The sequence below is a fragment of the Nicotiana sylvestris genome, chromosome 6 (genome assembly GCF_000393655.2).
Source record: "Nicotiana sylvestris chromosome 6, ASM39365v2, whole genome shotgun sequence".
In the NCBI taxonomy this organism is placed as follows: domain Eukaryota; kingdom Viridiplantae; phylum Streptophyta; class Magnoliopsida; order Solanales; family Solanaceae; genus Nicotiana; species Nicotiana sylvestris.
Genome location: NC_091062.1, coordinates 172,337,285 through 172,409,373, shown reverse-complemented (window position 1 = coordinate 172,409,373; position 72,089 = coordinate 172,337,285). Strand labels below are relative to the sequence as shown.

The 72,089-nt window shown below is 39.2% G+C and overlaps 3 protein-coding genes across 15 annotated transcripts; 1 reads left to right on the top strand and 2 right to left on the bottom strand.

Moving 5' to 3' along the window:
- Positions 1 to 19,949: 19,949 nt before the first annotated feature.
- On the bottom strand, positions 19,950 to 42,207 carry LOC104239264 (probable protein phosphatase 2C 42). Of its 9 annotated transcripts, XR_011400304.1 has the most exons (7): positions 41,695 to 42,204; positions 40,203 to 40,573; positions 39,353 to 39,589; positions 38,210 to 38,302; positions 37,128 to 37,242; positions 27,945 to 28,008; positions 27,381 to 27,399 (listed from the first exon to the last, which is right to left on the bottom strand). XR_011400304.1 is itself a non-coding variant. In XM_009793851.2 (5 exons), exons 1-5 carry the CDS (start codon positions 41,990 to 41,992, stop codon positions 37,421 to 37,423), a joined length of 1,149 nt encoding a protein of 382 aa, XP_009792153.1. In that variant the 5' UTR covers positions 41,993 to 42,207. The 9 variants fall into 9 exon arrangements, 5 of the variants coding, with proteins under 5 accessions (XP_009792153.1, XP_009792152.1, XP_070003739.1 ...); XR_011400305.1 differs by lacking the exons at positions 27,381 to 27,399; positions 27,945 to 28,008 and adding an exon at positions 19,950 to 20,141; XR_011400306.1 differs by lacking the exon at positions 27,381 to 27,399 and having other exon boundaries at positions 27,796 to 28,008; positions 37,128 to 37,246.
- On the top strand, positions 32,402 to 39,403 carry LOC104239266 (protein PHOX1-like). Of its 5 annotated transcripts, XM_009793857.2 has the most exons (4): positions 32,402 to 32,612; positions 32,874 to 34,887; positions 34,977 to 35,205; positions 36,401 to 36,781. In XM_009793857.2, exons 2-3 carry the CDS (start codon positions 32,943 to 32,945, stop codon positions 35,117 to 35,119), a joined length of 2,088 nt encoding a protein of 695 aa, XP_009792159.1. In that variant the 5' UTR covers positions 32,402 to 32,612; positions 32,874 to 32,942; the 3' UTR covers positions 35,120 to 35,205; positions 36,401 to 36,781. The 5 variants fall into 5 exon arrangements, with proteins under 5 accessions (XP_009792159.1, XP_070003738.1, XP_009792161.1 ...); XM_070147637.1 differs by lacking the exon at positions 36,401 to 36,781 and adding an exon at positions 39,320 to 39,403 and having other exon boundaries at positions 32,402 to 34,887; XM_009793859.2 differs by lacking the exon at positions 36,401 to 36,781 and adding an exon at positions 37,406 to 37,495 and having other exon boundaries at positions 32,402 to 34,887.
- A 7,803-nt stretch (positions 42,208 to 50,010) lies between the features above and the next one.
- On the bottom strand, positions 50,011 to 51,823 carry LOC138871692 (uncharacterized). Its single transcript, XM_070149588.1, has 2 exons — positions 51,409 to 51,823; positions 50,011 to 50,390 (listed from the first exon to the last, which is right to left on the bottom strand). The coding sequence occupies exons 1-2, from the start codon at positions 51,821 to 51,823 to the stop codon at positions 50,011 to 50,013; spliced, it is 795 nt and encodes a 264-aa protein (XP_070005689.1).
- Positions 51,824 to 72,089: the final 20,266 nt, after the last annotated feature.

Below are 72,089 nucleotides of genomic sequence, written 5' to 3'. Positions count from 1 at the left end.
GATGCTAGAGTGCACGAACTAACCTTTGGGGAGGGGAATAATAAAACAAAAACAAAAATAAAAACAAAAAGATAACCAAGTAAGTGAGGATTATAAAAAATATTGCAATATTTAAACACGTAGTGCGGGAATGTAAAGCGTGTCCTAATTTTGGAACCTCTTTATGCCCGAGGTAGGCCTAGCGATAAATTAATTTGGAGAACTTAGAATGCTAAATGCCTCATTTTATTGATAAAAATAAACAAATCCCAAAACGACACTAAATAAGCAAGAAATAAAAGTCATTAATGGTCATTGGCCTTATTACATTCATAAAGCAAAAAAAAAGTAAACTCTTATCTACTTGGTCCCAGAAGGACCTTCCTCAGGTTGAATGCTCTCGTTGATCAGATCCTCAATTCGCATAGGTTCACCAGTAAAAATGTCTTTGCTAGGTGTTCTCCTTCGTTTCCCTCAGCATTCTGGCATTCGGTGACTCTCTTCCTCACTTTTCTTTCTAATTCCAGCAGACTGTATTCCAGATATTCCAACTTTTCGCTAGCTTTGGCGGCCCTCTCTTTCCACTCATTGATTTGGTCATTTGATGGAAGATTCCTCCATCAGTCTAGCAAGAGTGTGGGCGTGCTAATCATACTGAAACTGGGGACCTCGTGCCTCATTTTCTTCAAAACAAAAGGGTTAGACCCTACCCCCACCAGACTCGACTATTTATCAACAATTAGCATGAAGCATTTAGTTCTCCAAATAAATGCACAGAACATGATGATGTCCGTTTGGGTTTAGGGAAACCCAATGGACTTTTGGACAAGGCTATCTTAAAGGGCCATTATGTGGACAACATAACTGACCCGGCTAGGTTTGACCGTGATGCATGAACAATTTAAACAAAGTAAGGTTTCTACAGGGTTTTAGACTGGTACCCTTGAGCGAACAACTTAAGGGGGAAGGCACGGAACTATCGACTGCACCGCTGATCGACTAGTTTTACCGCAAATATGTCTTTCCAAATTTAGGGGATAATGATATAGTAAGAGCGCAACCACTCATCAAGCGTTGCTATAGTATTTGTTTGGCACGAGTGGAGTGTGATGTTGAGCATGATTAAAGACATGTTGGAATGTATTTGCACGTTAAGAAAGCGATAAATACAGCAGTTTTATAATTTAAAGCAGTAATAAAGGAAGGAAACAAAGAAGATATGTTAGTTTTGCTTTTGAAAAAGAAATTGAATGCTTAAAGAAATTAAACAAGTAATTTCACATAGGGAGGTATACAAATCCACAAGAACAATCTAAAATGGTAAAATCCTAAAAATCCCCAGCGGAGTCGCCATACTGTCGCACCCCCTTTTTCTCGCGAAATCGGGTTCATGACACTTTGGGTATGGGACAACTTTTTTCCTTTTGGGAAAGGGGTTTGCAATTTTGAAGAGTCGCCACCAAATGATTTAAGGCGCATTAGGACACCTATAGGGTTCATTTCTAACTATGCTTGATAACCAGAGATAGGGTAAGGGCTTGAAATTATCCTAAGGGGAAGGTGTTAGGCACCCCTCAGGATCCACTAATGTGGTTCCGACCAAACAGTTTTTGTGTATTTGTACAATTAGCAAATAGGCAAGTATTGGCTCAAATAGTAGGGGAATTAAGTTTGAATACACATATGTAAGAAAATAACTAAAAAAGGGCAAGATTTTGAAAAAGAGTTATAATTTAAACATACTTGAGAATGTAAAAGGGAGGGGGTCTTAGGTTTGTTTATAATATGGATCACTTCAATGCGACACCCGGTATGACACTCCTCAAAAGAGGGGCTACACGTGGTGTTAATGCACCGGTCATCATATTCATATCTACCCTTTCCCACTACGTAAAGGTAATTGAAGTGTAGATTGGTCTCGATTCTTATTGCATGCTGCTACTCATCCCTTCCTATCAGTCCCGGAGAAATTTTAGGACTCCTATTCCTATAAGAAGGAGGTTCTAGGCAGACCTCAGGTTTAAAGGTAAAAAATGCTAAAGCCACATACAAAACATATAAGACTACAATTAGGGGGAAACATGTAAGCAGATAGAAGGCTCAGTTATACCTCCTCAAATAGTGCACATAGACAGCACGACTTATACACAGTTAAGGTCTGAATTTAAAATACTAAAGCAGGGTGTTTAATTTGTTGAAGCAGAACCAAAGTTATTACATGACTCAGATAAGAAGTCTGAATCAGGCCTGCCTGTTGTTGTAGCAGTCAATAATTAAGCAAAGGCAGTTCTATTTTTAGTCAGGTTATTACCTAAGGCTTTCCTAGGAGTAAAGACAATACGCAGTAGTTATTCAGCATTATTAAGAGAGTTACAGATTATTATTACCTAAAACATGATGTTCTAATCGCAGAAATTGTTGCCAATTTTATTCAGAAAAAATGCAGTGCAAAAACTATTACTTTACTACTTTTTTGATGAATTAGTAGTTAACTAGGCATTTGGACAAAATGCAAACAGGATCCTAGACAGGATATCTAATATGCATATGCAAATTACAGGGTTGTTAAAGAAACAGAGTCCCTAAAGGCATGATTTCTAAATGTATGCATGAGTTGCAGGATTGTCAGAATGTAACTTTGTGAATAGAGCTTTTAGACCAATGTTATTATCACCCTAGGAGCAGGATTTCTAAGCGATAGACATAAAGCATGGATTAATGAATGAGATGCTGAAGCAAGAAACATGAATCCTAAGAACATGATTTCTAATGTATTGTATGAATCCTAGACATGTTTTCTATTGCACAAATTTGAAATATAAACCTAATAACATATTTTCTACCCTTTAACAACTATAGCATGCATATTTCCCATCCTTTTTCACTAGCCAACCCCATACTTGTTTACAAATTATTACAGACCATGTGATTGAATTAAATAAGAAAAAATGTAAAAAAATAAGAAGTTACAACAATAGGAAGCCTGATTCTGACTTCCTCTCTGAGTTATGTAATAAACCATCTCAAATTCCAATATTGTTCCAAAGCCTTTTTCATATCTGGGTGTGTTAGAGTTCCCTAAAGACCTCAAGGGATCTCGGGCAGTGCTCACACCCAGATTGCATGACCAAGAGAGAGTGAGTGCAGTGTGGAAGGGCCAGCTCTTATGTGTCCAAGTTTAGAGGGAGCTCAAGAGTCCCAAAGTAAGGCTCACACAAAAGGGGCGAAACCTAATGACCTAAGAGTATATGTGAGAGTGCTTGACATAGTTTGAAAAAGAATTTGTGTAAAAACTGGACTGAAAAATCCATTTTTTGAAAGCAATCAGTAACAGAGCTGATTAAAAACAATTGTAGTAGTAGACAAAACTCAAACTCCCAAGATGGGATCACACACAGAATCAGTAGTCACACAAGGGAGTCAAGGGATTTGGGACAGACATTTTCCTATAAACACATAACCCCATCAAGGGTCTTAGGACTAGTTGGACCTGCACAGCAATAGCTGATGCTGGCATAATCATAGACTAGTCAGAAAGAACATAAGCACATTGAAGGGATAGGGATTTGGGATTCACAGGATGGAAAGTACATAATATGTGACTGATAAAGTATGCCTTGAAGCATATATAGGGGAGTGCATTAATGTAAAGGGTCTAGGTACAGAATATACTTAATTTGGGGAAAGGATTCAGCGGGGTAAAATATCACAGCAAATAAAGGAAAGGAATCAATCAATTTAAACAAATGAGTAAAATTAGGGTTTATAAGAAAACTTTTTGCAATCAGTCGTAACTTAAGGAAATCAAGATCAATCAAGAAATGGTCATGATTCTGCACTTCAACATATAAACAAAAAGGAATGAACAGTCGTATTAGACATGCAAGGTCAAACATATTGACAAAAGAAGTAACTATATGAACACAAACATATAGTAGTAGCAGGAGTAGGCTAGGACTCAGTAGTAAAAGAACCTACTCTAAGCATAGTAGTCCACAAAGTCAAGTAACCACATAGAACCAAAAATAAAGGAAACAATCTAACACATAACAACAGGTAACGGAGATCTTTTAAAAACTCTATGTAACAAATGAGGAAAATTTCAAGAAACTAGGGTTTTAACAAAGCTGAGTTAAAAAGGTAGGAACTCAGAGTCAGTCAAGTTAAACAAAGAAAAGGATCTAAACTCAAAGAACTTAATCGAAACAGGGATACATACAAAACAAAGACAATTTCAAAATTCGGATAAAACCAAAAACACCTAATGTTTTAACACGATGAACCAGGTAGCAAAAAACCCAAACAAAACATTTAAACATAGTAAAATCATAAAACAACACCGAAAATCGGAGAAAAGATCTTTTAAAAAGAGTCTAAGAAACCCTAATTTTTGAAGACGGAGAGATGCTTTGAAAAAATCAGAAAAGCTTTGAGGAAAACACTTAAGAGGCTCATAACATACACACATCAAAAATAGATCTAAAAGAAAATTGAAAGATCTTAAAGGTTAGGGTTTCAGAGAACCCAGAAAAGTGAGAAAAACTTCGAAAAGTTATCGATCTAGCCGGAAAAGCCATGGATCTTACTCGATCGGCCATGGATAGCCGGAAAAAGACCATAGACAGAAGTCGAGCAGGATTTGGATTAGATCTCTTTGATATCTTTGCATGTATTCACAAAATCAGGCCACAAGGAGACATAGGAGACAAGTACATGTCTCAAACATCGATGGGAGCCCATGGATTGAGTGAGGTTTGAAGGGGTTTAGGGTGGATTTGGGTGGCGGTGGCTAGGGTTAGCCTTAGGTTTTCAGAGAGAGTTTGAGAGGAGAGGGGATTCAAGGGCGGTGGATTGGTGAGAAATGATTTAGGTTAGGAGGTCGTTTGGGGTTAAAAATGGTAAGGTGGAATGGTGGTCGTTGATCTAAATGATCAACGGCCTAGATTAAACGGGATAGGTGGGGATCCGGATTTGGGTTGGTTTTAAAAGGGTTAGGGGCGGGTTTTAATTGGAATTGGGTTGGGAAATTTGAGGTCTACTTTTGGCTATAATTGAAATACAAATGGGATGTTATTTAAATAGCCATTTTTTCCTTTTTAAATTTATAAAAACAGTAAATAGTTTCTGAAAATAAATTGAAAGTACTAAAAAATTTATAACACATAAATAACAATTTAAAAATATAGGGCCCAATTTTATGTGTACAAAATATAATTAAACCTTAAAGGGGCCAATATTGTAATTATGTGAAATTTACCTTTAAAAATTATGGAAAAATAATAAAACATTTGGACATGATTATATATGCATATATATGCTATTTTGAAGTTATTTTGCATATTGAAAATATATAGGGAAAAATTGGGTATCAACAGAAGTTATATGCTAAGTTCTCGAAATGTGAGTTTTGGTTGGATTCTGTAGCATTCTTAGGCTATGTGGTATCGAGTAAGGGTATTCACGTGGATTCGCAGAAAGTAGAGGCCATGCAGAGCTGGCCCAGCCATCCTCAGCTACAGAGATCCGCAGTTTCCTTGGCTTGGCGGGTTACCACCGTCGTTTTGTTGAGGAGTTTTCATCGATTGCAGCCCCTATGACCAGACTGACCCAGAACGTTGCTCCGTTCCAATGGACGGAAGAGTGTGAGGGGAGCTTTCAGAAGCTCAAGACAGCTTTGACTACAGCCCTAATTTTGATATTTCCTGCAGATTCGAGCTCTTACACTGTCTATTGTGATGCCTCGAAGATTGGCCTTGGGGCGTTTTTGATGTAGGACGGTAGGGTGATTGCCTACGCATCCAGACAGTTGAAGGTACATGAGAAGAATTACCCTATCCATGATGTAGAGTTAGCTGCCATTGTTCACGCCCTGAAGATCTGGCGTCATTATTTGTACGGTGTCCCCTGTGAGATTTATACTGATCATCGGAGCTTGCAGCACATGTTCAAGCAAAAGGATCTAAATTTGTGCCATAGGAGATGGTTAGAGTTACTGAAGGGCTATGATATCACCATTTTGTATCACCCGGGCAAGGCCAATGTGGTGGCCGATGCCTTGAGTCGCCGGGCACGGAGTTTAGCTTATTTACCAGCATCGGAGAGGCCTATGGCGATGGATGTTTAGGCCTTAGCCAGCTAGTTTGTGAGATTGGATCTTTCGGAGCCCATCCGGGTTCTAGCTTGCGTGGTTTCTCGGTCTTCCTTATTTGATCGTATCAGGGAGTGTCAGTATGATGACCCTCATTTGCTTGTCCTCAAGGACAAGGTTCAGCATGGTGATGCCAGAGATATGACTATTGGTGATGACCGGGTATTGAGGATGCATGGTCGAATTTGTGTGCCCAATGTCGATGGAATTCGGGAGTTGATTCTAGAGGAGGCCCATAGTTCGCGGTATTCCATTCATCTGGGTGCTGCGAAGATGTATCAGGATTTGATACATCACTATTGGTGGAGGCAGATGAAGAAAGATAGAGTTAGATTTGTAACTCGATGCCTCAACTATCAGCAGGTGAAGTATGAGCACTAGAGATCAGGCGGGTTGCTTCAGCAAATAGAGATTCCGGAGTGGAAGTGGGAGCGGATCACCATGGACTTTGTAGTTAGGCTCCCATGGACTTTGAGAAAGTTCGATGCTATTTGGGTGATTATGGATCAGCTGACCAAGTCCGCACACTTCATTCCTGTGTGTACTACCTATTCTTTGGAGCATCTAGCAGAGACTTATATCCGGGAGATTGTTCATCTGCAAGGTATTCCAATTTCTATCGTTTCAAATAGAGGTACTCAGTTCATATCACGATTCTGGAGGGCCGTTCAGCATGAGTTGGGCACTCGGGTGGAGTTGATTATAGTATTTCATCCTCAGAAGGACAGACAGTCCGAGCGCACTATTCAGATTCTTGAGGATATGCTCCGTGCATGTGTGATTGAGTTTGTAGGGTCTTGGCATCAGTTCTTTCCATAGATGGAGTTTGCCTACAACAACAGCTATCGGTCTAGCATTCAGATGTCACTGTATAAAGCTTTATATGGTAAGCGGTGTAGATCCCCGGTGGGTTGGTTCAAGCCGAGCGAGGCTAGATTATTGGGCACAGACTTGGTTCAGGATGCTTTGGAGAAGGTCAAGGTGATTCAGGATAAACTCCGTACAGCCCAGTCCCGACAGAAGAGTTACATGGATCGAAATGTTTGTGACGTTTCCTAAATGGTTGGAGAGCGGGTTCTGCTTAGGGTTTCGTCTATGAAGGGCATTATGAGATTTGGGAAGAAGGGGAAGTCGAGTCCGACGTTTATTAGCCCTTTTGAGGTATTGAGGCGTGTTGGGGAGGTTGCTTATGAGCTTGCCTTACCTCCCAGCTTGGTAGAAGATCAGCAGGTATTTCATGTTTCGATGCTCCGAAGGTATCACGGTGGTCCATCGCACATGTTGGATTTCAGTTCAGTCCAGTTGGACAAAGATCTATCCTATGTTGAGGAGCCAATGGCAATATTGGTCGGGTAGGTTAAAAAGCTGAGGTCAAAGAACAGTGCATCAGTGTAGGTTCAGTGGCGGGGTCAGCCGGTCGAGGAGGTGACCTAGGAGATCGAGCAGGATATGTGCAGCCGTTACCCTCATCTTTTCACTACTTAAGGTATGTCTCTATGCTCGTTCGAGGACGAACGAATGTTTAAGTGTAGGAGGACGTGACGACCCGGTCGGTCGTCTTAAAAATTATCACCTCGATCCCTTATTAACTGCTTTTCCCGTGTTTATTTCTGCTATTTTTATTTGTCGGGATGTTCGGTTTTGAGTTTTGGAGTGTTTTAGGACACTTAGTCCCTAAATGAGAGCTTGAGTGTTGGAATTTTGACCGTAGTCAGAACAGTGTGAAGACAGCCTCGGAATGGAATTCTGATGGTTATGTTAGCTTCGTTGGGTGATTTCGGGCTTAGGGGCATGTTCAGATTGTGTTTTGGAGGTCCGTAGCTAATTTAGGCTTAAAATGCCGAAAGGTCGAATTTTGAAGCTTCCGGTTCTATAGTGAGATTTTGATCTGAGGGTCGGAATGGAATTCCGGAAGGAGTAGCTCCATAGTGTTAAATGTGACGTGTGTGCAAAATTTCAGGTCATTCGGACGAGGATTGATAGACTTTTTGATCGAAAGCGTATTTTTAGCGTTTGGGAGTTCTTAGGCTTGAATCCGCGGTTGATTCATCGTTTCGATGTTGTTTTAGGTGTTTTAAGGATTGGTATAAGTTTGGACAGTGGTATTAGACTTGTTTGTGCTTTTGGTTGAGGTCCCAGGGGCCTAGGGATGCTTTCGGGTGGTTAACGGGAAGTTGGAGAGTTGGAATTTGCAGCTGAAGTCTTTGGGCTGCTGTCATAACCGCATGTGCGGTTGGTAGGCCGCAGATGCGACTAGGCGCAGAAGCGGCTAAGAGTAATTTGATTAGGGACTGCAGAAGCAATAGGATTATCGCACCTACGGGACCGCAGATGCGGCATCTGGGTCGCAGGTGCGGAGATGGAACTTTTAAGTGAGAAACGCAGAAGCGGTTCCCCAATCGCAAAAGCGGTATCGCAGATGCGATGGGTGGACCGCAGATACGGTATTTTTGGGCAGAAAATAGGAATTTCGAGGGTTTAGTTTCAAAAGTTGGAAATTCGATTTGGAGCTCGGGAGAGGGCGATTTTAGGAGGAATTTGAAGAAGAAATCAATTGGTAACACTTCCTTAACCCTTTCTAGTTTTATTCCACTAATCTATTGTTAGTTTTATCATTTAATTTCGGATTGAGGATGAAATTTGGGGAAAAGTTGGAAGAAAGTTCTTAGACCTAGAATTCGAATTTTCATTGAGAATTTGACCTTGGATTTGGATAATCTTGGCATGAATGAACTCGTGAGAGTATGAAGATTCTGAAAATATAAATTTTACCCGATTTCGAGACGTGGGCCCGAGGGGCGTTGTGGTCATTTTACCTAATTTCACGTATTAGCTTAGAATTTCTTTGTAGAATCAGTTACTTAAAGTGATATTTACATTATGAAATTGAATTGAATAGATTTGGGCCATTTGGAGTCAAGTACTCGTGGCAAGAGCGTGGTTTCTGGTTGATTATTGAGCCGATTCGAGGTAAGTGTCTTGCCTAACCTTGTGTGAGGGACCTTCCCCTTAGGATTTGGTATATTTGATAACTAAAATAACTTGTACGTGAGGTGATGAGTACGTACTTGAGCTAATTGTTGAAAATCCGGTTTCCTTTAAGTAATTTTAATTGTGTTCCTTTTTCCTGTCTTATACTACTTGGAATTTAAGCCTGTTGTTAGCCTAGAAAAGCATGTTTAGCTGACTTAATTGCTTAATTGCTTAAACTGTCTTAATTGTATTATGTGAAGAATGTTAGGTTAGAATTACTTGTTAACTTGGTACGAAATTGAGCTTAAATGAGTATTCCTTGTGTTGTTGTTGCGTGTTTTACTTTGGGACTACGGGACGGCATCCTAGGAGATCCCTTGCATGTTTTATGATTTGAGCTGAGGTGCGGGATACCAAGAGATCCCTAGCATATATTGAGGATACGAGAGATTCTCGGGATACCAAGAGATCCCTAGCATATATTGAGGATACCGAGAGATCCTTGGGATACCAAGAGATCCCTGGTATATATTGAGGGTACTAAGAGATCTTCGAGATACTGAGAGATCCTCAATTATTATCCTTGTGAAGAGTGGTATTTCTTTGTGATTGGTTTTGCCTCTGTTTCAGTCATTGAATTCCTTATTTTCCTGTATTAAATTCTTATTGTTAACTTTCAACTGTACTGCTTATCTTATTTCGTCATACCTTACATTTTTATTCTATCTCAGTAGGGCTCTGACCTTCCTCGTCACTACCCGACCGAGGTTAGGCTTGGCACTTACTGAGTACCGTTGTGGTATACTCATGCCCTTTCTGCGCATGTTTTTCATGTGCAGATCCAAGTACTTCGACCCAGTCCTATTACCCTTGAGGCGAGGCGACTGCTCTAGAGACTTCAAGATATATCTGTCGCGTCCGCAGACGGAGGAGTCCCTTTCCACTATATCTTAAAGTGATAGCCCTTCTATCTTTTCTGTTGATGTAGACATTTCGGAGTTAGAGCATTTTTATTATATTTGTAGCTTGTGATTCATGGGTTTCCGAGTTTTGGGAAAATGTATTAGTTTTTGAGAATTAATATTGTGTATGCCGACCGGCACTTTTAAATGTTGTTTTATTACTCCATTTCTGTTTTAAACTGTTTTTCTTCCATAAATTTGGTTTATCTTCTGCAATTTAGGCTTACCTAGTCGTAGAGACTAGGTGCTGTCACGATGGTTCACGGAGGGCAAACCGGGGTCGTGACAGAAAACTTTAGTCAAAAACCCCCAATTTCTCTTTTGAAAACATCAACCAAAAGCCAAAAAAGAGGATATATTTATGAAATTTAACCAAATCCGAGTAGAGAACACTTACCCCAATTCACATGGTGAAAATATCTTCGAAAATCACTCCAATCCAAGCTCCATAGCCCCAAATATGCAAAAATGGCCGAAACCTCCGAAATAGAGTGCTTTATAATCACTGGGCAAATTAATGAGTCGCGATCGCGGAAATATCCATGTGATCACGAAGAAGAAAGTGCACTTCCCCTAAAAATGTGCTACGCGATGGCAAACGGATCTTAGTGATCACGATGAACAACAACACTGCCTCCACATATACCCTACGCGATCGCGTAACTAATATTGCAAACGCGAGGAAGGGCCCAACCTCTACGCAGTTCAGCTCAAATCACTACGTGAACGCGTGCACACTTGCGCTAACGTGATGCTCAATATGCAGCCACCTATGCGAACGCGTTTGAGGACTTGTGAATACGATGAACAACTTCTCCCCAGCCATTAAACAATCATACGCGATCGCGATCGCAATCCGCACTCTGTAATCGCGATTATAGAAAACCAGATGCCCAGAACTCAGTAGAAACATCAATGCAAAAAAGAAGGAAAATGGTTTGCAATCAATCGGAAACACGCTCGAGCCCCTCGGGACCCCGTCCGAACATACCAACAAGTCCCGAAATACAACACGGACCTACTCGAGGCCTCAAATCACACGTTACAACATCGAAACGATGAATCGCACCTCAAATCGAACTTAATGAACTTTGAACTTTTCAAATTCCAATACTTGTACTGAAACATATCAAATCAACTCGGAGTAAACTCAAATTTTGCACACAAGTCCCAAATGACATAACGAAGCTATTCCAATTCCCAGAACCACAATCTTAATCTGATATCATCAAAGTAAACTCCTAGTCAAACTTATGAGCATTCCAAACATTCAAATTTCTAACTTTTGTCACTTTGCACCGAAATAGCTAACTTTGGGCCTAACAAAACCATCAAAACTCCAATCTGAGATCAAATACTAAAAAGTCAAACTAGATCAACTCTTCCAACTTTGAAGCTCAAATCATGAAATTCATTCTTCCAAATCGATTTCGAATAACCTGAAAACCAAAACCGACGATTCACACCACTCATAATACATCACACGATGCTGCTCAAGGCTTCAAATAGCTGAACGGGATGCAAATGCTCAAAATGACTGGTTGGTTCGTTACATTCTCCCCTACTTAGGCATATGTTCGTCCTCGAATGTGCCAAAAGTCGTTCCAAATCCATCAAATTGTTGTGTAACATTACCATGCACATACCCGGGGGTGATCCCACGTTATTCTAATCCCTATAATCTTTATGACACAGCCTAATTAAAGATTCTTAATTCAACCTTAGCCCATAAATCCAATTTCCAACATCCGAAATTTCCTATAAGACCCGAATCTCGCATCTACACACTATATGTCGGAACAAGCTGCATCAATCCATGACCATAACCCAATACAAAATCACATGATATACCACATAACTCAAATACTCATAGCAATAACTTTTGACCACAATAGCTGCCCGATAACCAACTCGACACTAGTAACAAACCTCATATCAACTAAAATCTTGTTCTGAACCTCTATAGAGTGCCAATGATGAAAGAAACACGCAAAAACGCTTAACCACTCATCAGATCAACAAGCCATGGATCTTTCTCTCGTCCGGCAGGAACCAAAGCCAGGTCCTAATCTGACTTCCGATATTATTCTTCCAAACATACCGTAATCGAACCTGATAGCACCCATTTTAGGTCTGACGACCTCATCTTATATTATACAAGCTACTCTACTAACATGCCATACCAATACTACCCAGAGCCACAAATCGTGCAATCTGTGCACCAATACGCAACTCAAGCAAAATAAAAAATGACTCAAATGAGAGAACCGTCTAGCAAACTCAACAAGCACCACCATAGCCGCAATTCTATGAACCCATCATACATGGTAGAACCAATACACACGAATCTAACACAAAGGATCATATCCCAACATAACTATGTTGCAATGCGCGACCCCATCAAAACACCGGTCCATATGGAATACCTCACGCCACCATGCTCATTATCAACAATCAGGCGCAATTCGACATCAAGCACATGAAGTGCATGACCATAACTATGGAGAATCAAATAACACAATATACCACAACCTAGAAAGACCATAACTAAGGCGTAATTAACCACTCCACACTCAAATCACCATCTCGCTGGGTCCAAATAGAACCGCACTATGTGTGCATATAACCAACGAATAACAACCCCTCGTAGAATGGAAGAGTAACACATAGAACATATCAGAACACGAACAAGCTCACTCTAACCGAATGACACACCTTTCTGCAATAACGGTGTTGAGTCAACAAATCTGACCTGGTGTAGAATACACATCCTCACTAGACCTACCAATGGGCCCCCAAATCAACTCTGGTAGTCCACAAAGAGGTAGATAACCCTCTGAAAGTCTACAATTACCTAACCATAACACATACTATCATCTGGCTAGCTTTTCCATATTTCCACAGTCCACAACCATGAAACAATCTGCTTCTGAGAACTCGTAGTCTCCAGATCCATAGAATATACGAATCACCATATTAGAACCCAACTCTACCACCCGAATGTCTAACACATCTCTCATAATGATCATCCTACGAGGAATACTTCCATAATTCTTTCATACCACATAGCAAAATCTGAATATCAGCAGTCGATCAATCTGGAGAGTACCGCAATACCAATGAAGCGTCTGTAAGCCAAAACACAGTGTGCCTTTCTCAGACATTACCAAGTAGTCATAGCATTCATCGAAACATCGGAAACCGTCCATGCTGCCTAAGAATTCATGACCTTCCCTTCAAAATTGAACCGTGACCTTTCACATGCAAATCTCAATCCCACAAAACACATTGCATTTATTATGCCATCATATGGAAAGTACAAGAATCTCATAATCAACTCTGAGTCACAAGCAAACTACATACTCAATTAGCCAAGAACCTTTCACATGATCCCATCTAGTAGAAAATCATAATACTCAATATGCTCTTCACGTCGGTAGAAAATATCTGTCTCAAAACGTGGTAGAACCATTGAAAACTCTTCGAAACCCATTAACACGTAACCGAGCCATCAGAATTGAATTCCTCTAACAAAACCAAGCCATCCAGGTTACTAAAACCCAAGAGAATTGCAACAAAACACCTATAAAAACACACCACATCATAAGTACCCAAAGAACCGATCGTATTCATCGTCGTGCTGATCCAACCTACTGTCAAGCTATCCCATTTCTTCGAGTTCCTTCCGAATTACCCTAAAGTTGACACTTCTCCTTGCCAGAATACCACGATCCTTACCCAAAGCTCACCACAAGAGATAGCATAAACCACATCGCCCTAAGGCCCATAAGCCATTGTATTCCCTCTTAAGTACCCCAAAAGTACCACAACCGAGACACCCACTCTAAAGAAACCTTTTGTGAATCTAAAGTTGTTTCCTTCACCTTCTTCATACTGAAATGTAGAATCCATAATGATATAAAAATACTGCAAGTCTCGACACCATCCAATGTAAATCTCAGGTTCTAGCCATATACAAATTCAAAAAACTCTCAATTGCTACATATAAATCTTGAACCCATTAAAACCTTCTCAAGAGTCATCTACTCTGCTCATATCTCAATTGCACCGCCAAAACGGGTCGGAAGACCTGTGCCCCATTAGCACAACAACACCCAAAGAAGTAATCCACACCTCTAAGAAACTGAGTGAATCATTTTCTTGGTACATTACATCCATACGAACAACAACCCTAGACCATTTCCAAGACTCCTATATATCCCTAAGGTGTAATATATCATGCATCCAGAAATTTCTTACTCAAGTCATCCTCAAAACCAACCTCTTCAAGTCATAATCGATCCACAAGTATGTCTCAAACCGAAACCAATACAACATATAACCATGTAATCAAATCACCGATAGCAAACCCCCCCCCCCACTTGGCTCAAAGCCATAGAATAAAACACTCGATAAATCACAATACTCATACTTTATTACTGCCATAATCCCGCATCGAAATTCAACTCAATCCTTCATAAACTCATGTAACACAAATCATTTGATACTTCAAATCATCTGCAAATCTTGCATTCATCCTCGTGACAGTCAGGTCAACTTTCTCAATCAATCCAAGCTCAAATCGCAACACATATAACTCGCTAGTAGAAAGAAAGTCTCCACACAACATCATAAGGATCATACATCCGTAGATTACCACGCAGGTTATAACCCACCTACTTAGCCTCAAATTGACATTTCTCTATACGCTTTCACAGCCACAACTACTACACCATCACTTAATCTTCCTAAGTCTGAACTCATCAATAAGACATGAGAACCTAATTCGTTCCACAGTTAAACAACATGATTTTCGGGGGGAATGATATTAATGGTATACCCGATGTACAAAGCAACATTTCTTCTTCTTCTTCTTCTTCTTCTTCTTCTTCTTCTTCTTCTTCTTCTTCGGGTAACAGTATTTTATATGGTGTTTGTGAACATATTTTAAGGTAGTTTATGATGTTTTACAGTGGTGAGTTGTTGTGGCACTTTATTTTATACTATTGCTTAGGGCTTCTTCTTTTTTTCTCTTAATTGCAAAATGGGTTCGTTAGATTTATTATTGTTTTGACAAATTGATGATTGGGGTTTGTTCTTGATGATATTTGGAGGTTATGTTTCAAATTTAAGTTCATTTGGAGTAGATTTAGGTATTAAATCATATATTGGATTGTTAAAATTCGAACAACATATTTCTATTTTTGGGCAATTTGCACTTCTGGCTTATTTGGCCTTAAGTGCATGAAAACGTTGGTTGCACTTCACACCTTTTGACCTTATGTGTATCTAAAGTGCAATTTTTACTTAAGTATAGGAAAACGTTTGTTGCACTATAGACCTTTTGGTCTTAAGTGCATTTGAAGTGCAATTTTTTCACTTCAGACTAATCTTTTTTTAACTTCAAACTCGATAAGTCTGAAGTTGATCATAAAGTGAGTAGGCTTGCAAAAAAAATTTCAAAATAGGTAGAGGTTCAATTAAGGGTGTTTATCGGGCGGGCTGGGACGGGCTGAACAGGAAAAACCCCAGCCCGTTCGGTTAGCGGGGCGGCTGTTAGCGGGCTGGGGATAAAGGGCTCTTATAGGGCTGGGATTTTTCGGGTTTTCGTGGGCCCATACGGGTTAGGGCTCACACAGGCTCGGGCGGGCCGGGCTCAAATTGTTTTCTTTTTTTTTTTAATTTTAATTTTATTTTTCTTATTCAATGTTATTGATAGTTAAGTATTTGCAAACTTTTAAGGGTTAGAATTAAACTTTGATGTTTAAAGTTTAAAGTTTTAAATTAAAATTTGTATTTTATAATTATAAAATTGAAATTGGAAAGTAAGTGGCTACAAAAAATTATTTAATAAGAGTATAAGACCAATAGGCAAATGTAAGGAACAAACTCCGAAGGCTTTCATTTATATTTTTAATATTTCAAATTAATTTGCAAGTTCTTTTTTTATTTTTTTTTATTTTTGAACTAGCAAATTAAAACTTAAAAGTTTACAATAATTATAAAAAATAAGAAATAGTACATCACATGTTTTGCATCATTTTTGTAAGTTCTTCCATGTCAACATGAGGTTCTTGGTTTCCGGGATTGGTTGAATTGGAACCATAAACTATTATATCTCCAATTTCTTGGTCCTCCTCTTCGTCTACCTCGTCACGCTCTTGATTTCGCCGTTCTGATCTTATCCAATCTCTGAAGCACACTAGAATTTCCAAAGCATTGCTGCCCAATGAATGACGGGTATCTCCTAGCTGCTGCCTTGCTTGGCTAATGCACTCTCTGATGCCACTATTGAAATTGGCACATTTAGCACGTCTCGAGCCATGACCGAAAGAACAAGAAATTGATTTGAGTTGCTCCTCCACCAACTTAGCGGTAGAAAATCCTTTGTGAGGGGCTCTGGTGACTTTTGCAAGTAGAATTGTAGTTCATCAATATTCCTTCTACTGGTTTGTTGATGCTCTCCTAGTGTAGACCAAATCTGATAATCTTGAACACAATCATCATCATCCATAGTTGTTCTAGATGTTGAAGGATTAGTTGAAGGAATATTTGCATCTACAACCGAAGAAGCATCAACAATGTTAGCATAATAATTATATAAAATTTGTAAATGTGTGTGTAGCTCAGAAATATAAGTGTCAATATCAGGAGTTTCAGTTGGGCCAATATCCATATAAGTATATAAAGCTCTAATTAATTGGCGAAACTTTATCATTTTGACAGTAGGGATTAAAATGGCACCAATTAGGTAAATATAGGGAATTGGGTAGAAATACTTTTTAAACTTATCTAGCATAGATTCACAACAGTAGCATATCCTTCTTTCTGCTTCAAATTATGTGGTAAAAGAGAAATTTCAGCAATATGAACTAAACCATTTGAAATGGTAGGATAATAAGCTCCAGAAAACTCAAGTGTAGCCACATAAAAATTTTGTAAAAATTGTATAACATCATCAATGACTTCTCAAGTTTTAGATGTTAACAAACGGTTAGGATCGGTACAATGAGAATTAGCAACTTCAGTTATAGGCATTCTATATTTATAACAACATCTTAAGAACAAATAAATATCCACCTAGTAACTATTTCTTCAGGCATGAGTCTTGGTTTTAGTCCATAGTGTACACATTTTTCCTTAAATGCATTTAATCTAGCACTTTTATTATTTCCTTGAATTACACCAATAGCTCTCCTAATTAAAGTAATTTCATCTCTAAATAATTCAAGGACACTCTTCACAATCAAGTTATAAATATGACATGCACATCTAACATGAAATATTTCAGGAATTGGTGGGTGTAGATGCAATTTTAATATTGTAATAGCAGCAGTGTTGTTAGAAGCATTATCAAATGACATACACAAAACTTTTTCTGCAAGATTATAAAATATAGCAACTTCATGTATAGTATTACTTATAAATGCACCAGTATGACTTTGATCTTCATCATATTTAAAAGCAATAATACGTTTTTGCATACAAAAATTATCATCTATCCAATGGCATGTAACAGTCAAATAATCATTTTCATTCACAGCACGACCAATATCAGAAGTAAGAGAAACTTTACAAGGAAGACTTGCGAACAAATAACGTATATATGTCTGATATTGTCCAAAAAGCCTAAAGATATCAGCTCTACAAGTACTTCTAGGAATACCTTTAAACATAGGGTTATAAATTCTTTGAATATAAGTAACAAGATACGGTGAAGAAGCAAAACTAAAAGGTAAACAACCTAAAACAATCATTTTAGCTAATTCTTCCCGATCTTTCTTAATATCGTATTTCCCAAATAACCCACCAGTACTCGGGTTAAGTCTTTGTTGCCTAGATAACTCATCTACTCCCCAATCAAGAGGGTGTTTCTCTTCCATATGCCTACGAAGTTGACTCGATCCCCCTCCTTTACCGGGCTTATGTTTATAATGCTCACCACAAATTTTACATTTTACATAATTTTTTTGATCTTCTAGTCTTTCAAAAAACATCCAACACTTACTAATCGTCGATTCTTCTTAATAGGGAGAGGAGGCCTACTTGTTGCACCCCTAACATTTTAAGTTTGACTAGCATTACCAGGTGTAGGTGGTGGAGTGTCAAGATTATCGGGTGATTGAATATCATCTAACAAAGCATCTAAATCATCATCTACGCCATAATTTTCTTGCATTCGCTCATAATCTACATTTAAATTTTCAGATGAACTTTCAGAAATATGTGTAAAGTTACTAGAAGAACCAACACCACCTCTTGTTCTTTTTGAAGTTTTCTTACTACCACCTCTAGTGCACGCTTTTTTGGCCGCTCTAAGTAAATCCATTATATAAATTAAAGTAAGAAATTAAAGTAAGAAATTAAATTAAGAAATTCAAGTAAGAAATTAAATTAAGAAACTAAATTAAGAAACTAACTAATAAAATAAGTGTACACCAAATAAGAGAAAGAGATGGAACAAGTGTACCGGGATTCCTTATGCCGCACTCATTTTGAATTTTTGATATCAAAATTCAAACTTCAATTGATAGACCGAAACTTGATAGTTGATAATACTTGAATACTTGATAATTGATACCACACTTCACTTGAATAATTGATATTTGATAAAAATAATTTTGTAATGGCTAAACTAAATAATTGATGAAACTTGAAATAATAAATAATTGAGAATTTGAGATTTGAGAATTTAAAAACTATAATATCAAGAGAGAATTGAGAGTTTGATACTTGAGAGAGAATTAGAGTAGTAAGAGGGTGAATTTGTGAGAAAAAATGAAGAAGAAGGGGGGCTATTTATAGATTTTGGAGTGGAAGGGCTATATTATTAATGGGGGCCGAAATTGGCCATTTTTGCAATTTATGGCCGTTCCCCAACGGTCATTTCTGAATTTGACCATTGGGAACGGTCCAATTTAATTAAAAAAAATTCAAACTGAAACCAGGTAGCTAACGGGCTGCAGCCCGTGTTTAGCCCGTTAAGGAAATTCAGATTTAACGGGTTCGGGGCACCGTTAGTCTAAACATGAACGTACACAACCCGCCCCCCGTCCCAACCAGTCCCAACATGAACAGTAGCGGGCTGAACCGGGCTGAACCGGATTGAAGCGGGCTGAAAACGGGTCAGCCCAGCCCGATTAACACCCATAGATACAATTGTGACTCCAAAACCGGGTATAGATACAAAAGCTCCAAATTAAAGCTGATCACTACACAAAGTAAATGTTAAAATTATGCCAACCACACAAAATCAATACATAATTAATGCGTAACTAAAAGATAGAGCTAAAGCACAAAATGTATATCTTCCTATTAGTTTCAATTTTCATTAATAGTTTTTAGTTTGTAAGGTAAGTGTTCCTATAACATAAATTTCCTCCCATAAAAATGAAGGAAACCATCTAATGAACTAGGACACAAAATAAATGTTGCCTAACAACCTTTGACTATTTTTCCAAATTTGCTCCATTATTACATTATATAAAATCTATGTAAGGATTACATTACTTATTACGGTCAAACAAACATCACGTGTAACTGTATAAATTGTGCCTTCTCCATTCTTTCTCATACTATCAACTTAGTTCCTATTCAAAATACATTCTCATCCTTCTCCTGCAAGATCATCTTCTATATCTTTTTGAGTTTCTCATACACTTCTTCCTCCAGTTCTGTCACGATCCCGGTTCGCTCTCCGTGAACCATCGTGACGGCACATAATCTCTACAACTAGGTAAGCCTAAAATACGAAAGATAAACCAAATTTGCGAAAGATAAACAATTTAAAACAGAAATAGTGTAATAAAACAGCGTTTAAAGTGCTGCTCGGCATACACAACATTAACTCTCAAAAACTAATACATTCTTCCAAAACCTGGAATCTCATGAAACCACAAGCCTTGAAATATCTACCAGTGTGTAACTCCATAATATCTAACCAAGAAAAGAAATATAGAAGGGCTAATACAATAGGGAGAGTAGAAAGGGACTCCTCAGTCTGCGGACGCGGCAGATATACCTCGAAGTCTCTAGAATAGTCGTCTCGCCTCAAGGGTGATAGGACTGGGTCGAAGCACCTGGATCAGCACATGAAAAACATGTGCAGAAAGGGCATGAGTACACCACAGCGGTACTTAGTAAGTGCCAAGCCTAACCTCGATCGGGTAGTGACGAAGAAGGCCAGGGCCCTACTAAGGTTAAATAAAATATAAAGTTCGACAGTATAGGACAGAACAGTATAAATAAGTACAGCAGTAAAAGTAACACAAGATATAAAGGGCAGCAATAACTATTACATAGGCAAGGTAAACACAGAAAGAAATACAGCTCAGCACCAAAAATAACAATCGGGGATCTCCCAGGATACCGTCCTGTAGTCCCAAATATACATATCCAATGGACCTCTCGGGATACCGTCCCGTAGTCCAACACATAGGGCGCGGGGATATACCGGAATTCCATGTTGTAGTCCCAAATATAAATACCCAGTACTGGGGAAATCTACCGGGTGCAGTCCCATAGTTCCATATAACTGTACATGGGGATCTACCGGAATCACACATCCGTAGTCCCAAATATAAACAGACAAGGGAGAGCAACCGGAATCCCACATTCGTAGTCCCAATGTAAATACACAGTAGCAACAGGAAAAATATTCAGAAATGTCAATTTTCATATTAAGGCAAACACGTAATTCTAGCCTAGCATGCTGCACAGAATTCAGGTAAAGCAGTTTGAGCAAATAAGGCAATTAAATCACTTAGATATGCTTTCCTAAGCAAACAACGGGCTTAATAGTGCAAGTAATAAAAACAGGAAAGGAAACATACTAGTAATTACTTAATGAAAATCGGATTTCCAACAATTAGCACAAGTACGCACAAGTCACCTCACGTACATGGCATTTCAATTATCAATAATACCAAATCCTAAGGGGAAGGTCCCCCACTCAAGGTTAGGCAGGCCACTTGCTTCGAACCGGCTCAAAATCAACCCGAGACCACGTTCTTGCCACGAGTACTCGACTCCAAATAACCCAAATCTATTCAATTCAATTGCATAATGTAAATAACACTTCAAGTAACTGATTCTACAAAGAAAGTCTAAGCTAATACGTAAAATTAGGTAAAATAACCAAAACGCCCCTCGGGCCCATGTCTCAGAATCGGGTGAAATTTACATTTCCAGAATCCTCACACTCTCACGAGTTCAGTCATATGAAAAGTACCAAAATTGGACCTCAAATGGTCCCTCAAATCATCACTCAAAGGTCTCTAATTAGTCAAGCCCTATCCCCCAATTTACCATTGATTTTTCCTTAATTTTTCATGCTTAAAATGATAAAAATCATTCCAATAACGAGTTTAGGGACCAAAGACCTTACCCCAATGAACTCCTCTGAAAATCCCTCTTGAAAATGCTCCCCAAAGCTCCTTCCCGTTTGAAAAGAGATGAAAAAATAGCTAAATTTCGCGAAGGCAAGTATTTATATGTTTCTACCCAGCTAATCCGTTTCTATGGCTCTATGCGGTCCTGCTTCTGCGAGGACATCGTTGCAACTGCGACAATTCACTTAAGGCCACATTTCCGCTTCTGCGACCTCGCAGGTGTGGCCTAACTTCCGCATCTGCGGATCCATCCCATCTTCCTCTTGGCCACATCTGTGGCTCCCCTTATCGGTTCTGCGAGCTCGCACCTGCGATCCTCAAGCCGCAGGTGCGGTTATGACAGCAGATTTGAAACTTCAGCTGCAAACTCTCAACTTCAAACTTCCCGTTAACTACCCGAAATCATCCCGAGGCCCCGGAACCTCAACCAAAATCACGAACAAGTCATATACCACAATCCAAACTTATACCAATCCTTAGAAAACCTAAAACAACATCGAAACAACGAATCAACCACGGATTCAAGCCTAAGAACTCTAAAACTCTAAATTTACGCTTTCGATCAAAAAGTCTATCAAACCTCGTCCGAATGACCTGAAATTTTGTACACACGTCACGTTCAACACTACGGAGCTACTCCAACTCCCGGAATTCCATTCCGACCCTCGGATCAAAATCTCACTATCGAACCGGAAACTTCAAAATTCAACTTTCGGCATTTCAAGCATAAATTAGCTACGGACCTCCAAAACACAATCCGAATATGCCCCTAAGCCCAAAATCACCCAACGGAGCTAACCGAACCATTGGAATTCCGTTCCGAGGCCGTCTCTGCTCTATTCCGACTACGGTCAAATTTTCAAAACTTAAGCTCTCATTAAGGTACTAAGTGTCCCAAAACTCTCCGAAACTCAAAACTGAACATCTCGGCAAATCAAAATAGCAGAAATAAATACGGGGAAATCAGTTAATAGGGGATCGGGGCGTAAATTCTTAAGACGACCGGCCGGGTCGTCACATCCTCCTACACTTAAACATTCATTCGTCCTCGAACGTGCATAGAGATATGCCTGAAGTAGTGAAAAGATAAGGGTAATGGCTGCGCATATCCTGCTCGGTCTCCCAGGTCGCCTCATCAACTGGCTGACCCCGCCACTGAGCCTTTACTGATGCATTATTCTTTGACCTCAGCTTTCGAACATGCCTGTCTAATATCGCCACTGGCTCCTCAACATAAGATAGATCATTGTCCAACTGGACTGAACTGAAATCCAACACGTGCGACGGATCACCGTGATACCTCCGGAGCATCGAAACATGAAATACTGAATGAACTCCTACCAAGCAGGGAGGTAAGGCAAGCTCATAAGCAACCTCCCCAACATGCCTCAATATCTCAAAAGGGCCAATAAACCTCGGACTCAACTTCCCCTTCTTCCCAAATCTCATAACACCCTTCATAGGCGAAACCCGAAGCAGAACCCGCTCTCCGACCATATAGGAAACACCACGAACCTTCCAGTCCGCATAACTCTTCTGTCTGGACTAGGTTGTACGGAGTCTATCCTGAATCACCTTAACCTTCTCCAAAGAATCATGAACCAAGTCTGTGCCCAAAAATCTAGCCTTACCCAGCTCAAACCAACCAACCGGGGATCTACACCGCCTACCATGTAAAGCCTCATACGGTGCCATCTGAATGTTGGACTGATAGCTATTGTTGTAAGCAAACTCCGCCAATGGCAAGAACTAATCCCAAGACCCTCTAAACTCAATCACACACGCACGGAGCATATCCTCAAGAATCTGAATAGTGCGCTCGGGCTGTCCATCCTTCTAAAGATGAAATGTTGTACTCAACTCCGCCCGAGTACCCAACTCATGTTGAATGGCCCTCCAGAACCGTGATATGAACTGGGTACCTCTATCTGAAATGATGGAAACAAAAATACCATGCAGACGAACAATCTCCCGGATATAAATCTCCTCTAGACGCTCTAAAGAATAGGTAGTACATACAGGAATGAAGTGCGCGGACTTGGTTAGCCGATCCACAATCACCAAAATAGCATCAAACTTTCTCAAAGTCCGTGGGAGCCAAACTACAAAGTCCATGGTGATCTGCTCCCACTTCCACTCCAGAATCTCTATCTGCTGAAGCAACCCACCCGGTCTCTGGTGCTCATACTTTACCTGCTGACAGTTGAGGCACCGAGCTACAAATCCAACTATATCTTTCTTCATTTGCCTCTATCAGTAGTGTTGTCTCAAATCCTGATACATCTTCGCGGCATCCGAATGAATGGAATACCGCGAGCTATGAGCCTCCTCCAGAATCAACTCTCGAAGTCCATCAATATTGGGTACACAAATCCGACCCTACATCCTCAATACCCCGTCATCACCAATTGTCACATCTCTGGCATCACCATGCTGAACCTTGTCCTTGAGGACAAGCAAATGAGGGTCATCATACTGACGCTCCCTGATACGATCAAATAAGGAAAACCAAGAAACCACGCAAGCTAGAACCCGACTGGGCTCCGAAAGATCCAATCTCACAAACTGGCTGGCTAAGGCCTGAACATCCATCGTCATAGGCCTGTCCAATGCTGGTAAATAAGCCAAACTCCCAAAACTCTCTGCCCGGCGACTCAAGGCATTGGCCACCACATTGGCCTTACCCGGGTGATACAAAATAGTGATATCATAGTCCTTCAACAACTCTAACCATCTCCTCTGGCGCAAATTTAGATCCTTTTGCTTGAACAGGTGCTGCAAACTCCGATTATCAGTATAAATCTCACAAGGAACTCCGTACAAATAATGACACCAGATCGTCAGGGCGTGAACAATGGCAGCTAGCTCAAGATCATGAATAGGGTAGTTCTTCTCATGTACCTTCAACTGTCTGGATGCGTAGGCAATCACCCTACCGTCCTTATCAAAACCGCTCTAAGGCCAATCCTCGAGGCATCACAATAGACAGTGTAAGACCCCAAACATGTAGCAATATCAAAATTGGGATTGTAGACAAAGCTGTCTTGAGCTTCTGAAAGCTCGCCTCACACTCCCCCGTTCACTGGAACAGAGCTCCCTTCTGGGTCAGTCTGGTCATAGGGGCTGCAATCGATGAAAACCCCTCAACAAAATGATGGTAGTAACCCGCCAAGCCAAGTAAACTGCGGATCTCGGTAGCTGAGGATAGATTGTGCCAAATCTGCACGGCCTCTACTTTCTTCGGATCCACCTAAATACCCTCACTCGATACCACGTGGCTTAAGAATGCCACAGAATCCAACCAAAACTTACATTTCGAGAACTTAGCGTATAACTTCTTCTCTCACAGAGTCTGAAGCACGGTCCTCAGGTGCTGCTCATGATCTTCCCAACTCTGGGAATACACCAGAATATCATCAATAAAGACAATGACGAGTGAGTCAAGATACGGCCGGAACACACTGTGCATCAAGTGCATAAAGGTGGCTAGTGCATTGGTCAGCCCAAATAACATAATAAGGAACTCGGAATAACCATACTGAGTCCTGAAAGCAGTCTTCGGGATATCTGGCTCCCGAATCTTCAACTGATGGTAAGCTAAGCGCAAGTCAATCTTAGAAAACACATGTGTGCCCTGAAGCTGGTCAAACACATCATCAATACGAGGAAAAGGATAACGGTTCTTCACTGTAACCTTGTTCAACTGGCGATAATCGATACACATATGCATAAAACCATCTTTTTTCTTCACAAACAAGACAGGAGCACCGCAAGGTGATACACTGGACCGAATAAAACCCTTATCAAACAATTCCTGTAACTGATCCTTCAACTCGGGAGGAGCCATACGATACGAAGGAATAGAAATGGGCTGAGTGCCCGGCAATACATCTATGTCAAAATCAATATCTCTATCAGGCGGCATGCCCGAAAGATCAGCTGGAAACACATTGGGAAAATCCTGTACTACTGGGACTGAATCAACTGAATGGGTATCAATACTGGCATCTCTCACATAAGCTAAATACGCGTCACACCCCTTCTCAACCATACGCTGATCTTTAAGAAAAGAAATAACTCTACTAGGAGTGTGATCTAAAGTACCCCTCCACTCAACACGTAGTACACCTAGCATAGCCAGCGTCATGGTTTTGGCGTGACAATAAAGAATAGCATAGTGGGGCAACAACCAGTCCATGCCCAAGATAATATCAAAATCTACTATGCTGAGCAACAATAAATCGGCTCTGGTCTCAAAACCACTAAGAGCAACCAAACACGACCGATAAATGCGATCCACAACAAGAGAATCTCCCACATGAGTAGAAACATAAATAGGGGAACTCAAAGAATTCCGAGATACACCCAAATATGGAGCAAAATAAGAAGATACATAAGAATAAGTGGAGCCTAGATCGAATAGAACCGATGCATCTCTGTGACAAACCAGTATAATACCTGTGATGACAGAATTGGAGGCAACAGCCTCGGTACGGGCAGGAAGGGCATAGTATCGGGCCTGGCCTCCCCCTCTAGGGCGACCTCTACCTCCCCGACCTCCACCTCTAGTTGGCTGAGCAGGTGGGGTAGCAACTGGAGCTGTAACCATAGCCCGAGAGCTCTGCGAGGCACGCTGTGGCTGAGAAGTCTGCGGAGGTGCACCCCTCCCAAGTCTGGGGCAATCTCTCACCATATGGCGTATGTTACCACACCCAAAACAAGCTCTGGGAAGATGTGGCGGCTGTGACTGGATCGGGCAAGGTCTGCTGGACTGACCTCTAAAATCACCTCATGCAGGAGACGCGCTAGACACCGGAGGTGCATAATAAGGCTCCTGAGGCCTAGGAGGAGCTGGAATACCACTGGCTACTGGAAGAGCTGAACGACCAGGGCGACTCATATAACCCCTACCATGACGACCTGCAGTTGGGGCACGGGCACTAGAATAATGGCCCGACTCTCGAGACCTCTTGGCCTCCCTCTCCTCTCTCTCCCTTGCATGCATACCCTCAATCCTCCTAGCAATGCTCACCACCTACTGATAAAAAATATCCATCTCCAACTCACAAGCCTTGCCAGACCTGATGTTGGGAATAAGGCCCTCAATAAACTGGCGAACCCTCTCGCGAACAGTAGAAACCAAGGCTAGTGCATGTCTAGCCAAACTAGTGTAACAGACAGCATACTCTGAGACAGTCATAGCACCCTGGCGCAAATACTCAAACTCTGCGCGTCATTCGTCTCTGAGGCTCTAAGGAACATACTCTCTCAAGAACAGATCTGAAAACTGAGTCCAAGTCAGTGAAGCAGCCTCATCCGAACTGTCTAACTCATAGGTGCGTCACCACTCATAGGCGGCTCCTCGAAGCTAGAAAGTAGTGAAGGAAACCCTGCTCGACCCTGATATACCCATGGTACGGAGAATGCGGTAACACTCATATAGAAATCCCAGAGCATCATCCGATGCTAAACCACTTAATACAGGAAACTTGTACTTCTTGAACCTTTAAAGCCTCAGCTACTCATCCTCGGAAACCACTGCCCTATCCTCGGGTTGATGTCGGACTGCAGGCTATAAAGGAATAATCTCAGGGACCTGCTCAACATGCACTCGTTGCTCAGTAGTGCGGGTTGCGGGAGTCTGTGCTCCTCCCCCGACCTGAGATGTATCTGCAGCAAGGGGAAGCAACCCTGCCTGAGCCAAAGTGGTGTACATGCTCATGAACTGTGCCAGAGTCTCCTGAAGTGTTGGAGTAGTAGTAGCAGTAAGCGTATCAGGTGCCTGGAATCCGGCTGGAACTGCTGATGGTACCTCGATGGCAGCTCGCATAGGTGTTTTGGCTGCACCACATGCGCGTCCTCGGCCTCTCCCCCGGCCCCGGCCTCTGACGGCTGCAATAGGGGGCGCGGGTGCCTGATCATCTCGGGTAGCACGTGTCCTCACCATCTGTGAGAGAATAGAAGACAGAAGTTTAGAATTGTGACATCAAATCTCGCACGACAAGGAAATCAAATGAAGTGGAATTTTCCTAACAGTTACATAGCCTCTTGCAGATAAGTACAGACGACTCAGTACCGATCCGCGAGACTCTAATAAACCGGCTTGTGATTTAAGACTCTTATGAACCTAGAGCTCTGATACCAACTTGTCACGACCCCGGTTCGCCCTCCGTGAACCATCGTGACAGCACCTAGTCTCTACAACTAGGTAAGCCTAAAATACGAAAGATAAACCAAATTTGCGGAAGATAAACAATTTAAAACAAAAATAGTGTAATAAAACAGTGTTTAAAGTGTCGCTCGACTACATAACATTAACTCTCAAAAACTAATACATTTTTCCAAAACCCAGAATCTCATGAAACCACAAGCCTTAGAATATCTACCAGTGTCTAGCTCCAGAATATCTAACCAAGAAAAGAAATACAGAAGGTCTAATACAATAGGGAGAGTAGAAAGGGACTTATCGATCTGCGGACGCGGCAGATATACCTCAAAGTCTCTGGAACAGTCGCCTAGCCTCAAGGGTGATAGGACTGGGTCGAAGTACCTGGATCTGCACATGAAAAACATGCGCAGAAAGGGCATGAGTACACCACAGCGATACTCAGTAAATGCCAAGCCTAACCTCAGTCGGGTAGTGACGAGGAAGGTCAGGGCCCTACTGAGGTTAAATAAATATAAAGTTCGACAGTGTAGGACAGAACAGTATAAATAAGTATAGTAGTAAAAGTAACACAAGATATAAAGGGCAGCAACAGCTATTACAGAGGCAAGGTAAACACAGAAAGAAATACGGCTCAGCACCAAAAATAACAATCGGGGATCTCCCAGGATACTGTCTCGTAGTCCAACTCATAGTGCGCGGGGATCTACCGGAATCCCGTTCCGTAGTCCCAAATGTAAATACCCAGTACTGGGGGAATCTACCGGGTGCAGTCCCGTAGTTCCATATAACTGTGCAGGGGGATCTACCGGAATCCCACATCCGTAGTCCCAAATATAAATAGAGAAGGGATAGCTACCGGAATCCCACATCCGTAGTCCCAATGTAAATACACAGCAACAACAGGAAAAATATTCAGAAATGTCAATTTTCATATTAAGGTAAACACGTAATTCTAGCCTAGCATGCTGCACAAAATTCTGGTAAAGCAGTTTGAGCAAATAAGGCAATTAAATCACTTAGACATGCTTTCCTAAGCTAACAACAGGCTTAATAGTACAAGTAATAAAAACATGAAGGGAAACATACTAGTAATTACTTAATGAAAATTGGATTTTCAACCATTAGCACAAGTACGCACTCGTCACCTCACGTACAAGGCATTTCAATTATCAATAATACCAAATCCTATGGGGAAGGTCCCCCACTCAAGGTTAGGCAAGCCACTTACCTCGAACCGACTCAAAATCAACCCGAGACCATGTTCTTGCCATGAGTACTCGACTCCAAATGGCCCAAATCTATTCAATTCAATTGCATAATGTAAATAACACTTCAAGTAACTGATTCTACAAACCAACTCTAAGTTAATACGTGAAATTAGGTAAAATAACCAAAACTCCCCTCGAGCCCATGTCTCGGAATCGGGTAAAATTTACATTTCCAGAATCCTCACACTCTCACGAGTTCAGTCATACCAAAAGTACCAAAATCGAAACTCAAATGGTCCATCAAATCATCACTCAAAGGTCTCTAATTAGTCAAGCCCTAACCCTCAATTTACCACTGATTTTTCCTTAATTTTTCATGCTTAAAATGATAAAAATCATTCCAATAACGAGTTTAGGGACCAAAGACCTTACCCCAATGAACTCCTCTGAAAATCCCTCTTGAAAATGCTCTCCAAAGCTCCTTCCCCGTTTGAAAAGAGGTGAAAAATAGCTAAATTTCGCGAAGGCAAGTATTTATATGTTTCTGCCCAGCTAATCCGCTTGTGCAGCTCTGGGACCGCATCTACGGTCCCGCTTTTGCGAGGACATGGTCACATCTGTGACAATTCACTTAAGGCCACATTTCCGCTGCGACATGCATCCCGCTTCTACGACCTCGCAGGTGCGGCCTAACTCCCGCATCTGCGGATCCAGCCCATCTTCCTCTTGGCCGCATCTGCGGCTCCCCTTATCGCTTCTGCGGGCTCGCACCTACGGTCCCCAAGCCGCAGGTGCGGTTATGACAGCAGATTTGAAACTTTAGCTGCAAACTCTCAACTCCAAACTTCCCATTAACCACCCGAAATCATCCCGAGGCCCCCGACAATTCAACCAAAAGCACGAACAAGTCATATACCACTATCCAAACTTATACCAATCCTTAGAACACCTAAAACAACATCGAAACGATGAATCAACCACGGATTCAAGCCTAAGAACTCCAAAACTCTAAATTTACGCTTTCTATCAAAATCTATCAAACCTCGTCCAAATGACCTGAAATTTTGCACTCACGTCACGTTCAACACTACGGAGCTACTCCAACTTCCGGAATTCTATTCCGACTCTCGGATCAAAATCTCACTATCGAACCGGAAACTTCAAAATTCGACTTTCGGCATTTCAAGCCTAAATTAGCTATGAACCTCCAAAACACAATCCAAACACGCCCCTAAGCCCAAAATCACCAAACGGAGCTAACGGAACCATCAGAATTCCGTTCCGAGGCCGTCTTCACTCTGTTCCGACTATGGTCAAATTTCCAAAACTTAAGCTCTCATTAAGGGACTAAGTGTCCCAAAACTCTCCGAAACTCAAATCGAACATCCCGGTAAATCAAAATAGCAGAAATAAATACGGGGAAAGCAGTTAATAGGGGATCGGAGCGTAAATTCTTAAGACGACTGGCCAGGTCGTCACAAGTTCTTTTCCTATTTATCCATTGGTATAATGCTCCTGGTCCTCTTGCAGTTGGAAACTACGATTCAACACTAAGTTTCACTTACCATATCCGTAAAAACCTTTATTAGTTGTTAGCTTTTGGAAAGAAATGGTGCCAAAAACAAATACATATCTCTTTCCTTGAGGCGAAGTAACTATCACCTTAGAGGACATGATGATTTTGGGAGGTAATTTTCTCTGCCAGGGGAATATGTATTAACTTTCTTAATTCAGAAGATCAAATAAGAATAAATAATTAATTATTGGAGGCTTGAAGTAAATGAATGAAAACTCCATCTCATATGTTCACTGATGGTTGGTAGTTAGATGAATGTATGAGGAAGGTAGTGAAATAGAACATGATGCCTTTCTTTCCGTAAAAATAGCACAGTATAGCCAGTTTTCGGATTGGTCATTCAAAAATAGCCAACGTTTACGAAATCAATGAAAAATAGCCACTATTTTGCTGCAACAAAGACCGGTCCAGCATAATATACTGGAGTTCGGTGCACCTGTGTATAACTCCAGCATATTATGCTGGACCAGTATACTTTGTTGACTCCAGTATAATATACTGGAGACTGGAGCACCAGTGCTCCAAACTCCAGTATATTATACTGGACAATTATACTTGCTGGAACTCCAGTATATTATGCTGGAGTTCTAGTGTACTTATGCTGGAACTCCATCATATTATGCTAGAGTTCCAGCATACTTATCCGGGAACTCCAGTATAATATGCTGGAGTTCAAGCATACTTATGCTGGAACTCCAGTATAATATACTGGCATATTTTCCAGGTTTTGAACTGTGTTTTCGCTGAGATTTATCTTTACATGAAAAGTGACTAAATTTCGATTACTTTTGAACTGGGCTATTTTTGAACGACCAGTTGTAAATCTGGCTATTTTTAAATTTCTCCCATTGTTAAATGTAATACACCAAGTAAATTCATATAAAAGTTAAAACGTACTTAGTTTTTCTTACGTTCTTTTTTCTATAAATACAATCTGCCTAAGTTACATAAATTGTAAAGAAGTTTCCCCATTGCAATTTGTCTTGCTAAGGTAACAACATTTCGCTTGCTCTTGCTTTTCTTGAAAGCATCTATTGAGATCTATATTTACCAGAGAATGTTATACTCCTATAAATAGTAGGTGCGAGATTTTGTCGCCTCTAGCAAGATAAATTGCTAAGGGAAAAACTTCTTTTACAATGCTACTGTAGGTGGATCTTAGGAATACAAATAGCGAAAACCATATAGCAAGAAAGGCTTCACGTTCAATGTCACTGTCCTTCCCCATAAATTCGTCTAACCACCAACCATAAGTGGCTTTATGAGATGGAATTTTCACACATTTACCTCGAATCTCCAATAATTGATTATTTATTCTTATATTATTTTCTGAGTCAATTGAAATTAATACATATTCTTTAGTAAAGAGAAAGACCTCCCAAAACTAACATATCCTCGAGGAAAGACAAAATGTATTAGTTTTCGGGCACCATTTCTCCTCAAAACAAAACAATTGATCTAGGTTTTTATCGAATATGGTAAGTGAAATTTAGTACAAAATCATAGATGCTTTTTTATTAGGTTTGACAGGATAAGTTTCGCTGATCGGAAAAGACCACGCTACCCATTAACAAGACTTAGTAAGCGTTTGGACATAAAAATTGTAATCTTTAAAAAATAGTTTGAAAATCAATTTTGATTTCAGATTAACAAATTTTATCTCGGTCCCTTTTTTTTATTTTTTTATTTAGGTCTCTATAATTCTTTTTTATCTGAATTTACTACTATTATTTTTAACTGTTTGTACCTTATGACTGGATAACCCCTCTACCTTCGCCCTACTGTCGCATCTATCGTTTCGTCTGATTATATAGTAAATCAATTGGCTTTCTGGTAATTCTAGAATATAGTAACATAAATATACGTTTAATAAATTTTTGTTTATTATTTTTCCATGTACAAGCATACACAATAATTTCTAAAATCAATTTCTTCTAAAATAAAATCGAAAAAGGCGATTACTTTTGTAAATTGGTTTAATTTAAAACCAAATATAAAATCAAATTCAGAGGGTCCACAGCCTTTGTTCAAAATCATGCAGGCACGTCTTGTTAAAAGCGAATATGACGTGAACGCAAAAAGGCAGCAAATATGGAAGGGAAAAGAAAAGAAATCCTTCATTTTCTATCAACATTTCCCTTTCTCTTCTATAGATGCCACCTTTTGTGTTAGAATCAGACAAGGAACAGGCCACAGACAACTAAAAAGTGAAGTATTTTTTCTTCTGAATGTTTTTAAGGATTCTGTTTAGTGTTTAGGACTTTCTTCTCATTGTTCCAAACATCATATATATTCTCATCCCTTCTCTCCCTTTTTTGGGTCTATCAATCAATTTAATTACATTTTTAATCTTGTATCGATTGTAGATCAATTATATGAATTTTCTATATAATTGCTTTAATTTTCTTATTTATTCATTTTCTCTGGTTGAATAATTAGCATTTTCCACCTTTCTATCTGGTTTTTAGGACTAAATCAAAGTTGTGAAGCATTGATTTTAGGCTGCTGTATAGATTAGCTTATAGGGGTACACAACCATGGGAAAGCCCTCAGGGAAAAAGAAAAGTCATGTAAAATCAAAATCAAATGCTGGAAATGTGAAACATAGTAAAGCTGCTTCAGAGCATAAATCCAAAGCATTTGATGAGGACACAGCTGTGTTTATCAAGATGTCTCAAGAACTGAAGGAAGAAGGAAACAAGCTCTTTCAGAAACGCGATCACGAGGGCGCTATGTTGAAGTATGAAAAAGCCATCAAATTACTTCCTAGGAATCATATTGATGTTGCCTATTTGCATAGCAACATGGCTACTTGCTACATGCAAATGGGTATTAGGGAACTACCAAAAGCTATAAATGAATGTAACTTGGCACTTGAAGTTGCTCCAAAATATAGTAAAGCTTTGTTGAAGAGAGCAAAGTGTTATGAATCATTGAATAGGCTTGACTTAGCTTTAAGGGATGTGAACCATGTTTTGAGTATTGAACCTAATAATTTGACTGCATTGGAGATTGCAGATAAGGTTAAAAGGGGAATAGAAGAAAAGTTTCTTAATGTTGAATATAAAAAATTAGTATTGCCACCTCCACTATCTACCGATGTTGTGAAGGATAACATGAAAAAGAAAAAGAACAATAAATTTGATAGAAAGAAAGCTGTTGAGATTAAGGAAGCTAAGGTTGATGGGGTCGAAGAAGAGAAGACAGAGGACAAGGTGGTTGTGGAGGAGAAGAGAAGCGTTGAGGAAGAAAAACCAGCGACAAGAACAGTGAAGTTGGTTCTCGGGGAGGATATAAGATGTGCACAGTTACCAGTTAGTTGCAGTTTTCAACTTGTGAGAGACGTAGTTCAAGATCGATTTCCAAACTTGAAGGGTGCACTTATCAAGTATAGGGATCAAGAAGGTGACTTGGTTACTATCACAACTACTGATGAGCTCAGGTTGGCTGAATCATCCGTTGATACTCGGGGTTCTTTAAGACTCTACATTACAGAAGTTAGTCCTGATGAAGAACCTATGTATGAGGCAATGAGGGTTGAAAAAGATGTGAATCTCAGTATTTGCACATCAACTATAGTCACGAAGGAAAAGAGGAAACTGGATAAAGGGCCAACATGCCCCGGGAACTGGATTGTCCAATTTGCTACGCTATTCAAGAATCATGTTGGAGTGGATTGTGACTCATATCTGGATCTTCACGATACAGGAATGAAGTTATATTCAGAAGCTATGGAGGACACTGTTACAAATGCAGAAGCAGAAGAGCTTTTTGAAATTGCTTCAGCTCAGTTCCAAGAGATGGCAGCTTTGTCTTTGTTTAATTGGGGAAATGTGCATATGTCTAGAGCAAGAAAAGAAGTGTTTTTCACAGAAGAAGGTTCTGGGGAGTCGGTATCTGAACAGGTTAAATCTGCATATGAATGGGCAGAAAAAGAATATGAAATGGCAGAAATGAGATATGAAGAAGCTCTTAGAGTCAAGCCAGATTTCTACGAAAGCCTTCTTTCACTCGGTCAGCAGCAGTTTGAACAAGCAAAACTCTCTTGGTACTATTTGATTGGTAGTAAAGTAGAGTTAGAGACAGGGACATGTGCAGAGATCTTGGAGCTCTATAACAAGGCTGAGGATAGTATAGAAAGAGGGATCGAAATGTGGGAAGAGATGGAAGAACAGTGTCTAAATGGACTCTCGAAACACGATGAATATAAAGCTCAGTTGCAGAAAAGGGGTTTGGAAGGTATACTTAAAGATAAACCAGCTGGAGAAGCTAAAGAGCAAGCTGAAAACATGAGGTCTCAGATTTACCTGTTATGGGGAACCATTCTCTATGAACGTTCTGTCGTGGAATTTAAGATAGGATTACCAACCTGGGAAGAATGTCTAGAGGTTGCAGTTGAAAAGTTTGAACTAGCTGGAGCATCTCAAACTGATATTGCAGTCATGATAAAGAACCACTGTTCCAATGAAACTGCTATGGAAGGTAAAATATGAATAAGATTTTTGTTAATTGGTTCTTTTATGTTTTCCTTGTGTAATTTTCTTTAAAATCTTGCACCTTTTCTATTCCAGGGTTCAAGGTTGATGAGATTGTACAGGCATGGAGTGAAATATATGATACAAACAGGTGGCAAACTGGGGTGCCAGCTTTCAGGCTAGAACCGCTGTTCCGTCGTCGGGTTTCAAGTCTTCATTCTATACTGGAAAATCTTTGAATTGCAAAGCTTATGATACATTAAAGCAGAGACTATTGGTATTGCCTCTACAAGTTTATGTGGTGATAAACTTCCCAAGTCAATATGTAAGTAACTGCTTCCAAGAGTAGTGTGTTATTACAACTTTTTCATCACTTACATGCTATTTTGACTTAATGGTAGTGAGAATAACTCAGAGAACGTTAGCCTTGAGGTTTCTGATGATGATTTTACTGTCTGTTCTTTCCACTCTTAAACAATGACAAGAAAAAAAACACAAGAAAGTAACTCAAACAGTAGAAAAGGAAAAGGAAGAACATAATATTCGGAGATGCATGTTACTCTGGGTAAAATTGAATTTTCTTGATTAACGATGTTATCATCTTAAAACAGGGAGATTTTATATACGTCCATTGTGTTTGTTGTGGTCTGTCTTGGGCATTTACCATATGGTCATTTCAGTTATAACTTACAAGTCACAATGTCATGTTAGCTTTTGTCATAACAGGACAGGAAAAAAAGCTCAACTGGAAAGTTATTGGTATTTCTTATAGAAGAAGCAGAAGCTCAATAGGACTAAATTTGAAGATTAGAGCCCTCAAGAGAAGAAAACCAGACAGTGACAAAGCTCCTTAAGAAAATGCTGCTTAACATTAACTAAGATACTCAGTTAGAACTTAGAAGATATTGAATTGATCAACTGCAGCATTACCGAACCAAGAATGTTCAGTTATAGGCTTATAGCTAACATGAGAGGTTCCTTTTATTGTCAGTAACAAATACCCTTGAGGAAAGGGCCTTTTCCTTTTACCAACATCTTCACAAGAACCCATTTTTGTTTAGAATCCTGGCTCATTGAAATTACATCATTGTTATTGTTATGTTAGTTCCCCATCTTTACAACATAACCTGTGAATCTACCAAGCAATTGGATGTAACTTTGCATTACATTCCATATTGCATGGTAATAAAATTCTTCTTCAGATTGTTAGGCTTGGTAAATTAACCTCTTGAAAGTTTTTGTCTAGTGAGATCCAAACTTAAGTTGTTAAAACTAAGTCTTACATAGCCTGTTAGTTTTGGCTGATGAAGATGTCAGAAGTTCAGAAATGTCCTGCGCTCATAATTTTTTTAATTGCAGCTGCATAAGTAGCTGCCTCTATCGCTTTTGTTTTATTGGAAGAGAGATCATATGTATTCGCTTTCAATAATAACTTATCATAGACATATTAGATTACCTACTGTTGGCTAATTGTAGAAGATGGATCTCCTTCACTGAGCAAAGAATTCATGTTCTTGCAGATCCTTTTTTGTGAAACTACTGTCTTCATGATCTGTTTTTTTACTTTTGGAGCAAGTAGCTGTTACATCACCGAGTTTTGGCTTTGAAGAGATTGTTTTGTTCTAGGATGTCAAGGTTGCTGTATCATCATTGGCTTTTACGGTTTTGGTTAATCTTGGTTAGAGGACCCATGCAAAGTATCTCTTAGTGATTTGCATTATTTGCATTCAATTTTTCACACAGCTAGTAAAGTAAAGCACTGGATTAGTAAGTCTGTTGCACATAGAAAATAGCATATTCAGTTTTCATCTTCACTCAATCCCACAGATTTTGTATAATGTATTTGTTAGAAATTGTCCTTTTTCAAATCATATTCTAGTGCGTCTCTGTTGAAGATTCCATTGTTTCTTTTTTACTTTCTTTTTCCCCTTCCTTTCGAAATGCTCGGCTATAGGTAGCCAAGAGAACTTTATGCCATTGTTTTCAATACTTACCGTTGTTATTGTTAGCCATCCACATTGGAAAAGGGAAAAAAAAGGAAAATTAAGAGAACAATAAAGACTGCATGCGGAAAAGCAAGGATGTATGCCAACAGGGCGAATATATTATATATGTAGTGGATTTGGATTGCTTTTGGCTCCAACCTTATATGTGTGTGTGTGTGTGTGTGTGTGTGTGTGTGTGAGAGAGAGAGAGAGAGAGAGAGAATCCATTAGATTTGGTATATATTAAGAGAATTCAACTTACTGTTTCAAGAGCGATGCTCCTCAAGCTAGTAAGAACTCCAGATCCAGGGACTCTTTAACTCCTAGATCCGCCCCTACTTGTCAATCTCCAGATTGTGCTTTCGGCAGGAAACCACCTAGCTAAACAAATGGAAAGTAAGAAATATGGCTGTACACAAAATTAGATGAGGCTGTTCACTATAATAAGATACTGGAGCTAGAAGCAACAAAAGAGGAGCACACATAGTCAAAGACGACTTTGTTGTTTTTTCATTCTTTTTGCCTTCTTTTTTTTTTTAGGAAGGCTGATGAAGCTCAAAATGAATTGAATAAAAATGTGATATTCAATATCAATCTGCAGCTCGGCTTGCAAGATGGGAAAGCGACCCCAATATTTCTCCAAGTTCTTGGAACCAAGGCACCATATTCCTTGTGTTCTGTGAAGAATATGATTCCTGCAATAAAGAACTACACACACAAAATCTAAGAGGAGATAATACTGAGGTAAAAGTCTAGCAGATTATTCGACTGGTCAAATAAATGTTCTCTTCAAAGGGAAATAAGCTGTTTTTCTTCTTGTAATCAGGGGACCAGCCAATTAAATAATAAGAACACAGCAAAATCGTCTTTCGAGTACAAAAGTGCCATTATTCTCTTGTGGCGAACTTTTTCTTGCAACGATGTTACAAAAAAATTAACAAAAAACTTCAGAATACAGAAGCAAAAACTGGTATACAAAATAAATTAATAATGAAAGAAGGCTATTACATAGAGGTTGACTGCATCCAAAACTTTTAAATTAGCATTATTCTTGAACTCCATCTACACAAGGTTTGAGCAATTCAAATTATAAGCCTTTTCAAAGGAAAAAAGCACTCCTATACACCATAGTTGCTTCACTGATGCTAGCTGCTCCTGAAGCCGCATGTCAAGGAAAATTTTGGTGTTGTGCAAGAACCTCAAAAAATTTGATTCCTTCAACAATCAGTGTTCTAGTGCACTACGTATAGAAAGTGGAGGATCTTGCACAACGCCTCTATATATGAGGTCATAGTTTAAGAATAAAATAATGACAGTTATATCGTCATGAAAATGACGCCGGACCTTTTTGCCGATGTTTCGAAGATCCGAATATCGCATCTCTCTCTTTTTGGCAGCTTCATGGAGAGCAGCTTTAACAAGCCTCTTTGCACTTCCCTGTATTTGCAAGAAAATCATGAGCATGAAACAGTGAAAAGATGTGTTTTTCATATTCAAGAATGCATACCAGAATATGTCAATAGGGCCAAGGAGTTTAAACTATCTCTTTGGAAGAGTCAAAATGTGCAATATGTGTCTACACACACACAGAGGGAAATCTCGAGCCATAAGACTTACAGAACTTTAAATCCATTAAGAAGCAGAAAACCTCGCCTAATACAGAAGAATAATAAAAAAATCTAATTACATAAAAATAAAGTGAACCGTAAAAGAGAAAAAGGATAAGACTTCTGTCATTTGGTATGGCAGAGAAAGATGATACGAATACAACTTAACTGAGTTTACAGGATTACTCAGAAATTACTTAGCAACTCAATGGAGCTTCAACTATGTTCTCGAAGCTTGAGTAGCTTCATTGCTGGTGTGCTCCCAAGATCAAAGTTATATTTGATTATCATCCAAATGGTATAATGCTCTTCTAAAATATGCATGATATCTTGATACACTTCTGTTACTTTTTCTTTCACCATATGGATAAAATACACCCAGCAGATGCATATCAATCTAGATTTGGAAGGTCTGGGCATTTCATTTAACAAAGATCACGAAGAGGCATTGTCCATACTTACAAGAATTGAAAGAGATCAAAAGGAGAATAGAACTCGGAAGGGGAACAAGACTGTATCTCTCACCCTCTGAATATAAAGGAAAGAATCTTTTGTGTTAAAGAGATAGACTTTTCAAAAAATTATGACAGGAGAAATAAGGAAAATATTCAGGGTAGAAATAATGGAAAGAGATTAGGCAAGTCATCTACAAGTTGCTGAAATTCTAATTGGAAATGCCAGAGGGCTTGACAACCTAGAAGACGAGTAACGCCTGAAGATATAATTTTTGAATTATCAAAAAAGAAAAAACCAATTATGTATATCATCAAATGTAAACATGTATTTGAAGTCATAGCCTGCCCATGAGAGAAGTGTATTAAACCTAAAATGTGAACTCAATATGCAGGAAAGGTGTGATATTATGGTGCATAGAACTTACTTTACGAGGATGACTCTGAACAATTTGAACGGCCTTCTCATTGCTCAAGTGCTCCCATAGACCATCAGAAGCAAATATGAGGAAGGAGTCATTTGGGTGTATAGGATGTGTTAAAATTGATGGAGTAGCCAACAGGACAGGCATGTTAATGGGTTCAGAAACTCTGAATTTTCCGTTTATTGGTTCCCTGCAATACTTGGTGTGTTTAAGGTAAACATCACCAATGGATCTTGACACCTGCAGTCAGTTAAGGAGACCGATTTTGACGTAAGTTACAAGAATGACTTCTAGTATCCATGAAAAGCAATAATTGTAGAAGAACTTCAACTTGAAAGCATGACATGCAGGTACAAACAGACCAACCATAGACTAATAATGTTCTCAGCTAACAAAAACCTCTTTATCCTATTGATGAAAATATAAAATCCATGAAACAGTAGATATTTTGAGAGGCATATCAATTTTTCTATAAAGTATGAAGTCATATTGAAAGTTAAAATTTACTTTTCTACACAAAATTCCGATTACTTTAGTTCATTATTACACCATATGGGCATCCGTAGTATGGTAGTTCTCCAGCAAAAAGTTGAGGTAAGCTCAATTTAAATTTATATACTGTAAGTGGCCATAGGCCCTAGCAAATAACATCATTCTTACCAAAGTCTTTTGTTTCAGATATAACTTGGGGGAAACTCTGCCGTATGAAAATAACTAAAGCTGCAGATACACGTCAAAGTTTCTATGCATATCCTATGCACGGACCAAATATAGGAATATGGGGGGTACGGGGAGAACTTGGAAGGTTTTTTTCATAATTTTATAAAAGAGCTCTTCTTATAGTTGATTTTACCTGAATTATTCCTTTTACCCTCCAAACGCCATGTCTAAGAACAACGATTTGTGGATCATTTGGATGCAAGTCTTTTAGCTCCCACCTAATAGACTCAATGTTGGCATTATGCTCCGTTGAGAGCTGTATAGCAGCAATTTCCCCAGTGTTTCCAACCTTCTTTCCAAGGACTACACGAGAGTCACCAAGATTTGCTACAAAAAGTGTCTGCTGATATATAGCTCCAACCAGGCAGCATGACCCCACTGTCGCCATCTGTGGTCGAGAATTCCAATTTTCTGAAACAAGAGAAGTAAACCCTCTCTCTGTCTCAAGAAAAGCCCTTTGAATTGTCTCCGCTGTTACAACACCATTTCCTTCAGCTGATGCTGCTGCGTTAAGACTAAAATCCATGAAACCAACATAGAGCTTTCTTTTTCTAAAGGCCAAATCTAAAATATTTAGGACAAAGGGACAGACTGATTTTACAAAAACAATAGCAGCATCCACGGGCACTTGAGCCCTCTGGTTTTTGGGGATTGGGGAGTTAGAGATGTTAATGGAGCCGAACAGCCAAATGAAGGGTAAGGACCACCCTTCTCCAATATTTCACAGGATCACATCAGCAAAGTAGATGGAAGGAATTTCTTTTTTCTGCCTCTGAACTGTGAGTATTTGAATTTCATCCATGAGTACTCTTCATTTGTGAAATATATTGGGCATTTGTTTGAGTTAAATGTTTACATAGTTACATTTCCTACCAGTAGAGAAATACGCACACTTTAAAAGAGTAATGTCTTAACGACAAATGAAAACCAACGACAGAAGTAACACTGCTTCAATCCCAAACTAGACTACATCAGCAAAAGATGTACTACCTAAAGACAGAATTTCTGTAATGAGGATTCTCAAGAGTGATTTTTTTCAATTGTACAATGGTACTGCTAGCAGAAATTACAAGATTCGGTGATGCAGCTTATCTAGTAGTAGAATGAAATGGACCTAAATAAAGAGGAATAATACAAAAATATCATATAACCAAGGGGTGCCTTTCCTTTTGTCCCATAGGTTCACTTAAAGGTCAGTGGTTCGAGCAAAGAAGCAAGGAGGCCATTCTCACTAAAGCTCAGGCATTTACTTTTCTAGTTAGAGACCGACACTTGAGCTAACGCAGAATCCACTCAAAGGATTCCCTCCAGCCCTGTAACCTCAACTAATTAGACTTATAAGGCCTAGCCTTTCCTCATTCTTGAAGCAACATTTCTTAATAACCCGATGCACAAAGCATCCCGCATTCATGCAGGGTCCAGGGAAGGGCCGCACCCACGGGATGAATATAGACAGCCTACCCTAATGCAAGCATTCTTGAACCAAATTCTCTGCCTTAATTGACCTTCCCTACTTCAATCGACCTAATCAACTACTAGAAAATTTAACATTTTTAAATAGTAATAAAACAGACAAAAATTGGCAAAACACACATTAAGAAAAGAAAAACAAAGAGAAGATGAACCTTGGAAATGTTGAAATAAATGATCACAAACGTAACGAGCAGTGTCAGGGCCGCCATGACCATCATAGACTCCAACAAAGGTTCCAAAAGGACCTGACTCTATCTGACTTTGATCCTCTAAAACCTGATTGGCTTGCACAATTGCCATTGAGAATTCCCCACTTCCGTACTTTCCAATATCATGAAACCACAACAACCCATCTTTCCCAAATCCACCATTGGTATTGGAACTTGAACTTTCGCCTCCCCTACTTTCACTTGTTTCACTGTAACTCCAGCATCTTGGTAGGAAATTCATCAAGTTAAAGGTTCATTGAGCTCAACCCCAACTCAAGAAAACTTCCAATTAGTTAAAGATTACAGCCTCAATTATATTTTCTTGAAACAATACTGTTTTTTTTCCTTGGGGGGTTAAAGGACAGTTGGATATATATATATATATAGATTGGGGGGCAGAGGGAGGTGGGGGTGTTGGTTGGAGGAGGAACAAGAAATAGAATGTGTTCATTCTTGTTTTGTCGGCTTACGTAGAATTCATTGCTATAAAATCTACTACTACGCTCTGCGTGCGTCTATACATGTAAAAGCAACCTACATATACATATACTATACTAATACGGTATATATGGAGGTTAAGAAAGATAGAGAGCCTTTTAAAATTTATAATCTAAAACAAACTATAATAAATATTTATGTGATTGTATATTATTTATTAAGGTTAAAATATACTCTTCCAGTTTATGTGAACCTATTTTCTTTTTGGTTCGTTCAAAAAAGAATGAACCTTTTCTAAATTTGGTAACAATTTAGCTTAAAGTTACAACTTTACCCTTAATGAGAAGCTTTTATAACCACACAAATACTCTGGGCTCCATTTGGACTTGTTTAGGACCACAAATTCCAAAAGTCTTCATTTTTTACTTAAACTTCGTGCCCAGTCAAACAGGTTCACATAAATTGGAACGGAGGGAGTAAAGATTAAATTATTTTTAATATAAAAATCTACCATTTTATTTTGGAACAGACTAAAAATAAAAGTATATCACATGAATTAAGATAGAGGGAGTAGTATATTTTGGAAATAAAAATCTCTAGTTTAAAATTAAGTATAATTGAAGTAAAATAAGATTTCCTTTCTACTTTTAGAAACACATGCTCGATATATTTGGCTTCAATAGAGAAGGAATGGTCATTTTATATTCAACGTTGAATGTTCACATCTTCACTTTCAGAGTATTTCTTCTAACTTGAATTATGGGAACCAAGTTTGTCACTTTGCTGGATTAAATAGAAGAAGAAAAAAAGATTTGTAGAGAGGCTAGGTTTACTTTCATTTGTAAAGGGGGAGATTATAATTTGCAAGGATTTTTTAAAAAGGGACAGAATTTAAATGATGGCATAAAAAAAAAGAGACGTACCATGGAAATTTGCCCGAATTAATTGGATTAATTATCTGATAAATTTGGATATATAGAAAGATTATACACGAAAAATAAAGGATATTAGGATATTGGGAGTGACAACTTATTTTAAAAAATGTTCATTGATGCTTGCAAACATGTATGTTTGGTTCATTTAACAAAACAAAACATTTACCAAGAAAAAAGAAAATTGGAGATGTTATTAAATGAAAGCAACCATTGTATAACTTAAAATAATACAACCATCCAAAAACAAAATTGTTTTTCTAAAGATTGTTTCAAAAATCATGTACTTAAGAATTTTTTTCTAGACCACCAATTCTGGTTGACGTTGAGTCAGCATTCTCTTTGTCTCAATATTTTTAAATAAATAAAATAAAGAATGAAATAGTCAAATATTCTGTACGGATTATATATAAGATCATTCTACGATTATGTTAATTCTATGTTCCCATAAATGTGTGGACAATAAATTGCGTCGAAAAAATAAAATCAACATCGAAAAATATTGCAACAATTGTAGTATTTTATTTCAAATATTTGAGCGTTACAATCTCTATGAATCCTCTGATTCTTCTTTTCAATAGTAAATAAATTCAAGGTCCTTTGAGCTTGATCTTGAATCTATATTTGTTGTCACGGATGATGATCTTGAATTCAACTAGCACGAACTTTGATTTGAACTCGTACTCCTTGAACCTTGATTTGTTCTTCGTTCTTGAGCTTGAACTTGATTTGTTCTTCGTTCTTGAGCTTGAACTTGAACTTGATTGCTTGAAGTTTGAAACTTGTGGAGGAATTTGCAGCGTTTGATCCACGAGCTCTTTCTTGCGTCTTGTTATAACTTCTGGTGTCTTTTCTGGATTATGAAGACCCTTATTTATAGTTGTGGAAGGGAGGTGTTATGGTAAGAACAAACTCTTTCCGACCAATCAAATTGAAGTGTGACATGGCTGCATTTGATTGGCCAGAACATGTCACTTGCACACGTGGCGTGGTTTCATTGGCCTTTTAGTTTGACTTGGCATGCCTTGTCATTTTGACATAAGGCATGATCCTATTGGCTTTTTAGTTTGACTTGTCGTGCCACATCATTTCACATGTGGCACCAAACTGTGCCTCCAGGAAGATGACATCTTGGGCCTAAAGAAATGGGCTCATCATTTGTAGCCCAATTAAATGGGCTAGCCCAATGAATTTGGACCTATTTATTTAATCTATATATGTTGAATTATGTAATTAATATAATTATATTAGCCCAATAGATTTGTTTGAAGTTTGAACTAATATATCTTGAATTTAAAATATAGTCCGAATTATTTTACGTATTTAATTTTAACAAAATTTATATGCCTACAAAAGGTTTTGTATAGTACGAAATAACAAAAAACTTATTTTTTTTTAAAGAAAAAAAAACAAAAGATCATAGGAATCATCTATTCCACATCGTTCCTTTTTAAAAAAAAATTATATCTTGAATTTAAAATATAGTCCGAATTATTTTACGGATTTAATTTCAATAAAATTTATATGTGTACAAATGCCCCCTACTTCAATGCTAGTCAAACTTTTAAAATTTTAAAGACTAGGCTTGAAGTATAAATTTATTTTGACATACTTCTTCCGAATGATAGCTTAAGAGACATTAATCCTTGTAAAACTGAATCATTTCGGAGCTTATGGTCTTATGGTCACGTAATTCGTTAAACATTGCTTCTGAAATGTCCTTCTAATTCAAACTTATTTCAAAAAGAACAAATGACTCATTTATAAATTTGAAGTTCATGTCACATTCTTTCTGGAATCCTTATTTTGTAATTGAAATTTGTCGTAAATCGTGCCAATGTCATGCGCCTGACATATATATTACTCACATAAACATGAAGCTTTGATATATAGTAGTTGATCACATCGATAATTCCTTATGAAAGTCATACATTCATACCAATTTTAACACGGACAAAATTACGCCATCTTCAACTAGTATTACTTAGAATCCATCCGGGAATCAACTTACTTCTCCAACTTCAACTTGGGAACAGAATAATTAGGCCACGCCATTGCAGTTGATCCCACATCGCCGAGCAAATCTTCAATCCCGTACTTCGTTAATTATATATACCCTGTGTTCTCATACTAATTGCGTTATCAACCAGCGGCATCCTCAAGTCAGTTCGACTTTGACCTTTAACGATTAGGAAGCCCTAGTGCGAAGATGATTTCTTCCTTCTCCTTTTTCTACGTTTTTTCTTCTGTGTTTTTTTTTCTTGTTCTTTTCCCTTTTTTTGTAGGTCAAGTAAGAAGGACATGTTCTTGTTTAACAAGATAATCCATGCATGAAGAAGATAATCTTAGAGTGTGAGGGATGGGTACTCTTCCCCGCCCGAATATAGGAGAGATTACTTTCATGGCCCAATTATAGGAGAGATTACTCTTAATGTGGCTCGACTATCGGAGAGACTACTCTCAAAATGACCTGACTATCGGAGAGATTACTCTTAAAATGACCCGACTATCAGAGAGATTACTCTTAATGTGGCTCGACTATCGAAGAGATTATTCTCAAAATGACCCGACTATCGGAGAGATTACTCTCACAATGGCTTGACTATGGGAGAGATTACTCTCAAAATGACTCCACTATCGGAGAGATTACTCTCAATGTGGCCCGACTATCGGAGGCCATTTCACCCATTTAGACCTTTGTGCCCATTCTAATATTCTTGATTTGGACTTTGATGATTTGTTTTCCAGCCTGAAGAGATGGCAAATTTCAGAGACTATATCTCACCTTCCTCCAAACTTAGATATCTCGTAATCGAGACTGAAGATGGCATAGAACAAACTAAGCTCTTAGTTCATACCCCGCAAGCTGGCCGGTATGCAACCTCATGGCCTTCTTTGAGGAACTCCCTTTATGTAGAAAACTAAACCTTGGAGCACAAGTCTACTTCTAATCCATTGTCCAAGATGTGGTCTCTCCAAGTGCCAATCCATCACCATGAAAACATTGCTAACACTCTTCTAAACTTAGGGCGTCGCATAATTCAAGGCGAAGTACGTTGGGAAAATACAACAACAATCAAGGGCGAGTATCGTCATATTCTAGGATATTAGGAATGGGTTGAAGATGTACTTGGCGGAAGCCAACAAACCCTAAGTACAACAAAGATTTATGATGCTGTCTATGCCCCACTTTTCACTTATGATCGAAACTTGAACATTTTGCAAGCATTTTGTGAGGATTGGTGCCCCAAGACGAATACGCTTCTTAAATCAGTTGGGAACTATCTATCTCTGGGAACTATCTATCTCTCTTTGGGACTTACATATCCTTGGAGGTCTACCCATTGTCGGTTCTCTGTACGAAGAAGTGATACCTGAGCTAAGAGAAATTATCGGTTTGGACAAAAAATGGATGAGATTTATTCCTCGATCTTGCGAGTATTTATTTGCTGCCTTCCATCACCTTAAGGAAGGTACATGTGTTAACCAAAAGGTCTCCTTAAGCAAGTGGACAAATATTTGGTATAAAAAAGCTTTAATATTTAAACCTGCCCCACTGCGAAAGGAAAAGAAATTCATGCGCCTAAAGTCGACACATAATCCTAGCGGAGTTATTCCCGAGACAACTAGGTGGTCGAGTGATCAAGAAGCTATATTCTCCAAGCTTAGAGTGAGGTCTGACAAGAAAGATGAAACATATATAGCAGCCTTCTTATCAATTTGGCTATGTACTTTTGTGTTTCCCTATAAGGCAGAAACTCTATTCGTCCCGAGACTTTTAAGATGGAAAGCATGATGGCAAGAGGGCGAAAGATTATCCTTGCAATCCCAGTTTTGGTGAGTATTTATCATGGTTTGAATAAGATTTCGTGTTCTTCCCAAAACTTGATCAGGTCAAAGTTTGTTTTACCCTCCATTATGCTTATGGTTGGCTTGCACATTACCTCAAAACTCATTATCCACTTGCTAAGGGTCCGTCTGTCCTTTTGATGGTGGCATACTCAGGAGGGAGTTGTGAGGTACTTTGACGAGAAGGATAAAGGAAAATGCATCCACAACAGGGAGGATATATCTTTGACACCGATAATGTTAATCAATTCTCATCCTTATTATTATATGGATAATGATGCCCCTCAAGAGTTGGAGTCAAATTACTTCATGAGCTTATGTTTTAATACCTCCCTTTGAGGTATGATAACTCATTCATCATCGAGCCATATAGCCCGCATCGATTTGGTCGTCAATTTGGGTTTTACCAGAATGTCCCCGGTTTTTGGGAGAATGATATCTGTAGCGCCTCTCTAGATGAAGGACTCAGATTTTGGAGGATTTGCACACTGTATCGGTCTATGTCACGTGCGGTTTTTCCCCAACGAGATATCCTGTGGGGAAGCCTTTCTCCACCAATTATATGTCTTGGTGGGAGAAAGCGCATGGGCAGTTTCTCGAGAATAATTTACAAGCTCTAGTAGACAATGTTAGGCTAAAATCTACTACTCCTTTAGGCGGTGAAGATCAAGGTGTTGGAAAGATGCTCTCAAAAGTCAAATAACCACCAACTCTAATCCTAAAAGTAGCTACACAACATAAGAAAAGGAAGCTTAAATCTGTTACGCCCACAATATTGCGTTAATATTATGTTTTGCAGTATTAAATTACGACAATGTTGCTCCCTGTAGTATTATACGTTGAATTTATCGTAAGGTAATTGACATTAGTCCAAGGAAAAAGATTATTTGGAGATTATAAGGATTATGCTATTTTAAACAAATGATGAGTAAATTCGTGAAGATGAGAGGGGAAACAAGTCAAAGAAAATAATTTTTTGTCCAAGTTTGGCATATTGGGATAAAATACGAGCCGAACGTTAATAACCAATATTTACGGACTAGTACCATACAAGGTACCATATGACCATGATAGTAGGATATATAAAGTGTATTAAAAAAATAAGTAGAATTTTAAGTGATTTTAGATAATTCTTAATTATGAGGGTAATTGGTTAATTATCGGGTAACGAGACATTACCTAGTTAATTATTAAATTAGAAAATAAGATTAACCCCCCCCCCAAAAAAACGTGGCAGAAAGCCACAATACTAAGAGAATGACTCTTACTAGTTTTATGATTAGGTGGCAAAACTATTTTAGTTACATCATATTTCACTTTTAATATTTTCAATACAAAACAAAGGCAACAATCCCATTTAAGTTGAGGTTGATGGATTAAGAGAGTTCTGGCAAGTTGTTCGTTTGGTTGCCCCTCTCGGTCACTCTTAGCAGCCAACGCTCAATCAATGTTTATCAATTTCAATTATTCTTTAGTACATTAAGTTCACTGCGACATGAAGATTTTCATTCTTCAACCAAAATCCAACTAGATTTCTTAGCACACTAGCAACGTGAGATTTTGCGGTTCTAAAGGAGTACGGTGCAACTTTTTCCAAGAATATCACACAAATTTTTTCCTACTCCAGGTATGTTAAGGCTATCCCTTCTTTCTTTTTGGTATGATCTGTATGATACAAACGAAACGAGAAAATGCATAACTTCCATAAATGACTTTATTCATAGAAGTATTAGAGGTGCCTCTATCTTGAATTCCCATATGTCCTATTATTTTATCATTTGTTCATGGTTCCCAGAAAAATACATAAATTGAAGAGATTTTATTAACTTATTTCATATGCATTTCATGCATTTATACATGCACATTGACCCTTGACCAGATATATATATATATATGGGAAAGGTTATGACGTTATATACGCACCACCACCTGATCAGTTGGTATACGTTGATGATTTATCCATAATGGTCGGGATGATATGATGATATGCCCTCAGAGGCTTGATGATGTTATGAATGCATATACCCATGCATGGTTTTGATATGCTAACAGTTCCAAATTAGCACGACTTCACCAAAATTTTTGTATCTTGGTGTGGAAGCCTCAAGATTGTAAGACCTTTTTAATTGTCATAAATTGAAATTCAAAGCTTCATTCTCACCAAATAGCTTGGGTTCAAGTCTCACTGAATTTGAAACGTCATGAAGGAACACAAAAAACAACTTGAAGGTTTGGCGAACATGAAGGCATAGCGAATCCCCGGACTTCAATGCAAATACTTGGTAGCCTCCTAAAAGATATTAATCATTTCATTGAAGACACCAATTTACCATAGCGGCTTGCCCCCTTTAAATCAAATGGCATCCAAAGTTTAACAGAAGAATGGTATCTCAGCTCGATTTTCAAGTGCCGATAGAATGGATTACATTCCATCATACTTCATTCGGACAATTATTGGGGAATTATGTATCTTTTGAACTTATGCGACTGAACTCAGAATGAAACTCTAAGCTGCCTACGTACCTCGGTGAAGAGGATCAAGTCATACCGTAGTTCAGAATGGGTGATTTTAATTTTTTTTATTTTTTTATTTCCTAACTTTTGCCTAAGCCGCCTCTTTTGAGGTTTTCAACCTAGCAGACTTTTTTTGTGGGGACCGTACACAGTTTAGACTCATGCGGGCCAGGAGTGTAGGAATGTGCAGTTTAGGCTCATGCATCAAGGAGTGTCATGACTTGCAGTTTATGCTCATATGTCGAGGAGCGTTGCAACTTCAAGGATAATACTTCTTCAAAAACTTACCATTGATAGGGCCGATTCTCATGACATCTGCATCAACTAGCTTGTAAGCCCCACTCCAATAAGCTTCTTACACGACATATGGCCTATCCCATTTTGAAGTGAACTTCCCTATAGGTTTATGGGAAGTAATAATGGGTCTTCTTATGGTAAGGACTTGATCTCCTACTTGAAAGGATCTTGGACAAACTCTTTTATTGAAGGCGCGAGACAATCTAGCTTAATAACATTCAAGACTCTGTTAAGCTTCCAACCTTTTCTCATCAAGAGCCTCCAACTCTTCTAATCGAAGTCGAGCATTTTCTTTATCAGTGATGCCTTCTTGAATAGCTAATCGTGATGAAGGTATTTTTCGCTCGAGTGGCAAGACGACTTCAACTCCATAAACGAGTGCATAATGGGTTGCTTGTGTTGGTGTGTAGTGAGTTGTCATATATGCCCACAGAGCTTCCTCCATAAGATCTTGCCAATCCCGTTTGTATTTGGAGACGACTTTCTTTAACAAATTGCATAGAGTCTTGTTGAATGCCTCGGCTAGACCATTGGTGGCAGCATTGTACGCAGAAGAGTTACGTTGGTTGAAGCCAAAGAGCTCACAAATCTTGTTCATCAACCTATTGGCTTGCCATTATCCATTATTATGTAATGAGGAATGCCAAAGCGATAGATAATATTTACTCGGATGAAACTTGCAACATTTTCCTTCTTTACTTCCTTAAGAGCAACAACTTTAGCCCATTTTGAGAAGTAGTCAGTTGCAGCCAAGATGTATAGGTGCCCACCAGAGGACTTTTGGTCCAACAACATCCAATCCCCAAGTGTCAAATGGCCAAGATGCAATAGTCGGGTGCAACACTTCAAGAGGTTAATGAATAAAATTCATATGAAATTGACAAGACTTGCATCTTCAAGCATAGTCCAAGCAATCTTTTACCATCTTTGGCCAATAATATCCCATCCTTTTTATATGGAAGTGAAGCTTTGGTCCAGACTGGTGTGACCCACATACCCCAGAATGTGTCTCTTACAAAGCTTGGAGTGCTTCTTCTTCCCCTAAGTATCGCAAGAGCACTCCCTCGAATGACCTTCTGTATAGAGTATCTTTGTAGTAAAGGAAGCGAAGTGCACGTCGACCGATTTTAGTCCTTCTTCTCGGATTTTCTAGAAGTATCCCATAGATAAGTACTCAATAATGGGTTGTCGCCATTCTTCTTTCTCAACTTCAAAAATAGCGACAAGCTACTTGAGTTCATTTTCTTCACCTTCAGCCTCATTTGCGGTGGTACTACCCATTTTTGGCAGACAATAGCTTGCGCTTGATCAGGCAGGGTTAACGATGAAGTTAGGGCAGCTAAAACATTAGCCTTCTTATTTTCTTTCCTTCTTACATCCTGAATAGTCACATCACCGAGCCATCCCATTAATTTTTTTGTGTAATAATGATATGGGCGTAGTTCAGGCTTCTTGACCTCGTAACTAACTAAAAGCTGATTGACCACTAACTGGGAGTCACCAAAGACTTGTAATTGCAATTGCTTCATATCAATAGCCATTTCAAGCCCAAGTATTAATGCTTGATACTCAGCAACATTGTTGGAACAGAGTTGTGTCAAGGAGAGGGAGTAGGGCAAGACTTTACCTTGGGAAGTGACAAATACTACGCCAGCACCAGCTCCTCCACGATGCGCAGCACCATCAAAGTACATCTTCCATGGAGGTTGAGCTTTAACGACCATTGCATCCTCATTAGGTAGTTCGTCAGTTAGCTCCCAGTCATCAGGTATCGGATGATCTGCCAAGAAGTCTGCCAATGCTTGTCCTTTTACAGCCTTTTGAGGGATGTACAAAATCTCGAATTGTTGAAATTGGAGGTACCATCTCGCTAGTCGATCACTTAGAACAGGATTTGACATCATGAACTTGATGGGATTTGCTTTAGAAACAAGATGGACAACATGAGCTTGAAAGTAGTGCTTCAAATTTTGAATTGAGAAGACTAGTGCCAAACATAACTTTTCAATTGGCGAATAATTCAGCTCATTTTGTGTTATCATCCTTCTCAAGTAGTAAAGAGAGTTTTCTTTCCCCTCATTATTTTCTTGGACCAACAGTGCTCCAACAGACCTTTCTTATGCCGCAATGTATAGTATCAATGGCTTTCTAGGTACATCAAGTAGGTTTTGATACTTTCAAAGGCATTGCTACAAGTTTGGTCCCACTTGAAAGGAACGCCTTTCTTCATGAGGAGACTAAATGGTTGGCACCTCCCAGCTAGGTTCAAGATGAATCTTCTAAGGTACGCTAACTTTCATTGCAGACTTTTCAATTCATCAATATCCCGAGGCTTAGGCATTTTCAAGATTGCATCTACTTTGGATTGATCAATTAAAATCCCTCGATGTCAGACAATGAAACCAAGAAACTTTCTAGAAGTAACTCCAAAGGCACATTTCAATGGATTCATCCTAAGTTGGTACTTCCAGAGCAACTCAGACACCATTCTCAAGTTATTCAAGTGGTCGCCCCTCTTTCTTGATTTTACCACCAAGTCGTCCACATAGCATTCGACATTTTTGTGGAGAAGGTCGTCAAAAATATTCTACATAGCCCTTTGATAAGTAGCACCGGCATTCTTCAAGCCAAAAGGCATTACCCTGTAGCAATAAATACCCTTGGGGGTGCAGAATGCAGTAAACTCTTCATCTTTCAGTGCCATGCAAATTTGGTTATAGCCTGATGAACCATCCATAAACGACATTGCCTCATACCCAGTAGTAGTATCGATCACAAGCTCAGGAATAGGAAGCAGGAATTCATCTTTGGAACAGACATTGTTGATATCCCTAAAGTCGACACACACTCGAATCTGGCCATTCTTCTTCCTTACAGGGACGATACTTGAAACCCACGTTGGGTATTTAACTTCACGAATAAATCCAGCTTCGATGATTTTGTTAACTTCAGTTTCAATCAAGGGAACCAAGTCCGACCTAAAGTGCCTTTGAGCTTGTTTAACAAAGCGAGTACCATTCTTGACTGCAAGGTGATGGACTGCTACTTTGGGGTCCAAGCCAGGCATCTCTTTGTAACTCCAAGAAAAGACATCCCTCAACTCCTTGAGTAACTCAATATAAGTGCTTTCTTCATCAACTTCTAGTAAAGCACTTAGGTAGGTGGGTCTTGGTTCTTCATTGGTGTCAAGGTTTTCTTTTAAGGCATCAACTGTCGTCTTCACTCCTTGTTCAAGTTCATGTGAAGCATCTTTTGCATCTTTATCTTCTTGAGGGTCCCCATCATTGAAGGATATGAGATAATACGGTGAAACATCATCCAATTCTGCATTATCCTCCATTGAAGATGGGACACCATTGTTGCATTGTATAGTAACATGATACGAAGAATCCACACTTTCTTCATCTTCGTCATGTTCCTTAGTGTAGACCACAGTATATGGATTTACCTTTAGTATTTATTTAGATGAACCACAAGTTTTGTTTGTCGCCTCATTCTAGAAGGAACCAAACTTTGGAAGTCCTTAGAGATCTTATAGATTTTGGGCGAAATAGGTGTTCTTATGCTTTGAAAATTTCTCTGGAGCTTGTTTGCCTTCTTTAGTGAACCTAGTCTCTCAAACATGGAAGTCCTCACAGTTGATTTTCCAAGTCGATCAAAGACAGAAGCCTTGTTAGAAGTGACTGATTCATTTTCTACAATGATATAATTACTGCTCGCCCTTCTTATGGAGATGCGTACTGGTGACGGTTGCTTGTATCCCAAACCTTCACGTTGTTGTCTCGTTGCAGCTTCTGATGGTAGCCTCCCTAACTTTGACGGCTCATTAGGATCATATCCAGCTTTTGCAAATAGCATGTAAGTGTTAGGATCAAAACCTTCATCTATTCGCTTTGTAGGGAGTGCCATATTCTACAGACGATTTTGGTCCACAAACCCTGCAAATGGCTTTGAGGACAACTTTACTGCCTCAATTCATTTTATCGGAAGAGTTAACTCCTTTAGCATGGTAGTTTGGAGATTAGATGATTGACCTTAATCTTTTTTCCTTTTAGGGACATATTGGAGCGCAGGACTTACTTTCTTTCCATAAGACGCAATATTCCCTCTATAAGATTTATTCGCGTTGGGTTGTACTTCCTCAGTAATAGCTTTGGCTTCATTAGTAGTCACCTCTTCTCCTTTAGCTGTGGGATCGTTATTCTTGCTTTTCATGCCATCATCAGCTTTTAGCTCCTTCACAATGCAGTTCTTCAAGTAGAACTTTTCATTGGAGAAGTGTGACTCAGCCTCGGTGAATGGCTCATCATCAGCAATTATCTTCTTCTCGACTTCACCCTCATAGTATTTTAAACATTGATGGTAGGTAGATGGAACTACTTTATTCTCATGTATCCAAGGCTTCCAAGAAAGACGTTGTATGAAGTCTTTGCATCGATCATACGCAGCCATGCACTTGATTGCATATCTTCAATGGTGATTTCCAGCCTGATCGCTCATATGGATCTTTGCCCCCTTGATTGAATCCTTTGATCATCACACAACTTTCTGAGAGTTCGTTAATGGGAATACCAAGTTCTTTCACAGTGCGAATTGGCAAATGTTCACTGGGGATCCTCCATCAATCAAAATTCGATTTACCCTTTCATCACGCATATAGCCAACCAGGTACAATGGGCGGTTATGAAGAGTGTCACCTAGCAGAAAATCATCAGTTGTGAACATGACTTTTTCCTCACAAGCATTAACTTCTCGAGGAGTGGACTTGATGAGCTTTTTCGAAGATGGCACCAACGGTAGGTTATCACTCTTTTCTTCCCCTTCATCAGCATGGCAACAAGAGGCAGCGGTACCTCATGGGAAATCTTCGTTCGGAACTAACTTGGTAAAAACTCCTCCAAGGTCACTGGATTTCGTGGTTTTTGAGAGTGGTGTACCTCCACTTTTACTTTCTTTAAGTGCTTAACTGGATTCCATCTCCTTGGTCTTTTTACCATCATTTTCCTTGTTGGTTGTTCTACTGATTCTTTTTGTGCGCTCCTTCTGTGGTGCCTACGACGAGTCACCAACGTCCAACCTTTATCATCATCAGGTTGATTGACTTCAGCTTTGTCTTTCTCCGGTAATTCTTCATCTTTACTTTCTTAAAAACCACATAATTCATCCGAGCTGAATGAGCTAAAGGTGATAGAGACTTAGCTGAATGAGCTAAAGCACGATCTTCTTTTCGCAAGCCAAGTCCATAACTTTGTCCTTGAAGACAAAGCACTTCTCCAGAGGGTGGCTCACAAGTCGAAGGTATTTGCAGTAATTTGGGTCATTTATTTTCCCAGCTTCATTTGGTCGCTTCATCTTCGGAAGCTCAATGATATTTAACTCGAGGAGTTCTTCAAAATAGTTGGCACATCAAAATCCAGAAATGGGTACTCTTTCTCTTGTATTTTCTTTAGAGTCAACTTTCCACTTGGCTTATCTTGAAAAGAAGTGGATTTCATTCTATGATTCTTGCCCACCTTCATCGTGAACTTTACAGGTGATGTGTTGACATTCATAGCTTCTCTGCTTTCAGACTTGGGTACGAACTTGCCCCACTTCCTGACTTCTTGCTTGTCGTTCCTGTAGACATATAAAATTTATTGGGTCTAATCCATATAAAATTTGGATTAAATTCAATTGGGTTAAATAATTAATTTGGGCTTTACAAGTTAAATTAGTCCATTTTATTATTTTCAAGCCCAAGGTCCATTTCATCTTAAGGCCTAGACTCATGCCATGTGTCAAGTGACATGGCATATCTAGTCAAACTACAAGCCAAAAAAATGATGCCACGTGTTAAATGATGTGTCAATCCAAGTCAAAAAGCAAGAACCAACCACAAGTCACCAAGTGGCTAAAATGATATGGCCCAATCAGAATCAAACAAGAGAGTTCTTATGTAACTTGACTGTCCATCCTCTACAACTATAAATAGAGGTGGTTACATAACTCTCAAGGGACATTCAAAGTTGGAGAAGAACACTCCGCAATTGGTGAAGGCATCCACAAATAGAGAGATCAATCATCAAGTGCTTAGTTCTTCGACAAAGGAGTGATCAACGGAGTTCTTCCCGGAGATCAACCCGTAACAACAAATTGTTGCTCGACGTTCTTGGTAATTTAATACATAATAAGGAGGTCCGTATCATCCTACATTCGAGAAAGACGCTTCTCAAGCCCTCGAATCACGGAGAATTTTAGAGAGGAGAATCAAGGGATACATAGAATTGTACTCACAAATATTTATCAATAATATCTCTTTTCCTTTATATTATTTTTGTTGCAGTTTATTTTTCGTCTTATGAAAATTTGTTGCAAACAAATTTTGGCACGCCCAGTGGAACCAATTCTGCCCTTCATCTCTCTTTCTTGCAAGTTGAAAACTACAAACTTTAGATCTACTGCTACAATGGCCTTCCGCAAGTGTGATGTTCCATGCAAAGATGCTACTATTGCCACATCCGTTGAGCTCAGTCATGTTGGCCCAATCACTCGAAGCAAGTTCAAGTCTAGTGGCTTGGATGGATCCGAATACTTCGCCTCCTTGGAGATGGCAAAGAAAAGCAGATCTCATATAACGTTCGCAACCGCAATCTCTGGGGGCAACACCCCATTCTAAATGTTTGACGAACTTTCTCAAACAGCCTCAAACCTTGGCGGATTTGAGGATTTGGTGGATTGTTCAATTTCAACGAAAGTCAATGCCTTGATGACTGACGCAATTACGTGGATGAAAAGTTTGCCATGATAGAACAGACTATATAGGTCTTGAAGAAATCTGTTGAAGACAAAGACCTTCAAATCGCTCAACTCATGAACAAATTGGAGGCCTATGCACGTGGAGAGTCGAGTCATGTCCCTCCTCATTCACCTATCTTCACCCCCCAGAAAACAGGTATTGAGGAATCATTTGCAAAGTTAAACATTCAAAAGGAAAAGCAATCTACTTCAGTTGTGGCATTATATGTCCAACAATTGCAAGACATGATAACAAACACCATCAGAGCTTAATATGGCGAACCATCGCAAAGTTCGTTGTACTACTATAAGCCTTATACTAAGAGGATTGATTGTTTAACCATGCCAACCAATTATCAACCACCAAAGCTGCATCGATTTGATGGCAAAGGAAACCCAAGGCAACATATTGCCCACTTCATCGAGACTTGTAGCAATGCAGGAACGCATGGTGACCTTTTGGTAAAACAATTTGTTCGTCCTCTGAAAGGGAACGCATTTCAATGTTATATTGACTTGGAGGCCGAGTCCATTGATAGCTAGGAGCAACTTGAGAAGGAATTCCTCAATCATTTTTACAGTACCCGAAGAACTGTAAGCATGATAGAGTTGACATGCACCAAGCAAAGGAGGGATGAGCTCGTGGTGGATTACATTAATCGTTGGAGGGAGTTAAGTTTGGACTGCAAAGATCGCCTTTCAGAAATATCTACTATGGAGATGTGCATTCAAGGAATGCGCCGGGGCCTTTTGTACATCCTACAAGGGATCAAACTGCGAACTTTCGAACAACTTGCAACACGAGCACACGACATGGAGTTAAGCATCGCAAGTCATGGAAAGGCATCTCCATTTGCTGATCAAAAAGAGTTCAAGAAAAATGTTGCATCAAAGAACCAAACCAAAGAATCAATGGCGATGAAAGCAACTTCTGTGAAGGTCACTACTAAGCAAAAAATAAAGGAGGATAAGACCCCGAGTCAATATCCCAAAGAGGAGAAGCGTCGTCCCACCTTGAAGGAATTAGAGGCGAAGGTTTATCCATTTCCAGATTCAGACGTACCCACAATCCTTGATAAACTGCTGGACAAGAAAGTCATCGATCTCTCTAAATCAAAAAGGCCATAGGTAATTGGCAAAGTTGGGATCCGAAATACTGCAAGTTTCATCGCGTCATTAGCCACCCTACAGAGAAATGATTCATCTTAAAGGAGAAAATTATGGCTCTTGTAAGTGAAGGAAAAATCATCATAGACATGGATGAAACAGTAGAAGCAAATCATACAAGTATCGCGCTCTAGGAAAAGAAGTGTTCAAAGTTGCATAACGTGTCAAGCACTGCCTTCTTACAATTTGGAAGTTTCGAGACCGTTGAAGTTGATATTCCAAGGAAAACTCTTGAAGGTTCACTAGAGCTAGAAAATCACTCCAAAGACAAAGACGATGAGGGTTGGATTCTAGTCAATCACAAGAAGCAAAAACATCAGGCAGTTTTGAGGCTACGACTTCCTAATTCAAGAGCGATGATGAGCAATGCAGATAGGCTACAATCACCAAGAAATATCAAATCTTCTACTAGCAAGAAGATTAATAGTTCCTTATCGCCGAAGTTTTGAAAGCCCATCACATTGCATGAATTCTTTCTGGGAAAATTCCTTCATGGAGGTCAAGTTAGTGCAACTCATGTAGTTTCTAGTACTGACGAAAAGAAGGAAAGCAACGATGAGCTTGCTCCAATGAAAACACATGAACATCATGATGACGAAAAAGTTGTCACATGTTGTGCAACAATTTCATTCACAGATGATGACTTGCTACTGGGGTCTAAGCCACATAGCAGACCTTTGTTTGTTGTAGGGTCCATTCGGGAACAACATCTCAATTGCATACTTGTTGATGATGGTTCGACTGTCAACATCATGCCAAAGATGGTGCTAAAAAAACTTGGGATCTCTATCGATGAACTATCCAAAAGTAACCTAACAATCCAAGGTTTCAACTAAGGAGGACAACGAGCCATAGGTATGATCCGCGTAGGATTATCCATTGGTAAGATGAATTCAAGCACCCTGATTCACGTCATAGATGCTAAAACATCATATAACTTGTTGCTTAGACATCCTTGAATTCATGAGAATGGGGTGGTGTCATCCACTTTGCATCAATGTCTGAAGTACATAAGAGATGGTGAGATAGTCAAAATTGATGCAGACATCAAGCCTTTCACTGGGACGGAGTCATACTTTGCAGACGCAAAATTCTACCTAGATTCTTGTGAACTGAAAGTGGAGAAACCATCATCAGATGATAAAGGTAGTGTTAAGTCAGAAGAGGAAAATGAGGCTCAATGGACTACCACAAAGCTGCCTAAGAAGGGAACGAAAGAAGTCTCCATTAAGATATCATCATCTAAAGGGACATACAGACAAAGACTGAGGAGCATATGGTTTTTCGCTATGTTCCACGTGAGCGTCGAAAGAAAGGGCAACCTTGCTATAGGAATGTACCCCAAAGAAGAAAATGAGTCACAAAGATATCTAACATTTGAAGGAGCATATGACTATCCCAGTTGCACAAATCCCATCCGTGACGGGCGAGTCTGCTAAAGGCAATCTTCAAGCTAATAAAATAAAAGGGCACTATGATCCTAAGGCCTTCATACTGCTTGAAAAGTCTAGTTATGACTTCTTCAATCCATTACAACTAGGAGAACTCAAATACGAAGTCACTAGTGAAAAGATACACGTGCTCAATGAGTCCCAAATGAAGTTGAGAAAGCAAGGGCACTACGTCGCTACTCCAAAGTTTGGGTTGGGATTCAGTTTGGCAGAGCCTCTTCGAATTTCATCAAAGATAAGCAAAGAGATAGCTTCATCACAATACTCCTCGGTAGAGGAGATGAAGGAAGTTTAGGGCAAGAAAATAAAACAACGGGCTTCAGTATTTGATCGCATTGGAGGCTCAACCCCTCCGGTCTCGGTGTTTGAAAGGCTAAGTCACAAAGGTGAATGTGTATCTTCCAAAAATCTAAAAGAAGTTTCCACTACTGCAAAGACCTCTGTCTTTTGTCGCCTAGGGACCACAAGGAAGTCTCCATCTAGAAAGATACTGTCAAAATACAAGGAGCAAGTCCATGAGGAGCGAGATCATTTTGAAGTTGTTGTTGACAAAGAAATCTGTAGTGCTTTCCCATCACGTATGAAGAGGAAGTCTATTCTATCGATATCCGTAGATGGTCCGCTGAAGGTGCAAATGAAAACCATTGTTTACACTTGCCAGCCTCATAAAGAAGCAAAGAAAGAGAAAGAAGCCATGCCGACCATCCAAGGAAGTCAAAGAGAAAAGTCAGACTTTGTGGAAACATCCTATCACATAACTGTGGAAGATAGCCCATGCCTTAACGTCGATGATGAAGTACATGAGGCTCCCCCTCAACTAGAAGATGGCGGGCAATCAATTGTGGATGAGCTTAAGGAACTCAATTTAGGTACTCCGAAAGATCTACGGCTCACTTTCATTAGTGCACTGCTTATGCCTCAAGAGGAGGAGGAATACTCCAAGTTGTTGACCGAGTATAAAGATGTCTTCGCTTGGTCATATAAAGAAATGCCTGGTCTTAGTCCTAAGGTAGTTGTTCATCATTTAGGGATCAAAAGTGGAGCACGCCCTGTGAAACAGTCACAACGCATGTTTTGACCCGAGCTTGTATCACAAATTGAAGTCGAAGTCAACAAGCTCATCGAGGTAGGATTTATTCAAGAGGTGAAGTACCCATCATGGATATCGAATATTGTACCTGTCAAGAAGAAAATGGTCAAATACGTGTTTGTGTTGACTTTCGAGACCTAAACAAGGCATGTCCAAAAGATGACTTCCCGTTACCAATTATTGAACTCATGGTTGATGCTACAACATGGCATAAAGCTATGTCAATCATAGATGGGTCTTCTGGATACAATCAAATCAGAATATCCCCAAAAGATAAAGAGTGTACTGCTTTCCGAACTCCAAAAGGGATATATTGCTACAAAGTGATGCCCTTCGGTCTGAAGAATGCTGGTGCAACCTACCAACACGCGATGCAAACATCTTTGACAACATGCTTCTTAAGAGGGTTTAATTCTATGTCGATGACTTAGTGGTGAAGACGAAGAGTAGGCGTTACCACCTTGAAGACCTTCGAATTGTTTTGGAAAGGTTAAAAAAATTCGACCTGAAGATGAATCCACTCAAGTGTGCATTTGGAGTTACCTTAGGAAAGTTTCTTGGCTTCATTGTGCATCATCTTGGAATTGAAGTTGATCATGTAAAGATTGAGGCCATTCAGAAAATGCCCAAGCCAAATAACTTGAGGGAGCTTCGAAGTCTCCAAGGAAACTTAGCATTCATCCGGAGGTTCATCTCTAATCTAGCCGGACGGAGTCAACCCTTCAATCATCTATTGAGGAAGGATATCCCTTTTCATTGGGATTAGTCATGTCAAAATGCTTTTGAAAGCATCAAAACATACTTGCTGAATCCACCTGTGTTAGGGGCGCCAATGCTTGGAAAGCCATTGATACTCTATATCGCGACACAGGAACGTTCTCTTGGAGCACTACTTGCTCAAGAGAATGAGGAAGGAAAGGAACATGCCTTGTACTACCTTAGTCGAACTCTGATAGGAGCTGAGTTGAACTATACACATATTGAGAAAATATGCTTAGCATTACTTTATGCAATAAAGAAGCTAAGGCATTATTTTGAAGCATACACCATCAAACTCATCTCTCGAGCAGATCCCGTGAAGTTTGTGATGACTTGACCTGTTCTTTCTGGACGCCTAGAAAGATGGTCCATATTGTTTAACCAATATGAAATCACATACATACCTCAAAAAGCTGTGAAAGGACAAGCACTAGCCAATTTTCTGGCTGATCACCCTCTTCTGGTAGAATGGGAGCTTTCGAATGAGTTTCTAGATGAAGATGTTTTGTTCATCAAAGAATTGCCACCATGGACAATGTTTTTTGATGGATCTGCACATTGTAATGGTGTAGGGGCAGGTTTCGTGTTGATCTCTCCAGAAAGACAAGTCTTGCCATTCTCATTTGTTTTAGGTGAAACATGCTCCAACAAAGCTACAGAGTACCAAGTTTTGATCGTCGGTCTCGAAATGGCATTAGAAATGAAGATTCTATAGTTGGAGATCTATGGCGACTCTAAGATGATCATCAACCAACTTTTGGGGAGTTACGAGGTAAAGAAGGAAGATCTATTATCATACCATGAATACACTTCTAGTTTACTTGAAAAATTTGACCTAGTGTTCTTAAACCGTGTCCCAAGAGAAGAGAATCGCAAGGCTGATGCTTTGGCTAATTTGGCCACGATGATGGCACTTGGAGAGAATGAGTCAATAAAGGTATATATGTGTCATCGATGGGTTATTCCTAGACTTCTGGATCTTCAATCAATGAAAGCCATCATATGTCTGTTTGAGTGATTGAATAAGAAGATTGGAGGCAACCACTGATAGAGTACCTTGAACATGGAAAGTTACTTGAAGATCCGCGACAAAGAACAGACATTAAACGAAGAGCACCACGATTCATCCTCTATAAGGGGACATTGTTCCGCCGCTCTTTTGAAGGACTATTCTTGCAATGTCTTGGAAGTTGTTCCACTCAAAGAGGTGAAAAGGAAATTGTTGTCGATTTTATCAAGTCATATATAATTTTTAGGTACGGCATACCAAGATACATAATCACTGATAATGGAACGCCATTTGACAACAAGCTCGTGAAGAGTCTATGCGAGAAGTTCAGTTTCAAACAACATAAGTCTTCAATGTATAATGCACCTGCCAACGGCCTTGCTGAAGCTTTTAACAAGACGTTTGGTAACCTTTCGAAGAAAGTTGTTGCAAAGAACAAGAGAGACTGGCATGAGAGAATTGGTAAAGCTTTGTGGGCATACCGGACAACCTTCAGAACTTCTACGCAAGCAACTCCTTACTCTTTGGTGTATGGCGTAGAAGTAGTCCTGCCATTGGAGTAACAAATTCCATCATTGTGAATAGCAATCCAAGAAGGACTCACGTCCGAAGAGAATGCTCAACTTCGCCTAGCAGAGTTAGAGGCACTAGATGAGAAAAGATTGGAAGCGCAACAAAAATTGAAATTCTATCAAGCTCGACTAGCTAGAGCCTTCAACAAGAAAGTGCGGCCACGATCATTCCAAGTGGGAGACTTAGTCCTAGCTGTTCGACGAACCATAATCCTCAACAAACGCATAGGCGACAAGTTTACCTCAAAATGGGATGGGCCATATGTTGTGAAAGAAATATATACAAGTGGCGCATACAAAATTGTCGATAAGGATGGTCTCAGAGTTGGTCCGATCAACAAAAAATTTCTGAAGCAGTACTTCCCATGAAAGTCACCTACGCTCCTCAACGTACGAGCCTAAACTGTTTCCTCGACATACGGGCCTAAATTGCAAGTCATGACACTCCTTGATGCATGAGCTTAAACTGCACATTGCTACACTCCTGGCCCGCATGAGTCTAAACTGTGTACGGCCAAAAAAAAATAAGAGTCTGCTAGGTTGAAAACCTCGAAAGAGGTTGCCTAGGCAAAAGTCAAGACCAAAAAAAAAGAAAACAAAGAAACTCATCCCTCTGAACTACGTTATGACTTGATCCTCTTCACCGAGGTACGTAGGCAGCTTAGAGTTTCATTCTAAGTTCAGTCGCATGAGTTTTAAAATAAAATAAAATTATGGCGTCATCGGATCATTGCATTAATTCTTCCAAGTATAGAGGTACATATCTATGAGGAAAAGATACGATCTTTCTTGAAGTATAAAAGATGTTTTATTGCTTCAATAGTGCAAAAGTTGATACATCAAAAAATGTAGAGACAAAGGAATTAGACGTTTCCTATACAAAAGCCTAAGTCATGAAAATGATCGTAAACTAGGCTTTATGGCCGACTCGTCTTGAATGCTTCTTCCAAGTCCATATGACGTCTGTATATTTTAATACATTATCCTCAATGCCTCGTATATAAGAAGTCATCTCTCTTGAAAAACCTTCAATCACCATGGGAGCCGCCATTGATAAACTTCAAGACCGTCAACAAATCAAGTGCAACAGTTGGTGAAGGAGTGACTGCGCATCTTGTATAACATCTCAGACTGATATCTGGACTCGTTGAACTTCTTCGCAAGTCTTCAAAAGAAATAAACAAAGAGATAAGATTCATGATGATAGCCGAATCCATTGCAAGGCTATAGAATCAACTTCAAAAATATTTGTTAGGCTAACTAAGAACGAATGGAGCTTCATCTTCAACAAGATTATAGTTCTCGACGTCCGAATTTCATAGGATCAAACTGTTGGTGATTTCGACAGTCCTAGTTCAAGATACAGTTTTTCTGGCCGAAATCACGCAAACCTGAAAGTTCCCTACGGTCAGTTTGACATTTAATATTTTTCTGTTTCTAGCCCGAGAAGAGTTACGGGATGGAATTTTTTATGTGTAGTGGCTCTAGGATTTTTCTTTCCAACGGCACAAACGGATTGTAATTCCGATACTCCTAGATCAAGATGCAATTATTTTCGCTGAAGGTACGCAAATCTAAAAGTTCACTGCAGTTAAGTTGATGTCGTGAATTTTCTGTTGATAGCCCGAAAGGAGTTCTACCATGAAATTTATAGATACTTCAGGTCTCTAAGTTTTCTTTCTAACGGTGCAAACGTATTGTAATTCCGACACTTGTAGCTTGAGATATGAATTTTTGATTTTTCCACCATAGCGCGCAAAGCTGAAAAGCAATTTCGCGGACAGATGGGTCAAGTTCAGAATGTTTCTGGGGACAATCTGCTAGGAATTCTTCTATGATATCTTGAAGATTTCATAATCATTGAGTCTTCTTTCCAGTGGCGCAGACGGCTAGCAATTTGGACGTTCCTAACTTGAGATATATGAGTTCCAATGATAGCGTGTAGTGCTGTGAAGCCGAAATGACAGACTTGCGCATCGCCTTCAAAAGTTCATTCCGACTTGTCCTGATGGAATTTGGCCCCAAATTTTGGTTATGTCACTGTGGTGCAAGTTTTAAGTCTGCAGAACTAAGCGGATTGCAGTTTGGACACTCTTAGGTCGATATATGATTTTTTCAATGCGAGCATGAAATGCTATGAAGTCAAAACAGTAGAGACGCGCCAAGTGCTTGCTCGCCGAAGTTGGAAAAGCCTACTCCAGTTGTCTTGCTCGCCATCCTGCAACAATGCGATATGGTACATATCGCACTCGCCACTGATGAAATATGGTCTCTCCGAGCCTCCAAGAGTAGGGATTTCATCGCCGAGGTTGAAAGGACACTTCATGTGTCCTTCTCACCGAGCCGCAACAAAGAGACTAGTGGTTTGCTTGCAATTCATCTTCCTAGGGATATCAAGATCGTTCTAACTCTCTCAAATCTTGCAAAAGAAAATTTTTAGAAGTCCTTGGTGCCAATAGCATGATATTTCAGCACATGACACTTCAACTCGACTCATAAATATCGATGTAGATGCCACAAAAGCACAAAAAAATTACTCCAACAGCTGAGGAAAAAGTTGCCAAGATACAAAGACTTAAGATTGGCTTCAGGATCTGCAAGCCCCAAGGTATTTTCCTCTGGCCAAACATGGTTCGCAACAACAAGAATAATGGTGGCAACATGTCCAATCAAGTTATGGTTCCGGTTGAAGATGTTCATATGGTCCCAACACCACCTTCAGTCTTTTCTTCCACTGCCATAGCAGTTCCTTCACTGCTACCTTACTATAGGGAGTGTATGAGGTACTAACAGTGGGGGGAAAACAAGAGATCAAAAGTAGCTGATGATGATTAGAGCAAGGAGCTAATAGCAGTTAACCCCAAGCTGAAAGCAGTCACAACGCGTGTTCCGAGCAAGGAGCTAATAGCAATTCATCCCCTTCTTCTCGTGATGCATATTGGAGAACTCGCCATGTATATCATCTCCGAGCCTGCAACAAAAAAAGAGGAAAGAAGTATGATGCCCGAACAATCCTCGCTATTTCGGCGCTTGATCGATCAAAGATTGGTTGCATCTGGATCAAAAGGGTTGGAGCTTCGACTTTTATAGATGTTGTCTATCATCGAGTCTTCTTACCAACGGTGTAAACAGCTCGTAATTCAGATGCTCCTATCTTGAGATATGCATTTTTTTAGCAAGAGAATGCAAAGCTGAAATGTCGAGCGCGACAGAACTTGGACCAAGTTTCAGAAGCTCACCTAGGATAATAAAACGCGAATTTAAATCCAAATTTTGGGTATATTGCAGCACTCCGAGTCTAGTTTCTGTATCTGCAAACCTCTTGTGATTCCGACGTTCCTACACCAAGATATGAAGTTTCTTGTGAAGACGCACAAAACCAAAAGATCAACGCAGCATCACCTGAAACAAAAATTAAAAACATTACCTAAGATGGTACAGAAGGATTTTTGCCCCGGTTTTTGGATATGTTACATCCTTCTGTGTCTTGTTTTAGAAGAATCAAGCGGTTTGTTCTTTCGATGCTCGTACACCATAGAACGATTCCTTTTGCGAGAGTGCGCGATGATGTCAGCTTTACAGGCCAGACAAGTAGATCATGATTTTCGAAATTTAACTCCAGCTGATCCAGAAGGAGTTTAAATCTGATTTTTTTCAAAAATCGTTGCCTCACACTAAGTCTACTTTCTATAGAATTAGGCCGCCCATGATTTGGATTCTCTTATGGCGAGATGTGAATATTTCAATGCAAGTGCGCAAAGGTGGCAGATAGCTTCTCTCCAAGAATTTTGCACCGTGAAAACATACATCAAAGGATGGCTGCTTAAATAGATGTGAATTGAATTGGCCGAGATGTTTCTATATTAAGATACAATGCAAGTTACGGCAAAGTTAATGATGAATCTTACACAATACATGCCAAGTTTGGAAAAGGATCTAACAAAGTGTGAGTTATAAGTGAACAAAACAAAAAGTTAGCATCCTAGAAGAAAAAACGTTACCTTTTCCTTACAAGGTCTTGAAATATTTTTCCTTGTTTGCTCTAGGTAAAAAAGGAAATATGCCTAGGTTTGACAAATATGGAAAGTTGTCTATAATTTGCAAGAATTTTTCATCGCTATAGTTTGTAATTGCTACTTCCAAACCAAATTACATTGCGCACACGTGTTCGACAACCGAAGTATTGGAAGGTTAATTTTTGCTTGGAGCTTGTATTTGACACTTCACATAAATGTGCAACTGGATAAAAGCTCGGATTTGACCGGTAGAAGTCACCACAAGTGTTAAAACAAAAATATCAACATTTGTCAGTACTTCAAGTCTCGTCATTCGTTTCAGCAAGCCTACACTTCGACAAATCTTGAAGTAGGGGGCATATGTAGACATATCAAATTTATTGGGTCTAATCCATATAAAATTTGGATTAAATTCAATTGGGTTAAATAATTAATTTGGGCTTTACAAGTTAAATTAGTCTCTTTTATTATTTTCAAACCCAAGGTCCATTTTATCTTAAGGCCCAGACTCATGCCATGTGCCAAGTGACATGGCATATCTAGTCAAACTGCAAGCCAAAAAGATGACGCCACGTGTTAAATGATGTGGCAATCCAAGCCAAAAAGCAAGAACCAACCACAAGTCGCCAAGTGGCTAAAATGACATGGCCCAATCAGAATCAAGCAAGAGAGTTCTTATGTAACTTGACTGTCCATCCTCTACAATTATAAATAGAGGGGGTTACATAACTCTCAAGGGACATTCAGAGTTGGAGAAGAACACTCCGCAATTGGTGAAGACATCCACAAACAGAGAGATCAATCATCAAGTGCTTAGTTCTTCGACAAAGGAGTGGTCAACGGAGTTCTTCCCGGAGATCAACCCGTAACAATAAATTGCTGCTCGATGTTCTTGGCAATTAAATACATCACAAGGAGGTCTGCATCATCCTACATTCAAGAAAGACGCTTCTCAAGCCCTCGAATCACGGAGAATTTTAGAGAGGAGAATCAAGAGATACATAGAATTGTACTCACAAATATTTATCAATAATATCTCTTTTTTTAATATTATTTTTGTTGTAGTTTATTTTTCGTCTTACGAAAATTTGTTGCGAACAGTTCCCTTTGCGAGGTTCATAGATGGGCAGCCTTTTATTTCCAACAGAGGCCATGCTCAATTCCATGTCATGGGAACGGGTTGCAAGTTCTTCAAATGTAATAGGCTTGATACCTTGCAAGATGTAGCGCAATCCCCAATGCATGCCTAGGATGCACATCTCTATGCCAGAAGCTTCACTAAGCCTGTCTTTATAGTTGAGGCTTGTGTTCCTCTAATGATTGATAAAGTCAATAACTGGTTCACCCTTCTGTTGGCAAGTATTTGTGAGTTCCACCATGCTCATAGTGTGCCTTGTGCTATAAAAGCGATTGAGGAACTCTTGCTCTAGTTGATCCCAACTATCAATAGATCCAGCCTCAAGATCTGTGTACTCGTCAAAAACATTTCCTTTTAGTAAGGGGATAAACTGCTTGACGAGGTAATCTCCATAAGTCCCAGCATTGTTGCACGTCTCAACGTAGTGCACCACATGTTGCTTTGGATTATCTTTTCCATCAAACTGTTGAAACTTTGGAGGTTGATAATCAGCAGGCATCTTCAATATATCGACCCTTGTAGTGTACGACTTTGCATATGTAAGGGAGGACTTGGCAGCACCTTCATACTTGTTCTTAATGGTTCCTTCAATGAACTCCTTCAGTTGATCGATTGGAATCATCCCTTCAGATGAGACGGGGATAGCCTTAGCAGATGCTGCTTGTCTTGGGGGAGAATCACTCTATGGAACTTCTGGGAGCTTGCCAGGTGCGTGGGTAGATTCTTCTTTCATCAAGATTCTCACCCTATCTGTTAGCTTGTCGATTCTAGCATCTTAATTTTGCATGCACTTGGTCAAGCCAGCGATTGCTTCCGTCAAGTTTGCCAACTGCTCCTCCATAGATGAGGTGTTTGTCACCATGGCTTACATAATTGTCGTGGATGATGGAGAGTAGCATAGATTTTCACACAGATTGATCCTTGATTGGCTCACACTATGTGGTGTAAATGGGGAGGATCCATCACTTGAAGCATCATCATCTTCCTTCACAGCAGAGTGCTTGTCCGGAGAGGTCAAGCAAAGCAAGAGTTTTTTTGATCTTTTCAGCAACATCACTTCCTCCTTCAAGTGCGTTTATGGAAGATCTTGCTCCTTTTGAGGATGGAGATTCGAAAATAGGGGTTGTTGCGGACAGTACTTGAGGCGCTTGTTTTCCTAACGAGCTTGCTTTGCTCCTCGTAACTGGTCCAAAGCTTCCAAAGGTAACATCGAGGATGATTTCCACATCATCATAGAACCTGGAATTAGCAGCCTTGGTGGAAGTTGAACTGGAGTTGATTTCCTTTGAAGCCATTTCAATGTTCTTGGACTTTGGCGATTGAAAAGTTGAGATGAGAGGTAGAGATTTTCCCACTGGGCGTGCCAGAATTTGTAGACAATAAATTGCGTCGAGAAAGTAAAATTAAGATCGAAAAATATTGCAACAATCGTAGTATTTTATTTCAAATATTTGAGTGTTACAATCTCTATGAATCCTCTGATTCTTCTTTTCAATAGTAAATAAATTCAAGGGCCTTTGAGCTTGATCTTGAATCTATATTTGTTGTCACGAACGATGATCTTGAATTCAACTAGCACGAACTTTGATTTGAACTCGTACTCCTTAAACCTTGATTTGTTCTTTGTTCTTGAGCTTGAACTTGATTTGTTCTTTGTTCTTGAGCTTGAACTTGATTTCTTGAACTTGAACTTGATTGCGTGAAATTTGAAACTTGTGGAGGAATTTGCAGTGTTTGATCCACGAGCTCTTTCTTGCTTCTTGTAATAACTTCTTGTGTCTTTTCTGGGTTATGAAGACCCCTATTTATAGTTGCAGAAGGGAGGAATTATGATAAGAACAAACTCTTTCCGACCAATCAAATTGAAGTGTGACATGGCGACATTTGATTGGCCAGAACATGTCACTTGCACACGTGACGTGGTTTCATTGGCCTTTTAGTTTGACTTGGCATGCCTTGTCATTTTGACATAAGGCATGATCCTATTGGCTTTTTAGTTTGACTTGTCGTGCCACGTCATTTCACGTGTGGCACCAAACTGTGCCTCTAGGAAGATGATATCTTGCGCATAAAGAAATGGGCTCATCATTTGTAGGCCAACTAAATGGGCTAGCCCAATGAATTTGGACCTATTTATTTAATCTATATATGTTGAATTATTTAATTAATCCAATTATATTAGCCAAATAGATTTATTTGAACTAATATATCTTGAATTTAAAATATAGTCCGAATTATTTCACGTATTTAATTTCAACAAAATTTATATGCCTACAAAAGGATTTGTATAGTACGAAATAACAAAAAACTTATTTTTTTAAAAGAAAAAAAAACAAAAGATCATAGGAATCATCTATTCCGCATCGTTCCTTTTTGACAGGAATCGATAAGAAGTAAGAGATATTTCAAGGCGATTCGATTTCATACTAATATAGTAGTATAAGAACTATTCCAATTTCGGTGAAGTTACAAATTAGAAGTACTCAAGAAATTTTGCTTCATAAGAAAGAAAAAGATTTCCGGTAAACTTTCAAAATAGTAAGCATTTATTGGATTCCAGGTTCCAGCTGAAAGTTTTGTCTTGAGTCTTGACTGCATTCAGGGGAGGATGCACGTATTCTCAAGCGGTGTCACGTGACACCGCTTCGTCGGAAACACCTACTATATGCATATAAAGAATACTTAACAACATATATATTTGTTTCCAATGGCACCGCTTAACGTTTCATATTGTGTGGTCCATTGGTTAAGCATGTCTTTCTTTTGTAAAGGTCGGGGATCAAACCTCAAAAGCCACATTAATTCCTTAAATTTTTTAGCCTTTTTTAGCCCATTGTTTGGAAATGGCATGCACGAAGCTCTCATAACATTCTAAGTGATAAATATTTCCATATTTCTATTTCTATAGATTTACTAATCCTAAACTTTGTAAAGGACTACGTAATTCTATTTCTACAGAAAAATTGTCTTGTTCTTTTTTATTTCCTTCAACATAGATGAAGAATTAAAAGATAGAATATTTATGTTTGTGGTGAAATTTCTTTAATTATTTACTATCGTTAATTAGTAACTTTATAATTCAATATTCGTTTTAGTTTTTAAATGCATGTGACATCGCTTATGAATAATTCTGCATACGCCACTGACTGCATTGTGGCAAAACCATGTTCGAAAAAACATTAGAAAATATTTTGGTCACTTAGTCAATACACATACTCAGCAGAATTAGAAAACAATAAGAACAAGACATAATTGATCAACTCCACCACCACATGGTTTCTACGAAGCAAAACAAAAACAGAAATCATGTATGTTCTTTTTTAGTGTGTGTGTCAATATCAGACAGTTGATTTTTTCTTTGGCACTTCTCTTGCTAGCTTTTTTTGTACAGATTTGATGTCACTACTAATTTGAGTTTGTAATCTATGAGACATTAATCTGGGCATTCTTGGCCATTGCAAACAATACCGTACCAAATGGGGTTTGATAGTTTCACCAAGTGGCAAAGACACAATCCTTAGGCATGTGTCACCTGATGATATGCGTTTCGGAAAAAAATTATTTTATATGCATAAATAATAGCTAAAAAATAATGTATATGTCATTATTCCTACCCCGCCTAAAAATGGTAGTAAAAAGTAAATAATAATTTATGACTGAAGATAAAACTAAGAAATTATTATTATTTCAAAGTCAGACCGCTTAAAAGTTAAATTATAATAATAAATCAACACTCTTTTAATAAATGTTGAGTGTGCCACTAATTTCACCATTCTGGTACACACTCACATCACTCCTTCCAAATCATTTTCTCAACCTTTGAGACAACTTCACGTAGTTCCCCTCTCTCTTGAGTCTTCTTTGATTGGAAAGGAATGAAAGAAGTACTATTATATCGTCCCATATTAGGGATGTGCACGGATCGGATCGGATCGAATTTAGTACATTTCAGATTCTAAAAAATGCAATCCGAATCCGATCCGAATTATATCGGATTGGATCGAATTTTAAAGTTTGGATCGGATCGGATTTCGGATCGGATTATTATGCCTCAAAGCTAAACTAATATGTATGTTTTCTTTGTAAAAGAGGCAATACATTAAGAAAAATTCATGTTTATGCAATTATGAGAGTACTATGATGTCAATATAGCTAAATCTAGCAATTGTAAAGGTAATAACTTGGAAGTTGATGTAAAGGAAGTACTGACTATCCGAAATTAAAGTGTAGTATTTATATATGCCCTAATAATTTCGAATTTCGGATCGGATTAAAATATACCAATCCGAATCCGATCCGAAATCCGAAATTTTAATAAACATAATCCGAAAT

Coding starts and splice junctions, on each gene's coding strand:
- LOC138871692 (XM_070149588.1), bottom strand. CDS start 51,823: ATGATAACACAAAATGAGCTGAATTATTCGCCAATTGAAAAGTTATGT. Junction 50,391..51,408: donor AGTATTTGTCACTTCCCAAG/GTAAAGTCTTGC, acceptor GATAATGGCAAG/CCAATAGGTTGATGAACAAG.
- LOC104239266 (XM_070147637.1), top strand. CDS start 32,943: ATGGGAAAGCCCTCAGGGAAAAAGAAAAGTCATGTAAAATCAAAATCA. Junction 34,888..34,976: donor CAATGAAACTGCTATGGAAG/GTAAAATATGAA, acceptor TTTCTATTCCAG/GGTTCAAGGTTGATGAGATT.
- LOC104239264 (XM_009793850.2), bottom strand. CDS start 41,992: ATGAATTTCCTACCAAGATGCTGGAGTTACAGTGAAACAAGTGAAAGT. Junction 38,303..39,352: donor TTCAGAGTCATCCTCGTAAA/GTAAGTTCTATG, acceptor TTGCAAATACAG/GGAAGTGCAAAGAGGCTTGT. Junction 37,574..38,209: donor TTCGAAACATCGGCAAAAAG/GTCCGGCGTCAT, acceptor TTGTGTGTGTAG/TTCTTTATTGCAGGAATCAT.